Consider the following 71,334-nt stretch of genomic DNA (forward strand, 5'->3'; position numbering starts at 1 on the left):
CCTGGGCCAAGGCTGAGCACAGGGAGCTGTCCCAGGAGTCACCTGGGGTTTTTCTCTGCAGTTGTGATTCAGGGGTGTTGGTTCAGTCCCTGGCTCTGTTACAGACACAGGCATGGCCTTGGCTGAGCTGCTGAACTGCTCCTCCTCTGTAAACGAGGGCTCACAGCCTTTGAACTTCCCTCCCCTACCTGTTGTGGTTGCAGACCCTCAGTGCCCTCAGTGCCCTCAGTGCCCTCAGTGCCCTCATCCCTGCTCTCTTCCTCCCTGGGAGGAAGCAGAGACCGCTCTGAGAACTGGGTTCCTCGTGGCTTTAGCCTGAACTGTAGCTCTATTAATACAAAGATAAACATAATTTAAATTCAATTTGACCTTAAGTGGCAGCTGTGACAAAGCATGGCATGTTTGAAGTCTGGATACAATTATTTGGAATTGCTAAACACTGCACTCCAATCCTGACCTTTCACTGGCACCGGAGCCAGAGGAGGGCCCTGACTTTAACTTCTGAACTGCAAATCACCCCGTTGGAAAGAGCCTTCAGAAGCCATTATAATCACAGGGAATGTTGGAAAGTGTGTAGAAGCTATAAGCAAAATATTTATTTTACACACTCATCTGCATTTAATCCATAAATCTGTCTACTACGAGAGTGTTTTACTGGTGTAGAGGAGACAAGTAAGCTGAGATCATAGCAGACATGTCCTATAAGGCTTTACTGGAAATCATTGCTTTTTAATCCCTTTATCCCTGTTATTTCCTACCACTGTGAAAATCCAGTGGCAGGGGAAGCTGGCACAGTGTAGGACAGATGCATAATGTGTAATGCTAAGCAGGCAAGAATCCTTCTGTTTGTGTAATGCTCCAAACACATTAGAAATGTCAGTGTTAGTGCCGTGTCCTACATAAATAAAAATAAATTATCAATACTCAGCTCCGTGTTCCACACCTTTGGGATGACCTTGTGGCATGTGCTGCCTTGATATCAGTGACTAATCTTCTAAGCAGTATAGTGGAAGATGTCCCTGCTCCTGGCAGGGAGGTTGGGATGAAGTGGTCTTTAAGGTCCTTTCCAACCCCCCCCATTCTCCCTGATAATTGGAGCTAGCCAGGAAAGTTGAGCTGGACTAGTTGATATGAAGAGCAGGTACCACCCAAGTGGGCTGTAAAAACTGAGTTGTGTGCTTCATGGAGTATAACACCCGATCCCACACCTTTAATTTTTAATTTCCTTTGCATTATTTCTTCCCTGCATAAACACTGCAAACACGCTTAGGCAGTGGGATTGAGCTGGAATGTCCAGAGGGCATCTAGAAATATCCAGGTGTGTGATTGCTTCCCTGATCTTCCCATTAAAGCCTCCTCCAGGCTGCAGTACAAATTTAATCAGCTGAGCTGCCTCCTGGAGCCCTGGGATGTGGCTGGTCAGGGCGCAGTTGGAGGTGTCTGTACCAGGGTGACAGTGGCTGCAGTGCTCGAGGAGGGCTCGGGGCAGTGCTGGGGACAGCGGGACACCCTCATGTGCCAGGGGTTTGGGAAGGGGGCGGTTCATGGGAATTTCTTTTCCTTACGTGTGTGTTTTGCAAGGGAATGTTTGAGGATGCACGTGGCTGTGAGGGCAGAGCTGTGTGTGAGGGATTTACGTGAGCAGCAGCAGCAACAGTTCCCTCCCAAAGGGAATCCCAGCGATTCCAGGTCATCCCGCCCCGCTGGTGCCGAGTGAGGACAGAGCCTGTGCCCAACACCAAACTGGTCTTTGCTTCAGGGTGGCATCAGGGGCACCCCCAATCCTTTGGGTTAGAAAGTGTGCAATCAAAAAGATCAAAAATCGTGTTTCTCTCTTGTTGCCCAGAGGAGCTGTGGCTGCCCCATCCCTGCAAGTGTCCAAGGCCAGGTTGGAGCAACCTGGGATAGTGGAAGGTCTCCCTGCCCATGGCAGGGGGTGGCACTGGATGGGCTTTGGGGCCCCTTCAATTGTGGGATTTCATGATTCCATGATTCTCCTGCTCTCCAGGGAGGAGATTGGACTGATGGCTCTTCCGACATGCTGAGTGGAACACAATTCTTGTTGGAATCAGAAGTTTCATTGTCCTGGAAACAGAAGTGCAACGAGGCCTGATCTTTGCTCACCCTGGTGCCTCCTGGCCCAGCAGTGGGACAGCCTGTCCTTGCACACCCCCCCCAGCATTCCCCGTGTCCATCCTGTCCGTGCAGGACCCTGCACGGAGTGACCCCATCCCTGCTGCCCCCACCTCCTCCTGCAGCAGCCAAGGGGTTGGTTGCTGTTTCTGCAGTTCAGGGCTGCAGGTTGGAGCCAATTAATGTGAGCACAGCCTCCTCCCCGAGTCATTAGCCACGAGGACAAAGCCTCAGAGTCCCCTCTTCCTCTCTCACCCTGTTTATGCTCCCTGTGATTTCCTGGCAGCTCTGCCAGAGTTCCCAGGCTGGAGCCCAGCTCTTCCAAAGGGGCAGCTGTGGGGGCACAACCCCACCTGGATAAATTAGAATTTATCTGATCTGTTAATCTGGGGCAAGAGAACACATGGAGTGTCGGGGAAGAGCCAGTTCAGGATTTTGACAACAAAAATATGGGTTCTTTCAGCCAGAATAATTTAAAACAATGGCTCATTTCTGTGCTGTTCCTGACATTCAGGAGAAATTGTGGGAGAGTGACAGGTTCTCAGGCTGTTCTATCTGACTTTAAAACATGGGCCTTAGGAAATGACTTTGTACCTAAACAACGAGCAGTTTTCCAATTATTTTACTAAACAAATACAAGTATTCTGTAGAAACAGCTGCGACTCTCGGAAGGTATTTTTCCATAAGGTAAATTCAATCAAAGGGAATGTGCTGCTTTTAGATAATGTTCCAGGAGTGAATGCAGAGAGCAGAGCTGAGGAGCTGAGATACTGAATCCCTGAGCCCCCACTGCTGCCATGGCCCCGGATCTCCCTCTGCCCCCTGCCAGCCATGACTCCTGGATTTCCTACAGCCCCTCCAGCTCCTGCACTGCTGGGAGTTTGATGCAAAGGGATGCAGACAGTTTGCACTCCATGTTGCATTTCAGCATCCCACTGTGCACATCACTGGCAGAGGTTGGGATATTGGATCACAGGATGGTTTGGGTTGGAAGGGACCTTAAAGCCCATCCAGCCCCACCCCCTGCCATGGGCAGGGACACCTCCCACCAGCCCAGGTTGCTCCAAGCCCTGTCCAACCTGGCCTTGGACACTTCCAGGGATGGGGCAGCCACAGCTTCCCCAGACAACCTCCATGGAGAACAAACCCCTCTGGAGCTGAGCTGTGTTTGTCCACCTTCAGATAAGAACTTTGTGGCAGGGCTGAGAGCTGAACCCAAAGGTTTTGAGTCACCAATCCAGGACTGGTTGATCACCCAGGCCTGTTAATCTTCCCAATACATTTAGAGATTTGTAGGTCCGAGCTGGTTCTGTGGAAACCTGCTGGTGGTGCTCTTGGGGATGGATGAGCAGAGCTGCCTCCTGCTGCACTGGCTTTGCCTTCCTCACAGGAACCTTCCAACCCCAGAGGAGAGGCTGCTGGGCAAGGCCAACTCTGTATTTATGTGCTGTGCTGTGGGGGAATGTCCATCATCCCAGGAGGACCACTGAGTACCAGGTACTTGGGTCAAATTCCAGCTGAGTCCTACACCCAAACTCTTTGATCTGGGAATCCACACGAGGACACCAGTGGCCTCCTGGACACCTGGTTGCCTGTGAGGAATGTCAGAGCACAGGCTGAGGGTAAACCCAGCAGAAGAGGAAAATATCAGTTAAAAATCTGAGCTTCCTGTGCATTTTTAAAGCATTTACTAGAACATAAGAGAGCATTTTCTCCCTTGCTAAGCAGTGATCAGATGCCTGCAAGAGCACCTTCTATAGATCCTGCTCCTATAAAATCTAATTGGTTTCATATCTTTTAAATTCTAAAGGCCTTTCTTTAGAGTTGTGGTTTGTTGGTTTTCTTTTTAAAAATCAAGGAATAGATTTATTCTTGATGTTTTGAGCACATTATTGCAGTAACCTCATCCTTGGACCACAGCTTTGGCAGAACACACACATCCATAATGAGGGACTGCGTGTTCTGGGGAGGTTTTATTACAAAAGAAGTGAACAAGTATATTAGGAAGAAAGGGGGAAAACAGAGAAGACTATTTTTTTGGCCAAGCTTTGTATTACAGATCTCATTTCTCTGGTTGCAGCTGCCTTGAGGCTCCCATTCCAGCAAGCTGCTCTGTTCTGCTGAGCTGGAGATACTTCCCAAATTTGCTCTTTGGTGAAACAGCCACTTGTGCAGGTTCCCCATAAAAATGACTGATTTGGGTTTTACCAAGAGCTCTGGAACTGCTCCAGTACAAGAAAGAATTACATTTATAGAGAGGTTTATCAAGATGGGAATAGTGGCACAAACATTTGAAATGGCCGGTGTAATCCTCTGTCTTCCCCCAAACAAGCCTCCCTGGGCAGGGTTTGCAGCTGTTCTGGAATGAAAGCTTCCTGAAAGGAATCTATTTCCCTGTGGGACTGCCCAGCTTTCAGCCCTGCTTCTGGGGGAAGGTAAGAGAGCTCTGTTTTCATTTACTATTTATGAGATGTGCATTCAGATTGCCTAGTGACCACAGGACTCGGTGCTTTTAAGAATCTGCAAATGAGATGAAGCTCATTATTTTTTAATGTGAAAGGGATTATTGCAATGTGAGTGCAGGGATATGTAACCTCAGAGCTGGGGCTTGCTGGGGGATGGATTTGGAGGCTTTTGCTTTAGGAAGCCAATAAAGAGCACACAGGATTTCCCAGTCATTCTGCTCAGCATCTAAAAGCAGTGTTAATTAGAAATAACACTAAAGGGGATTTTTTGTTTAATTGCAGACCACCACTTGTAGGAAATTGCCCTCCTTGTGTGTGCATTTCACTGTACAGTGTTGAGAGAAATGCAGGAGCACGTTACCAAAATAAATCTTTTTCTTAATAAGCAAAAATTCCTGGTTGTCCCCTCCTGCCCCCACGCACCAGAGCCGGGCTCGGGGTCCCAAGGGAAAGCAAAGGCTGAAAGCACAAATCCAACTTGCTCCCGTGATTTCTGGATACCAGGGAGGCTCTGGTCACACACAAGGTTTGTGCACAACTGGAATATTTTTCAGGCCTGTGTGTCTGAGCCAGAGCTGTCAACAGGTGGCAAAGGCACCTGCAGGAGAAGGCTCTGAGTTATCAACGTGTGTCAGTGACAGTTGGAGCTGTTACAGAAAACAGTGAATTGAGGGGAAGCAGCAGAGCTTTGCTGTGTGGGGGAAGGATGGAGGGGCATCGAGCAATTGAGCAGCTGCCAGGACTTCACAGAGCCCTGGGAATGACATCCCTGCTCCCAGCAGCAGACTGGGATCTGCAGGGAGGAGGCACAGGACACGGAGATGCCCCTGCACACCACGGCTGCCTCCTCTCCAGGGCAGTGAGGCAGCATTTATCCAAATGTCCTCAGGGAACTGGTGACCAGCTGCCAGGGAACAGGCACTTACAGTCCTGAGGTGCTTTTTAAGACCCCAGACTAATTTCCTTGCCTGTGTTCCTGCTCTCCTGAGCTCATGCTCCACAAATGCAGTAATTGCAGGCATTTGTTTCGAGCCGCACGAGCCTGAGCTCCGGAGCAAGTTTTATTTACTGCAATTATATCTGGCAGGTAATTTCTAGTAAAGCCAGGGAAATGATAAACCTCTCACTAAATCCATGAACAGAAAAATAGGGTAAATTGATCAAATAAAAGCTGTTTCCTACCTAATAAAAAAATTATTACGTGCATAACATCCTGGAACAGAAATAGCTCTGATGAAACCATGAAGACAAGCAGGAACCTGCTAGAGGCATCTGTGCAGGGTTTTTAAATTTGGGTCCACTCCTAGCAAAGAGACTTAGAATCTGCTTTTGTCCTAACAATGAATTATTATTAATTTACCCTTTGATGGTGGTGGAGCTGCTCCAGCTCTGCCTTGTGTCACTGATGAGTGATTTAGGTCCCTTAAAGAATCCCTGACAAAGGTATTGGCAAAAGGGGATTTAATTTGAGTTTGTAAAGTGTGATTTAACAAAGTTTGATGGCAAGTTTTAGTCTATCATTTACTGCATGGATGAAACCTGCAAAGGGAAATGGAATTAGAATTGATTTAGAATGATTTACACAGAGACTGAAGAGCCAGAAGGGTCAGGGAAACCCTCCTGTTGAGTCTCAAGGTGCAGGGTAGAATTTCTTTCTCATTTGTGTTTGGATAAGGGGAAAAGACAGCCTGGGACATGAGAGCATCCATTTGGACAGGTTAATGAAAGCTTAAAGCAGAACTGGACCCTTTTGATTTCCACAGCAATATCTCTGCATTCCCCCCTCATGGGGTGTGTTAAAAGCATTCCCAGGGCAGTGGTTGCAGGAGCTGCCCCAGGGTTAGGGAGGCCACAGACAGTAATATACAGCATTCCCATTTTCCAACGTAAAGCATCCTTGTGTGTGACTCCATGTCACTTCATGCCTCATTATCCATCACCCTCTGTGGGCTGAGGGAAGCTCTGTCCAAGCCTGGGTTGGGAAGCAAGGCAGAAATGGGAGATGAGGAAGGGCTGCTTATCACCCATGGAAAGGCTCTTCTCTGGCTCCTCCCTGGTGCTCCCCAGACTCCACACTCTGTGAGCCCAGACAGAGAACAGTGTCACTCAGAGGCCCATATATTCCTTCTCCTTTGCAGTGATGGGAACCTGGAGTGACAGGCTGAGAGCTGGGAATTACCCATCATGTGGCACCTCCATCCTCCTCCCAGTGCCCTGCTGGCCAGTCTGGGCACGATGTGATTCCAGCTGGTCTCTGCTTGCACTGAGATGGGAAACCAGGAGATATGTCACTTTGGGAAGGGCTCTGCCCACTCTCTGGGACTGCTGGGTTTGCCCTGCCCAGCTGGCATCAGCCCTGGTAGGTCCCTGGTGGGAAGGTAGTACTAAGCCTGGCTTTGCCAGGCTGGCCTTGTGCAGGTTTGAGGATTCTTTGTCCTTCTTATCATCTCCTGGGCACGGGGCCCTCCCTGAGCTTGAGTGGTGGTTGATCCCTGTGAGGTTCCCGAACAAAGAGGAGCAGTGAGGTCTGGGATAACACCCTGGGCAGCCCGGCTGTGCACATCAGGATATCCCTCTATCCCAGCTGTGCACATCAGGATAACCCTCTATCCCAGCTGTGCACATCAGGATAACCCTCTATCCCAGCTCATCCCTGCCTGGCTCAGCCTCCTCCGGCTGCACAGGGGCTGCTCCTGCTGGGATGGAGGGGTGGGACAGGGGAGCAGGGAAGGGGTGGCCGATGTGCTGAGGGAGACAAGGGAGCACGGGGAGGGAGGGCTGGTCCCTCCCCTGCACACGATGGGGAGGGAGGGCTGGTCCCTCCCCTGCACACGATGGGGAGGGAGGGCTGGTCCCTCCCCTGCACACGATGTGCTCCTGTGGGGTGAGCAGGGACAGCCCGAGGGAGCTCTGCTCTCTGAGCACTGTCCAGCTTCACACTGAACCAGCCTAATCCAACAACACTTGGGGACGTGGTTTAGTGGGCATGGGGGTACTCAGGTGAAGGTTGGACTTGAGGATCTCAAAGGTCTTTTCCAACCTTGATGATGCTGGGATTCTATGGAATCAGCAGGCATGACTGGCTGGAAGAAAAATATCTGCAGTATCTTGTTAGAAATGCTGCTCTCTGGCCCTGCAGGAAGGTTTGGAAGGCATTGTGTGTTTGTTTAACTCACATATAATACTTCATAGTCCTGACATTCCTTGGGAAGGACATCTTAGGCACCTTACCTATTCCCCTGTTATATTCCTGCTGTTATATGTATCTCTTCCATCTCTTCCAGGCTCCAGCCTTTTGAATGCTTGACCAAATTCATGATGAAATAAATTCTGTGTATATTGCTAAAGTTTATTGTGCTGTGAAACATTGCACAGAAATCCTTTGTCTGTCCCGAAACTTCAAACAAATCTTTGCTCCTTTTAAAATAACCTTTGAAATGTTTTTCATCACAATGAGTGAAACAGCAAGAATAATAGATGTTGTAGGATTTGTAGCCACGATAGTTTCCTGCTTCTCCAAATGCTTTTGGAAATGCTGATTGATTTGTAACAAAGCTTGAAATGTCACCAGGAGGAATGAATGAAAAATGCACTGCTCTAATGTATGTTGAAGTTGAAATTGGCTCAAAGTTTTAACCTTTAGAGTTGCCTTTTTTTTTTCCCTTTTTTTACCTTTTCACAGTAGTCAAATAGTCGGGAAGATAACTGGGAACAAAATGCACATAGAGAAAATGAATAAATTATGCCCTTATTTTTGGCACATTTACAAGAGAGACATTTTAAAACTCCACTTCAATGACAAAAGAAAGGATTGCTCTACTTAGAGTAAAGCCTGTTCACTTTGGAACAGAGGGATGTGTGGTCTGAGGGATCCATGGCCTGGCTGAATTCTGCAGGTGGTTTTCTTGAGAGGTGGAAACCCCCCTGACCGTGCCCACGAGCACCCTCTGAGCCTGTGGAGATGGCTCTGCTGGGACTGGTCCAGGCAGGATGGGCAGGATGGGACCATTTGTGTCCTGGTCAGTGGTGGAAACGTGGCTGGGAGGGTGAGAGCCACGTCCTGGCAGTGTTTCCTCCCCAGCTGGTTCTGTTGGTCCAACTGGCAGCCAGTTGATCAGGAGCTGGGGGGGTGTTTGGGCAGGAATAATAACAAAGCTTTGCCTGCTCTAGAATTTGCAGTAATGGGAACTGTAAACATGGTTTGAAACCCAGCCAGTGTCTGATCCAGCAGGATGACCCTTCAGGGACTCTGAGGCTGCTGCAGGGCCACCAGCTCCTCTGTGCTTTGTCCCTGGGCCCTTTTCTCACTGCTCGTGTTCCAGTTCTCACAGAGCTCAATGCATTGCCCTCCTCAGCTTAGAAATGGCTGGTGCTTTCTAGGACTTGCTGCTTTTTTTTTTCCTGATGAATTTACTCACTGGAGTATAAAACATAATAACAAAAGCCTGGGGACCTGTCTCTGAAATCAGTCTGTGGTTGCTGCTGGTGGGGGAAGATGTGCATCAGCTGGAGCTGCAGTGCTGGAACACGGCACTGCTTGGGCCTCACTCTCTCCTTCTTCTTCCTCAGTAGCTGCTGCTCTTTGGGCAGTTTTAAACCCAAATGGGTGCCAAGCAGTGAGGGGGACCGAGTGCATTTTGTTGTCACTGAGAACCAGCTCTGCTCACCCTCCCAGAGGTGTCTCCTCCTCCCTCCTCAGCAGAGCCCGTGAGGTTCCATCGCTCGGCACGTCCTCGGTGCTGCAGCAGGACTGGGTAAAACTGCTGCCAAACGTGGTGTTACAGCTTTTGCCCAGGATTTGGGGGCTGGAAACCAGGGCCTGTTCCTTCATGCAGCTCCCACTGTCCCAAGAGCTGTTCCCTGTGCCGTGTGATGGCGAGATGAGGTGGGAAGCAAGAGGTGCTGAGCACAACCACGTCCTTATGTGCTCGTGGTGGCTCACAGGGAACACCAGGAAGGAAGAAGGCAGGTTCTCAGGTTCCAGTTTGTGCTGGGGCTGAAACTTGCTGCCCCATCAGAGATGGAGCAACGAAAGCCCATCCCCGGGGTGTCTGTGAACGCTGATGTTGAGGGAAGGTCAGGAGGGAGCTGCATTGCAAATGAATGAAATGAATCCCAGAGCAGTAATTACAGGGCTCTCTCACCTTGTTCCTAGACTTTTTTTTTAGCAGAAAAAGGCTCAAAATGAATCCACCTATCTCATTTCAGCCTCATGATGTGTTTGTTCAACATAAAAAATCGATGTTGAACTAGAATTTTGTGGGGAAGGAGAAGGTCCGTGGGGATTACATTCCTGTTCAGTGCAATTTCATGTTTTAGTGCTGCATAGACTGCCTGGTTAATAAGGTCTCCTTGAACAGGAGCTGTGTATTGCAGTTATTGCTGTGCTGGTGTGTAAAAATCAATCCTTGTAATTTTTATTGGTGGCCACGTGCTGTCTTTGGTGTCATTATAATTGGGGCTGTCGTTGACTGACAGCAGCCAGTAATCAAAAACAGGTTTGTAGTTCTGATCCCATCAAACCCCAAGGACAAGGAGTGTCCTTGTGCTTCACACTCCTCCCTGGCACTTGGGCCATTCCTCAGAATGCCAGTTTGCTGGGAGGAGGAAAGCTGGGACTGGGGGGAAGAGCTGGGATGGCAATGGAAGGGCTGCACCTTTGGCCAAGACACCACCAATGCAACCAAAATTCATCCCTTTGGTTGAATGAATCCTTTCTCCCTGGGTTCCAACATGAGCACATTGAAGCACCTGGCAGTAATTCTCTCCCTGAATTTCTGTTGGGATAATGGGCAATTAATAGTTTGTACTTGTCTGGGGAAGGGTGAGAAGGAGAGGAAAGATTGCATCCTTTGGAAGCAGCACATCCGTTCCCTGGATCGCTGTCTGGGCTGTTTATCTGATCTGGGGAATGAACAGGAGATGAGTGCAGGGAAATCTGAGTGTGATAATCTCCTTGGAAATCACAGTGAGGCAGAAGCAGCCGTCTGGAAGTCTGGAAGGGGATCAGTCCTGGCCTTCCTGGATGTGTTGGCTGAGAGATTTCCAGCTCAGCCAGGGGAACTCCTCCGAGAGGCACCAGCTTGGCTGCAGGTGCTCCATCCTTCATGGTTACACATCCCTCTGAGTCAACTCAGTTATGACACTTGATTACCTATTTAGCTCTCAGCATCTGATTAAAAAGGTTTGGTTACTGAATTTGAACTCAGATTACTTTGGTTAAGGCACCAAATGGCATTTACATGAATTAGCTTTAAATGTCAAAATCTATGCATGACATAGAACCTCCAACATACCTGTAATGGGAAATACCTGCTATAGATCAGACCTGTAGGAACTCAGTTTAGCCTGTGGTGCTCATGAAAAACAAATCTGCCTTTACCTGCACACGTTACATTTCTCTTCCCTTGGCTGACAATCCCCTGTGTGTTGGCATCTGACTGCTCGGAAGATTTTGGAATTAACGTTGAAATTATTCATTTGGGTGGCAGAAGCATCTGTTCCAATGTTACATCCTTGTCTGGTACTCCTTCATTCCACATGGGATGATGCACTAGAAAGGCACTCGAGAGGCAGGTTATAAAAATACCACAAAAGCATTTGTTGAAGAGTCATCTGTGATTCCATGCATTTCATTCTGGAGAGATCCCGTGTGGATGGGTGATGTTCACTGTGCTTCCTTCCAGGGCCACAGGGATTCATTTGGGAGTTTCTGCAAGGGGTGGTTCCCATGTGGGGCACACTTGTTCTGGGGGGTGGCTGTGGGGGATGATGTGCTCAGCACAGCTCCAGGCTCGGGCAGCAGTTCCATGGAACCTTCAGTTAAGATTAAATCTCTTCAAAGACAAAAGGCTTGCACTGAGTGTTATGTGAGCTGTAAATCACCAGGCTCTCCTTGGGGCTGAGGTGAGCTTTTGGGTCAGGGTTCAGACTAACATCCTCAGGAACCCATTTTACTCTTGATCCTCTAAATGCCTGCTGGGATAAAAGGCTTATCATCAGTTATCAAATGATAGCCATGGCTCCCTGGGCTGTTTTTAAGCCCAGGTTTGGTGCAGATATTACATGAATTTTCAGAGGAACAAAGTGCTCAAGAACTTGATTCATGGGTAGAGTTTGGCCCATGTTTTATAGGTCTTCAAGGAACCACCAGAAAACCATTTTTCCCAGCTCTTTGTTTTGAAGTTTAACCCTCTGGTACAAGAACTGTTGGCAGAAACTCAACGCAGAAGAAAATATGAGCCATTTGTCAAGGAAAGGAGCAGCACATATTTTAGCCCTACAGCCCTGCAGGCTTTCAGATATTACCCAATAAAACCCAATAAACCAGCTCGTCCACTCTTTCTTCTTGAAGCCCCAAACCCAATTTTAAGTCTGTTTTCTCCTTAGAGTTCACCCCCTACCTTTTCTGCTTCTGGAGGCTGGGTGGTAACAAAGGCTGGAAGGAATTTCAGGGTGTTCTCATCTTTCCCAACCTCCAGGTCTCCTCAAGGATGCAAAATGCACAGCTGAGAGCCACTGATCTGCACAGCCTGAGGTTTTCTTGGCTTGAAATTCTGATCTGGGCCAAATTCCAAGCATTTACTCATTTAGATGAGTAAATCTAAGAGAAATTAAAGATGAAGATGTATTATCAGAGCCTTAACTTCCATGTAATATTGGTGCATGCCTATGATTTTGTCATTACATCAGTTCTTGAGATGTAGAAATTGCTTTCAGTAATTTAATTCTCACTCTATTTTATTGCATTTTTGTGTTGCTTCCTTGACCCCAGGTCTCTTTGCTGAGTTATAAGTTGTTGTTACAATTTTTCCTTGAATATCTGTGTCTTCAGGAATATCAAATATGGCATATCCATTCCCTTTCACTGGGAACCAACCATGAAAACCCATGACAGGGACAGTGCCTGGGGTGAGGCACAGCCAGGGTGGCTGCTGGGGGTCATGCTTTGAAAGCATCTTTTCAAGTAAATGGGATTTTTTACCCAGCAAGCTCTAAATTCAATTCATATGGTTTATCCCAAGTTTGGTTTGATTCAAAGCAAAATACTCTTGGGGGCTTGGGGGCTTGTTGATTTAATGATCTGGAGAGTTGGTTTGTGTGTCAGGAGGTGGTGGAGTCCCCCTTCCTGGGGGTGCTTAAAGCACATGTGGATGTGGCACTTGGGGACAGGGGTCAGTGCTGGGCTTGGCTGTGCCGGGGGAACACCAGGATTTGATGGAATTGCTCAAGGAATTGCTTCCTACCTCGGTAATTCCATGAGTCTCTCATAAAGGGCCTGGCTCATGTGCTGCCCTAAAACAGCCTCTCCTGTCACCACTGTCAAAGGCAGGACAATGTGCTGGGAGGGCCACTGGAATGATCCAGCAGAACGTTTCTTTTGTCCTTATTTTAGGATGTAAAACTTGTGTTCTCATAAAATTCCAGTGACTCCTCAGGCAGTCCTGTGGCTCCCTCCATGACAGCCTGTCCCAGCTTCCCAAGGACCAGGACATTTGCTCAAGGTTGCTTTGCAGGCTCCTTTCATCAAGCACAACGTGGCACTGGGCTTAATTAAAATATACACTCCACTGGCAGGGCTGGAACAGAGCTGAGTTCATCTCCTGAGTTCTGCTCCAGAGGAAAACATCGTGGGCAATCATGGATTTTATATCACTGTCCTTTATGGGGTGGTTAATAACCGTGATTATTGGAGAGCTGCAAAATATCTCTCATATTCTGTCCTTTAAACAAAAGGCTTGAAAGATTACCAGCCCATTAACCTCCCCCCTCCCTTTTAGGGAATAAATAAAGCCTCACAGCTCTTGCTGTGCAGCTCAGAATGGGCTATTTGATGCTTCAGAGTTTTCCAAGAAATGATTCTGTGATGGGTCATTAAACACTTCCCCATCATGAGCAAGAGCTTCACTGATGTGGATGTTATCCAGGCTCACCTTGCCATCCCCACAGACACACTGCCACACCTGCACACATCCAGTGCCCGTGGTGACGGGGTGGAATGCCAGGGGTGCACGTGCCAGGGTGTCCTTTTAGCATGGAATTAAGTGCCAGCAGTCTGTTGGAAGCCTGGCCCAGCTCGTGCTCTCCAGCCCAGGCAGTGTCCATGTTCCTGAGGAACCAGACCCACCTCCTGCCCCAATGTCCCCTCGGGCTGAGGGGCACTGAGGGTGTCCCTGTGCTGGACAGGTGAGGTGCCCCATGGTCAGTGACACTGCCCATGTCTGTGTTTGTCCCCAGACACCCCCGGGCAATGTCCCAGCTGGCACTGGCACTGCCCCAGTCCGTAGCAAAAGGGATTATGGATTTAGTTCTGAGACATGTCTGAGCCTCTGCGAGGCAGCTCTGCAGGGGGAGTGTCCACCAGCCCAGCCAGGGGCATCCCCTGCTGCCCTGGCACTGCCTCTCCTGGGATGCTCCTGGGAACAGCCCAGGAGCAGCAAGGACGTGGCAGTGCCTGCCTGGGAATGCAGGGCCATCCCTGAGGGAGTCAGACGTGCAGGACTCTCAGGCAGTTTCAGTGGCTGTGTGTCTTGTGAAAATCAACTTATTTCTGACTGTTTCCAAGTGACTTTTAGATTCTAATAAGCCCACATGTGTTTAAATGCAATTTAAACCTGGTCCTGCTGGCACCTGAGGTTCCTCAGGTGCTCCAATTACAGTCCAGGGGCTTTTTTAGCCTGAAACCCCAAAGGATCTGAGGGCTGGGCTGATTCTTTATTTGTCCCACCTGGCTGGCATTAAGCAAACCCCCACTCCCCCACTGCCTGGAAGAGCAGAGCCCAGCTGGGGGACGTTATAACCCCTGAAAGTTCTTCAGCAGCAGCTTCAGCGGGGCCTGGAGGGGCTTGGCTTAAATATCTGCTGAGAGGCACCTCGAGCCCTTTAGTCCTTGCCCTGGTGTGCTCTGTGCTGGACCTTCAGGAGCTGCTGCTGCAGTTCAGGTAAGGCTTGGAGCAGCTGAAGGTCACTGTGATTCTACTGTGTGATCCTGCTGATAATAAGCAAACCGAGTTTGTCTTTTTGCTGGCAGTGAAGGGGATGCCTGGAAAGACATTAAAAATAGCTGCAGGGAATCTGCTGTGCTCCTTGCAGCTTCTCAATTGTTGTGCTATTAATAACGTGCTCCAGACATCCCCAGAGCTCCCACCCCTCCCTCCAGAGGATGTCAAGGAGCCACAGATAGCCCAGTGTTATCAAATTTGTGCTGCCGTGCAGAACCTTGTAGGGCCCTGTGCATTGCTAGGCTGGAAGATAAGTACATTATTACCAAGGGCTTCATGCAAATGAAGGGTTATTCTGCTGTAACATTGTCAGATCATTACAATTTTCTGCTTTAATAACTCCTCAAAGGGGTTTTAAGATCCCAGGTTGAGTTTTAGGGGAAAGCTCTGTGTTGCAGGTGCCTGTCCCTTGGTCTGGGTGTCCCCCCTGGGCAGCACAGTGCCCTGGGGAGCAGTGGGGTCGTGTCCTGCCAGGCTGGGCTCTGCCCACCCATGGGATCTCCCTGTGCAGCACCTTCCATGCTCTGTGTGTACACAATCACTTGGGTTAAGTGGAGAAAGTGATATTCTATTCATTTAAATGTTGTAACATCTGACACAGCTCTGATATTAATGGCCCACTTGGGGCCAATCCTTCTCCTTGAAGGGCTTTTTGGTTATAAATTCATCACACAGGCATCAGGCAAAGAGCTATCACTCACTTTTTTTTTGGGGGGGGGAAGGACAGATATTGATATTCTCCCAAGATGTGAAAATAGATCCCCTTCTCAGCAGTGCTGAGTGTGCAGGAGGAATTCCCTGGGACTGAGAGGCCCCTGTGGCTCAGGGAGCGCTCAGGGAGTGCTCAGGTGTTGCAGCTTCAGCCTAAAAACCTGGGGGTTTTTTTGTTGAGTTTTGTGCTCTTCCTTCCAGTTTGGTTTAGGTAGAGTGAGCTCACTTTGATTGTGATTGGAGACAAGGACAGATAACTTTTATTATTTTGAGTTGCTGAGAGGAAGGAGCAGAAATAAAATGCAACCCCAGCCTGTTCTGTAACCCGGTGGAGGGTTTCTGTGCTCAGACTGGTGGGTTTGGTTACAGTTTTGCAAACCTGCTTGTTGGGGGTGGTTACCTCCAGAAATAGTACAGAAAAGCAGTGTTGCTTTTAAGGAATGGGATTTCCCTGTGGCAGCTGCTCTGGGATTGGTGCCTCAGGCTGAGGGAGCAGGGAGGGGGATGTTCTGTTCTTGCCTTCAGAAGTTGTTGCAATGTGTCAAAAAGTGCTATTTTTCGCCACACAGGGAGCGGTGCTGCCTTTGGAACGTGACCTATATAAAGATATGGTCCAAGTTATTATTGTTACATGCTGGAGGTTTAGTGTTTCTAGGCTTAGTCAGGACAAAAAAATCCCATTTTTTAATAGACAATGAGCCTGGAGTGCAGAATCCAGCCCAGCAGCCTTCCTGCCTCTTTGAGGGTGCAGATCAGCTCCTCTGGGTGATGCCCTGCAAATGCATGTCTGTGCCATGCCAAGTCTAAGAGCTGGGCTGACTTTTCTCACAGCAAAAATAATGATAATTTTCAAAAAGACTGAGAAAAAGAAAAATAGTAGCTGTTAAAATCCTGGCATTGCTGTTTGTTTGTTGCCTCTGAGCTGTCTCCACAACCCATCACTCCTATTTTTCCATCCTGGATAGAGCTGCAGGACCCAATTTATAAACCACAAGTCCATAGTGAGTGTCTTGGGTGATCATGTCATGCCCAGGCAGCTGAAAGCTGCTGATGGTTCAAAACCATCTCCCTGGAGTCCAGATCTGAGGCCTCCAACAGCACAAGGATGTGGAGCTGCTGGAGGAGGCCATGGAGATGCTCCCAGGGCTGGAGCCAGGCTGTGGAGCCAGGCTGGGAGAGCTGGGGGGGTTCACCTGGAGAAGAGAAGGCTCCAGGGAGAGCTGAGAGCCCCTTCCAGGGCCTAAAGGGGCTCCAGGAGAGCTGGAGAGGGACTGGGGATAAGGGATGGAGGGACAGGACACAGGGAATTGCTTCCCACTGCCAGAGGGCAGAGTTAGATGGGATGTTGAGAAGAAATCCTTCCCTGTGAGGGTGGGGAGGCCCTGGCACAGGTTGCCCAGAGAAGCTGTGGCTGCCCCATCCCTGGAAGTGTCCAAGGCTGACTTGGAGCAGCCTGGTGAAGGTGTCCCTGCAGGTTTATCCCAGCATATGGTCATGTGGAAGCAGCTTTGTAACTCTGAGTCTGTCCCACTGCAGGCTCAGGGTGTCCCTTTGGGCATCAGGTACCATTAATTTGCAGTTTGCAGCTTTGAAATGCAATATATTTATTAGCACAGGGCTCTTCTCCTGGCAGTGTAATGGTGCTGATTCAGCTCTTTAGTCTGGAGAAAACTGTCTTCTCTGTCTAGAGCAGCTCTGCTCATCAGGATATGGGGAAGTTGTTGAGGGACAAAGGCTGTTTCTGGTCAGGAATGGATTCCCAGAGAGCTTTGCCAGCCCTGCCAAACCCCTGGGAGCTGCTCTGAAAACATAAAGGGTATTTCCTCACACTCACTTCTGTGTGTTCAAAGGGAGGGGAAATCATTAGAAACCCCAAAGTGAGTATGTTTCCTTGCCACCCATGGAATTACTCATTAATCTTAGTTTATTGTGTAAATTATGAGCATCAGGGGTGACTGAGGAACCTGCAGTGAACCTCCCTCATGGGGCTTTGAGCCGCCCTTAAATCTCTTGAATTGTTCTCTCCAAACTTGTGATGTATTTAGAGCCCCTTGAGCAAATAACAGATTTACATTAATTCACTATAATTTCATTTATAAGCACACAGTTGTTGATTCTGTTTCATTACAAAAACTCGTTTATTAGATATATAATTAAATGGTACTAATGAACCTCCATTCTGCTTGTGTTTCTGGGTGGATCTGATTTCACTTGCACTGAGAAATCCTACCCTTCCTTTCCCACTCCTGATTCTCCTGTGATATTTCCATTTAACAACAGGAATAGAGTTCACACTAAATTTGTTACCATCCGTCTGCCTTAACACCTTCACTCCCATTGTGGTTCCTGTGACAGTTTTGGAAGCACTTTGGAATTTGTCCTGGCACGGCATATTCCTACAGAGCCCTGACATTCTTTCAGCTCTTCTGTTCTCTCTACATAATTAAAGAAGTTGAAATGTGCAGAGATGGACACTGAATCAACCCAGAGAGATAAAGATGTCTACTTGTATTTATTTCTCCTGCGAGATATATTCTTTATAAATCCTTCATGGCACATTAAATATTGACTCTTCCTTTTCTCAGCGAACAAAATAATTGTGCATCACCCAGTTCCTCCTTCGAAAGCACAGGATGGATTGCTGGGGCACTTTACTCAATATTTAATTAAATCCAGTTAAAAAGACCAGAGAAAAACTCCCAGTGATGTATGAGGGACAAGGAACTTCAAAGTGCAGCTGGTTTAGCAGCAGTAGAGCAGTTTGCTCAAGGATGCTCTGTGGATTTGGATAACACAGGCTGGTAGGGAAGGTGGTCAGGGAATACGTCAATATTTGGGAACTGTGACTGAAGGATCTTAATTTTCTTAAAAATATCCTTCCTCTATTCTGTGAAATTGTGTTGTTTAAGTGCCCAAGCCTGGATGTGACCTTGCTCTGGTGGCAAGTGCTCGTTACCCCTGCACAGCCCCAGGTCTGGGGCTGGCATTTGGCACTCGAGGGATGAGTCATTCCTGCCTCTGGGAATTCCCTTGGATGGCTGGGAGGCACCAGCCTCTCTCAGCAGGATATTTGCTGAACACAGAGTCTTTCGGAAGGAAAAGGTGATTTGTCTTGTTTGAAGGGAAATCTGAAAGCATAACTCATGCTGGAGCTGGGAGTCACCTTAAGTTTTCCTTTAGTTTTTTTGGAGAGGAGGTTGAAGAAGGGCTGGTCTGGAGGGAATGCAGAATTCCAATGAACCTTCAGCAAGTGCACTGTATTGAGGGGAAAGTTAAATAATGGGATGTGCACTCCTACCAGGAAGTTTGGCACTTGCTACCCTCTCCTTTGGCCTGTGTGTGGGGTTGTGCCGGGGTCCATGGGGACACTGTTCCCACATGTGCCTTCTTCCCAGGGCCTTCCTTGGAGAGGAGAAGCCAAGAGCCCCATACATGGAGGAGAGAAATGTTCCTGTTTGCAGCAGGATCTGACTCTGGAGATCACTGTCTCCGCCAGAGCTTTGTCCTCAGAAGCAGAGCTTGTATTCCAGAGGGACAGATGGGATGGTCATTTGGTGTCTGCCCATGGCAGGGGGTGGAATGAGATGGTCTTCAAGGTCCCTCCAACCCAAACCACCCCCTGGGTCTGTAAGGGAACACCAACCAAGACAATTCCCACACAGAGCAGAAGGCAGCACCAAGGTGGAACACTCGGTGTCTCCCAATGGATGATCCCACTGACACTCTGGGAATGCTGGGAGGGGCTGTGGAGAGGGAAAGAGCAGCTGTAAAAGGCTTGGAATAAATGCAGGCTGAGCTTCACCTCAAATAAATAAGGTCAGTCTTTTTGTGGTGGAGTGAACACAAGATTGAAAAAGAAGTGAAATGTCAGTTTTATCAGATCACAACATATTTCTGGGAGTGTTTAAACAGTGATATATATAATGAGGTATAATATTGAATGAAAGTGGGTGGTTTCTCTTTCTCATTCTTCTTTTCAAGTGAAAGTAATGAATTAAAATAGAATTAATTAAAAAAGGAAGAAATATTCCCGGTGTTGAGTCCTTTGAAAATCATGTTGGGACTTAACAAAACACTGGATTAACTTAAGTCTCAATATTTTAGAATTTAATTAAATTTTGTTTCAGGAAACGGTGGGAACAGCCTCTGGGGTATTCCCAAGTAGTGCTTTGAAACTTTCTTTCTTCCACTGCAGAAAGCTTTAAATGGTTGTTTTTTATAGAATTCCCAAATGGTTTCCTGGGAGGGACCTCAAAGCCCATCCAGTGCCACCCCCTGCCATGGCAGGGACACCTTCCACTAGCCCAGGTTGCTCCAAGCCCTGTCCAACCTGGCCTTGGACACTCCCAGGGATGCTCAGTTTTAGGACGACTCTGTGCCTGAATAAACCCTGTTCCTGGCCCTGTGGTACCATCATGGTTCCATCTCTGTTTATGGAGAACAGGCAGTGCCATTCTTAATAAATAATCAGCCTTCCCTAATGTGCTAAATCATTAAATGAATTGACCCAACTTTCTGCAGAGAGTGTTTGCAAACACATTCCTGTGATCCTGGCGTGTGCTGGAATCTGTGGGGAGGAGCTCAAGGAAACACTGCCAGCCTGGGATTTATTATTTATGTCAGTTTTTGAAGGTTTTCATCTTCCTGGGGCCCGTAAGCAGATGGGCTTCTAACATTTCATTTCCCTGGGTCCTAATTAAAGCTGGAAACATTGAAGTTATGGAATTAAGTGACCATTACTTAATATTTCTCCTGTTAAGATTTTTTTTTTATGATTTTTTCACTCTCTCCAAGGCTGTGCTGAGTTGTTTAAATTCCCAATGTCTTGATCATGTTTTCTACATCTTTTTCCTGCTTTCTGCTGCTTTGGAACCACTCAAATCCCACCAGCAGCTCCCAGTGCTTCCAGGGCAGGCCTGCTGCCCTTTGATACCAGCTCTCCAAATAAGACCTGATGTCAATACTCATGGAGATCTGCATTTCAGGCACGAGGAATTCAGCTGAAATATTTAGAAGTGAAGAAATTGAAATTAAAAATAAAAAAAACCCACCTCTTCCCTGTGCTTAGCCTGGCTGTTTAGCTTTGGATGCCCAGTACAGCCCTGGGTGTTGTTTTTCAGGTGGAGTATTGGAGGCTGAGGATGAATAGTCAGCAGTTTGTGGATGTGCACACAGTTCTCAGCTGTGGGAATGGGGAGAATGGGAATTCTTTAGTCTGTGCAAGCAGAGGGGCTGGGACCAGTGTGAGCATCCCCTTGAGATGTGGGTGCTGATATTCCCATCCCTTGGCATTTCTAGTTCTGTAAAAGCACAGGCCCTGCAGGGAGAGGGGAAGGGCCTGGAATGGGAACCATTTGATGTGCTAAGAATGAGCCCAGTCTGGTTCCTTTGCAAACAGCCAGAGAAATGAAGAAGCCAGTACCAGTACCCTGGCAGGCCTGGTGCTGCTGGCATGGATTTTTCCCTGGACACCAGATGATTTCCCCAATTAACCCAGGACTGTGGGCCTGTCCTGCCCCATTCCAGGTGCTGGATGGGCTCCCCAGCATTGGCTGCTTCCAAGTGAACTTCCCATCAGGATCCCACCCCATGGAGATGTCACAGTGCTGCAGCTCTGGGGCTGAGACCAGCTCAGTTTAACTTGGTGCCAATAACACCAAGGGCACAGTTCAGCCCCCTGTGTGGGCCATTCACTGAAGGGTTGGACTGATCCTTGTGGGTCCTTCCAGCTCAGGCTATTCCCTGATTGTCCTGCCTGTGCCTGTGGCTCCCGAGCCATCTGCAGCAGATTAACTCCTCTAAATCCCTCCTTCCTGTGATCCCCCAGCAGCACTTCCAACCCCCCAATTTGTGCCCCCCAGGTTGCCCTCTAAGCCTGCCTTACCTTAGCTGACCTGACCCATGCCTCTGGTCCAGGCTTTGCCGGGTTTTACCGGCTGAATTCCCACCATATGGTGCTTCCTCCACAGCCACGTCCTCGAGAAACTGCTTAAAGGTGCAGGGATCTCACTCTGGGGCTTTTGCCAGTGTTGTTTTGACTCCAGGGAATATTTTTATTGACTGTTTCTCTCTTTTCTCTGCTGTTGTGCTGACTTCCACTTTTTTTTTTTCATAGCTGAACACTCAGACTTGCCTTAGTAACACAGAAAATCGAATAATGGCTCAGGTCAGAAATATTCCATTTTATGACCTTTGCAAATCCTCTTTGCTCGTGGGTTTTATGTGATAAGTTAATGCTTCAGTGAGAAATGGTCTCAAAGTAGGCACATTAAATAGCACTTGTTTTTGACCTGTGGCATCGTTAAGTCAAGAGTTTTCCAGATTTTCCTGCACACGTGTCTGGTTGTTCACTGGGGTTGCAGCTGATATGGTTCTATTCCTTTGGCTCTGTCAGGGAAGCAGCTCAAGGACTCTCAAGTGTGAAATTCAGCCTCTGCTTTGTTTTTCCAAGTACAGATGATTTGCAGTGTGGGATCAATGGGAACAGGGGACCAGCAGATTCCATCTGTGGCTGGTGGGTGCAGCAAGTGGAAGCTCCTGCTATCCCTGGGGTTGTGGGGTGGGTTCCCCCCTGTTACTTGGTGTCTGGATGTTTGTGTTCCCTTTCTTCCCCACACATGTGTTTGCACCTGAATTTAAAGCCAAGTGAGACTGTTGTGCAATATTAATGGCTGTCCTGTCTCTATATCATAGAATGATGGAATGCTTTGGGTTGGGAGGGACCTTAAAGATCATTTCATGTCCCGTGGGCAGGGACACCTTCCACTAGCCCAGTGTTCATCCTTGGACACTTCCAGGGATGGGGCAGCCACAGCTTCTCTGGGCAACCTGTGCCAGGGCCTCCCCACCCTCCCAGCCAGGAATTCCTTCCCAATATCCCATCTATCCCTGCCCTCTGGCAGTGGGAAGCCATTCCTTGTGTCCTGTCCCTCCATCCCTTGTCCCCAGTCTCTCTCCAGCTCTCCTGGAGTCCCTTTAGGCCCTGGAAGGGGTTCTCAGGTCTTCCTGAAGCCTCCTCTTGTCCAGGTGAACAATCCCAATCTTTCCTTATCCGTGCTCCTCCATGGGGAGTGAGGACAATGTCTGAGCTCCTTACGGAGGATGAAGCTGTGCATGAGGAGGATGATCAGCTGCTCCATGGAAATGAGCACAGGGCTGTGGGAATTAGGACACCCAAGGCAGGAGAAGGGCCTTGAGTTCTTAATAGGCCACTTTATGTTTGCCCAGACAATTCTGCTGTGGATTATTGAAAGTTGCCCCATGAATTTTTAAGTGCAATTCCAGGGATTGTTAATGAACCCACATCTGTTGGAGGTGCTGCCCTGTAACTGGAGACTGACACAGGGAATACTTCCCTCTTAGAAAGAGGAAAGAGGCAGCTGCAGGTCAGGGCTCTGCCAAGTGTTGGAGAGGAAGGAGAGAGGTCAGAGGCAAATGGACAGTGAAATATGTTATTGCTGCTATTGCACTGCAATTGGAATAATAATCACTCATAATTTGAGGGGGTTTACAATAAAAGCTTTTTTCTTTAAGACTAGGATAACTTGGTTGCTAAGCCATTCAAGGAGGAAAGCAGAGCACACCTCCTGTGCAGTCATGGCATGAGCTCTGTTACCATCTCATCTTTGTGGGATCTGGGTCTGTTCATCTCTCTGCCAGTTCCTCATCACTTTTCATCCTCCATCCCCACTGGATTTATTCTTGCAGCCCTTTCTCTGCCCCTTGCCTTTCTGCAAAGCATAGTAGAAATGTTTTAGTCTCAAGCTGGAGCTTTAGAAACCAAGCATTTGGTAAATGTGCAGTTAAAACAGAATTAATTAATTTTACCATAAATGTTAGATTAAGGTTTCATTTATGTATTATAGCAAATAGACTCAGAGCAGAGATTTATTTTTGTCTTGCAAGACCATTTTGATACAGTTTATTGACATAAACTGGAATCATTAGAGATGCCTCTCTTAACTTGTGGCTTGAAATGCAAATGAAATGATCAGTGCAGTGGCCAATTAAGGGAGGACATTTGCAGTTGAAGTTTGCTGTGTGGCTCCAAGTCACAGGGTAGCAATGATAGTTAAAACAATATTATGAGAAATGGACACTTCCTTTCTGGTGATGAAATTGTGAAATGAATCCACCAATTTGAGGTTTAACAGTGTTGTCAAGGACTGAGTGAGATGGTCTCCCCTGGCCATGGAGTGCTGTCCAAGGGAAGCTGCTTTGACAGGAGCTCATTTGGGCTTTTATTCAGCAATTCAGTTGAAAGGGGCTATTATCTGATATCACTTCAACCTGAAATGAGTGCCAGCTCAACTAGCAGGGAGTGAATTAAATTTGATTGCAATAATGCACATAAAAAGCCCCCGTAAACCTGAAAGTTAAGTGCCCTTTTATTGGGGTGAGGGCTGTTAGTTCTGTGGAGAGAATTGTGACATCCTGCAGGAAAGCAGGTGCAGGTTCCCTCCAGCCAGTCCCTGGGGGTGCCCCAGGGGTGTCCAAGAGTCAAATAACTATAAAGGAAATAATGAAATCACAGTTTGTTTATAAATTGTTTGTAATTAGCTTGTGAGCATAAAAAAGAGGTTCCATTTCTTGACTGAATTATTCACAAAGAGTTATTTACTCAGTCCTAGTTAGGAACAGATTTACAATAACATCTTCTCTTTTTCTGTGTTCCTCTAATCAGCCTGATAGTTGCTTCCTCTGTGGTTATTAAAGTCTGCAAGTACAGTAAACACAATTCCTTATTGCAGACATTTATCTATAAGGCAGAAATAAAAATTTAAAAAAATTAGAGGAAAGAAAAAGGCACTGTGAAGGTTGATTTCTTTTATATTTATAGAGTTAAAACTTGCAGATGTGAACAGAAACAGGGTCTCATTTATCATCACACTTGGTTGCATCTTTAAATAACCCCCTTTTTATCAAAATATGTTCACAACATAATTCATGAAAGCAGCAATTTGGCAGGTTGAACTATATTTTTCTGAATTGAATCTCTGTTCTCTCTGGTTTAATATTTAATAACTAAAGTATATCTGCTCGTGAACTAGATAGAAATGACAACTCTTCCATGTGGGCTGATTAGGGGAAGAAAATCCTGCAGGCAAGTAATAGCTCAGCTTTCAAAGGATGCTCTTAAACTATTCAATTCTTATTCCTCTTTGAAATTTTTATAATAATTTGAACAACTTTGAATTAACAAATGTAAATGAGTGTTTTAAATCACACTTCTTAAATACTTACCTAGATAACTTCAGAGAAGTGAGTTCTGACTTCTTGCAATTAGATATTTCTAGAGAAGATCCACAACTTCAGGATCTTTTTAGCATTGCAGGAAATGCATAAAATCTTTTGTTTGAAATAAAATAGAGTGGTTTGGGTTGGGAGGGACCTCAAAGCCCATCCAGTGCCACCCCCTGCCATGGGCAGGGACACCTTCCACTAGCCCAGGGTGTTCCAAGCCCCATCCAACCTGGCCTTGGACACTTCCAGGGATGGGGCAGCCACAGCTTCTCTGGGCAACCTGTGCCAGGGCCTCCCCACCCTCACTGGGAAGAATTCCTTCCTGGTATCTGAGCTAAAACTCTGCTGGTTTAGTTTAAAATGAAGGGAACAAACCAGAAGAATTTCCCGCCAGCTTGGGCCCAGTTCAAAGTGAGAGATTAAATGTGCTTACTGATGGAATTACACAGCATTTCAAAATACAGCAGCAGCCATAGCAGTGTTAAAGAGCAAAGAGCCCTTTGGCTTTTCCATTAAGCTCCCAAAAAATAACAGATTCCAATTTGCTTAATGCACAGTTCCCCCCTGCCCGGGGCTGGCGCTCCCCGGCCGGGCAGGATCTGGTGACAAACAGCTTCCTCTTCCCTCCTGTTGTTACTCCATTGGCAGCTGCCAGCTTTGGCATGAACACTTGAATGCAATTAGAATAAAGCAATATTAAATTGTTGTAGTGGGAAACCAAAATCCTCCACTTGAGGGGGAGCAGCTCCTCTCACCCTCATGTGCCAGCCTGGACGTGAGGTGTCCCCTGCCAGGGAGCAAGGAACAGCTCAGAAGTCTTGTTGAGGATTCCCCCCCCCCCCTTAATTGTGCTTATTCTGGTCTTCCTTCAGCATGTAATTGATTACTGCACCTTGCAACAACATCTTCCAGGCCTGAAGGGCGCCAGGGTGGTGTCTTGCCCTCTTCCATTGCCTGGTCAAGCCCTGGTAGGGTTTCCACAGTGGCAGAGTTGTGACTTGATAAATGCAAAGAACAATTAACTGGCAGTTTCTAAGATGTTAGTTAAATGTAGGGATCATTTCCCACCAGTGCAATCTGCAGTCATACCTGTGTGCTGTGGTGGGCAGGGATTGGTGGTCCCTGTGGAGGGTCCACAGCCCATTCCTGGGGAATGAGGTCACTGAGATGTCTCATTTTAAAGAGCAATGGTGAGATTGGGGCTGGTGAGACATGGGGGGTCCCCCTGTGCTGGGCACTGGTGGGGCCTCCCCTTCAATCCTGGGGTCAGGGCTGGGCCCCTCATGACAAGAAGGACATGGAGAGGCTGGAGCATGTCCAGGGAAGGGAACGGAGCTGGGAAGGGGCTGAGGGAGCTGGGGGGGCTCAGCCTGGAGAAAAGGGGGCTCAGGGGGGACCTTCTGGCTCTGCAACCCCTGACAGAGGGGGAGCTGGGGGGGGTCGGGACAAGGGACAGGAGGAGAGGGAACGGCCTCCAGCTGTGCCAGGGGAGGGTCAGGTGGGATATTGGGAAAATTCCTTCATGGAAAGGGCTGTCCAGCCCTGGCACAGCTGCCCAGGGCAGGGGTGGAGTCCCCATCCCTGGAGGGGTTTAAGACCCGCGTGGATGTGGCACTTGGGGACACGGGGCAGTGGTGGCCTCGTGGCACAGTTGTGCTTGTGCTGGTCAGTGCTGGGAGTCCTGCAGACAGAAACACAATTCCTGCTGCTGGAATCCTGAAATCCATGTCAATAAAGCAAGGCCATGGAAGGAGCAGACTTATATATGGCATAAACATATATATGGCCACATATATATATCTCAGACCTATATACATGGCATAAACAGGGTGGTCCCCCTGTCTGCAGACTACCAGAGCTGCTCTGGCAGAGCCATCATCCCACAGCCTATTTTTTGCATCCCCAGGCATGTGCTCTCTCTTAAAAAACCCTGAGAAAATAAAAAATAGCTCTTCCCAGTAATCCTGGGACAGGGGAACAATCTAATCCCCAGCCCAAATGTCCAACAGGGATGTCTGGGCAGAGAAAGCTGGAAATAAAGCTGTTGCTGGGGAGAAATGAAAGGTCTGGGTTGGGAAGTGGAACAAGACTTGTAATATGTAATGAAAATCAAATTTAGCAAGGCCAGCACTCATTTCATGGGGTTTGGAGGTTTTTTTTTCCAAACTCCCAGAACCATGAAGTTCTTTGAGAACTTCAGTGATCAATAACCCATTACAACAGTGACACCAGCTTGGAACCTAATTACTAGTGCAGCAGAGCTTCCCTAATGAGTTGCAGGAGTTACTGGAATGGGCAAAAGTGAGCGTGGGGGGATTTAATATACATTTTTTGCTATGTACCTTGATCTCTTGAGCACAACAGAATTCAGGCTAAAAAGGAGGATAATTAGACTTTTATCAAACCTCAGACTGCAAGTGCAGCACCTATTTCTCTCTGCTTGGCTAAAATTCTGATTTTCTGGAATACAAGAACCCCCATGTTTTACTTGCACAGCTCTTAAACCTTCACTGCATTTTCTTCTATGTAAAGCATACAGATGTTGATTTTTATTTTTAATTCTCCTTCCTATATATTATATTGTGTGTCTATACAATATTATGTTGTATACTATATGTGTATAATCACCTATTGTCCAACCTGGCCTTGGGCACTTCCAGGTATCCTTGATACTTAGAGATGCACCCATAAATTATCCAGACACCTCCTACACCTGAGGCCCTGAAGATGAACATGTAACTGCCCAAAAATGCTAAGCCAGGAAAAGTTCTGGAGTTCAGCCCTTTTTTCTCAGGAAGCTGTGAGCTTTGTATTTGTAAAAAGGCAAAAAATTCCCCCTCAATTCCAGCTATCAAAGCTGAATTTGGCTTCTAAGGTTCATTTAATCACTCCAATGGCTTAGTTAGAGAGAACGCTGCAGAGGGGTAATTTATCTTTATTTGTCAGCTCCCCAGGGCTGAGTTCTTTTGAAGGGCAAAAGTGAATAGGAGGTGAGGATAAATTGTAAGCTGTCTAAGTTCTGACCTGTGATTTCTTTCACACATTATGTTCAGGGAGTTTTTGAACAGTGGTGCCAGGAGACCATCAGTGAACTCACAGGGTGTTGCCAGCCTGGGGTTTGGCTGAGCCTGGGAAGCGTTTTACACATTTTAACCCAGGAAAATGGATTTAAAGAGGACAGGAAGGAGTGGAGTTCTCTGCAGATCTTCCCTTGTGGTGTGTTAAGTTAATTTAAGCACTATGAATTGGCTCCATGAAGCTCCCTTTGCCCTGGGTTTTGGTGTGGCAGCAGCACCAACCTCATCCCACGCCCCCCAAAGTCAATGCAAGGGCTCCTATTGATTTCCAGAACGCTGGAATCTTATTTAATGAAAACTTTGCTGAAGACAACTCGCCCATGGCCTGACTGATGCTGTTCTAGGGGAAACTGCTTCCTGCTGTGCATTTAAAAATGGCTCTGCTCTGTGATTAATGCTGATTCCCAGGAAAGCTCTCCTTGCACGAGGTCACCCGTACGTGTGGCAGAGCACCTCAGCTCCAGGGGTGGCCAAACCCTCTGTCCATCTGACACCTGAACCCCCCCTAATCAGTCATGTGGTTGCAAAAACAAAATGAGATTTGGGATTGTAGTGTAAACGTTTCTGGCAGTAACTTTGCTCACTTGTGCTGTGCTCCAGGGTTGGGTGGTGGTTGCTTTGTCCTGCTCTGGTGCCTCTTTGCAGGTTCTGCTCCAAGCACTTCACTCAGAACCTTTTTGCTGTTTGGCTTTTAGATTGAAACTTCTGAATCCCAAGTTTCACAAGTGCCATTTCCAGTCCCATTGCAGGCAAAGCTGAAACCTTAACAGGCTGATGGTGGAGATCTTCCAAGAAGGGTCATTCTCTGTAGGTCTTGTCTGCCAAAAATGAACATTAACACTTGGGCTACAAAGTGGTTTGGTGGAGCTGATAATCAGGCAGGTTTTCCCCTTGTGGCTGATGAAATCCTGCCTGTTCCCAGGATGACACTGCCATGATTCAGCCACCACCAAAGCTGCTGGATGTCATGTCCCAGCCAGATTTGTCCATGAGATGGTTAATGCACTTCATCTGTCTCGCCCTGAAACTTCCTGCCTTTACTCACAGTGAAACCAGACAGCTCTGAATTTCTCACATGAACTCAAATGCCACCTAATTCCTGTCTCCTGCAGGAATTGGAGTCTCCTTAGAGGATTAACTAGACTTGCATATAAAGCCTATAAATTGCTGTCAGAGCTCTGTGTTTTGGGGAGCTCATTTCTGACTCTGTTTCATTATAAAATGAGGCCAACAATAAATATTTCTTTGATTCCCTGTGAAGTGCATCTAGATATGTGTGGGGAAACTTTATCTTAAAATTCACCTTTATTGTGACTTGACAAAATGCAGTGAACTAATACTTACCAGGGACATGATTTTAAGTACAAACTCCTAAATTTAAGCTTATTTTTGGTAAATATTGATCACATCTGGCATTTCTTTGATTGCCCCTCCCGGAAATGGTTAAGAGTGTATAAGCAAAAATTGTTTTTCCAAGACAGCAGGAGGAATTTAGCTGAACTAATAATAGTTTGAATTAGAATATTAGGCTTTGATTAGAGGCAGTACTTTGCAGTAAGGACTCACAGGGTCTGCTCTACCACATCATGGCATTTATTTTACACATTCTCTCCTTGCTCTTTGAGTTTGGTTAATGGGATTTAAGAGGTAAAAGTCATCTTGACTGTTTCCTTGAAGAGGAATATTCAGGAGGTAAATCTGATTTTTTAGGTGTTAAATTGTGGATTCTTTACTCCCTCCTTCACTTTTCTCTCTGTGTTTCATACTCTTGCCCACATTAATTTTTTACCAGGGACATACCAGAACCTGAACAAGTTCACCCCATTATGTGGTGAGGATTCAAGCAGAAAAGGTGAGCAGTGTGTGGCACTGTTTGTTTCTAGCACATAATCAACAACAAATTGCTGGTGGATGCTTGGTTTTACAGTGCCTGTTAAAGCAGTTTTATCCCTGATGCTGAGCAGGCAGCACACCCAAATCTCCAGGTTAAAGAGGTTCATCTTCATTCCCTTTAATGGGAATTCTCAGTTCTTTCTGCTCCATCCCAGAGGTGTCCAGGAGCTCCTGCAGCAGCAGGGAGCTGGGAGGGATGAGATGAGAAAAGCAAGAGGCTGAGAGCCCTTTGGGAAGCTGGGACAGTAATTAAAGGTGGCAGTAATTAGCTGAGGCAAGAGGAGATCCAGTGCCATCAGCAGAGCTCTGGGCTGTCCCCCTGGTGGGTGGGGTGGGACCTGGGGGGAGCTGGTTCCTGCCTTGGTGCAGTCATGGAACTGCCCTTCTGCCTCAGAGCACTCAGCAGTCACACCTCTCAGTTGCTTTTGTCCTGGCTGTGTTTGGTTTTCATCCAGGAGTTGGGATATGAAGCAGGAGGTCCCCCAAAATCCTGCCCCTGGCAGCCTCAGGTGGGGCTGGGGGCTCCTCCACCTCCGGGTGCTCAGCAGGATCTTCTGCTCTGTCCTTGGCACTGCCACCAGAGCAGAGGGCTGGGGAGGCTGCAGGATGTTCTGGGGAGGCAGAGCAGCTGCTGGGACCTGTGTGTCTGTAATGGGGTTGTGTCTGAGGTGAGCTGCTCTCTGAGCAGACTGGTGTGAACTGGCTGAAACAGGCACAACATAATGCCAAGGGTCATCTCTTCATTAAAATTATCTTCTTGTCCTTCCTGCTCGGTGCCATAAAGTTGAGGATGTTCAGGTGAGGGTAAAAAACTGCAGCCAGTGACAGCCCTGGGAGAGGAGCAGCAGCAGGAGGGGCTGTGCCTGTGCCCTCCCAAACACCCAGCCCTGCTCAGCCACCGCTGGTAAATGGCTCCAGAAATAAAGATCTTTGTTCCAAAGCTCCTTCCAGGTTGCTAAGTGACAGCACCGGGCTTGCCTTGTGCATTCCTTACCTCACCCAGCTCCAAGAGCAAGGCAAGGGATTGTTAAAGGCAGGAGAACGTTCAGGGGGGCAGGAATTAAATACATGGTTCTTGTGGGAAATAAATGCACGTTTTGGCTCATCTAAAGAACAGGGAGCACTGAGGGAGGAAGGGGAGGTGGAGCCCTTCAGAGCAATATGTGCTGACAGGCCCTTCCAATGGGGGATGTTCCAGAGAGGAGAGCTGAGACATCCCACTTTTATCACTCTGTGCCCTTCTGTTCCCTCTGGATGTGCAGCTTGTGGTGGAAGTTGCTCCAAGATACTTTTCTGTGTCCTACTGTTGGTTTCTACTTTTGCTTTGCTCCCAGAAATCCCAGGTATCCCTAGAAATGAAGGCATTTTAAAATGCTGCACTTATTCCTCCCTCCAAAGTGTCTCAAACACCACAATTTGGGTAGGTTTCATCTCCTTTCTCTAGTGTGATTTTCCTTAGGGGTAGAAAGATATCAGTGCACATTTAAAGTATATAATAATTAAAAAGAAACTTATCTAAAAGTAGGTTTCCAATTAGACCCTTGTTCAAACCATTTGGCATCATTCCTGTGCTCCTTAGTAAGGAGAGGAGGAATTCAGGGCTGAAAAACCTGAGCTAGTGGAAGGCGACCCTGCCAAAGGATGAGCTTTAAGGTCCCTTCCAACCCAAACTCTTCTGGGATTCTGTGATTTTATTTTGCCTTTCCAACATCCTGGGGGTAAAAAAGGAAATCCAGGGGATGATGCCTCAGCTCCTGCCTTGAATTTGGTTCTGTGATTTAATTATCTTGGTGTATAAAGGAAAATAAAATGTGCCAGATAAACATCTTGGACTCCCCACGGCCTCTCTGGAGGAAGGGACTGGAGTGAGAGGGACTAAAATAGGATTTCTTAATAAAAGCTCATTAACAGAGCCTGTGTGGCTGCCTTAACTATGACAAATATGTATATTTGATGATCACAGGAGAGTGCTCTTCAAATCTAAATAATTCCTGCTGTACAGCTTGCCCAGGAAAAAAATTGTCAGATATTTTCAGTCAACAGCAGTTGGCTTTGCCAGGCTCCTCGTCAGCTGTGATGAGCTATTAGGGGAATGTTTATGGACACAGCAAAAATAAACTCCAAAAAGCATCCATCATCTTTACTGCCCCTTTCCAAAGTGAATGGGCCTATTTTGTCGCTGGAAGAGTTTGCAAAGGTCTGATAGAAGCTGGGAAGATGGAGGTAATTGAGGGGGTTTAGTGCTTTTCCACCCATGGCATCAGGGTTTCAGAGATGGAAGGGGAGATAACTCATCTTCCTGTGGCACTGGCAATGCCCTGCAAAGGCTCCAAAGCACAGAACTGCAGCAATCATCTGGTCCTTTGTTATTTTGGTTCAATATAGATCTTAAAACCTCACTTATCCCCCAAAAAGCTAAATTTTAGCACCCCTCAGGTCACTGTCCCTCAGAACTGTTGGCAAAGGGAAGGGGCTTTGTCATTCCTGTGGTGGTTTGGGGTGTCCTGGGTTGGGTTCCAGAAGTTTCCAGGGCCTGTGTGTTCCTGAGGACAGAGATGCTCTGTGGTGTGGGAGGGCTGTGCCTCTCACCTCACTCTGAGCTGTCGAGGTGTGCCCAGCTTAATTGGATTTTAATTTAACTAATCTCATTTTAATTTAATCTAATTTTATTAGAATAAGTTCTCTTCAAAAGGCTGAAGTTGATAAAAATTACAGTTGGTGTGGAGTGGAGAGAGAGAGAAGGTAACAAAAATCCCACTCTGTCCCACTCAGGGGCTTGGACCACAGTAAAAATGCTTGTTTCCAGGCAGGAGGGAGGTGCTTAAAAGCCACAAAAATTGAAATGAAGCTTTAAAATAATGATTATATTGGAGGCTTGTGCTGCCATCCATTGTGCTTTACCTGATGGGATAATTACCACTGTTACAGAACATTTTAATTACAACACTGAGTCAAACTTGTGCAGCTCCTGAAAGCACCTGACTGCAGAAACTATATTATATATGCAAGATACACTTTTTCTACTCATATTTTCCTTCCTTTATATTTTGCTGTTAACAGAGACCAGTTGCTGCTGTCACATCTCCTGCCTGTTTACAAGTTTCAAGGTTTTTCCAGCGTTGTGTGGGAAAAAGAAATGTTTTCTTTATAGACCTATTAGATTATCAGGGGACTCTGATTTTTATAAACGTGCTTTTTAAATCCATCTGGGCAGAGAAACTCTTTGATAAGGTGACGCTGCAAACTGAGAGTGAGAAAATTGCAGATCGGGGTCATTTAGCAGATTTATGAAGGTTTTCTCAGGGTGAGATTAGAAATGATGCTGGGCTGCAAAGGCAGCTTGGAGAGCAGGACTGGGAGCAGCTTTTCCGAGCTGGAGCAGTGGAGTTTGGAACGAAGTGATACCCCCCTGCTCTGCAGTTGGCTCTGGAAACAACCGTGGAGAGGATAAATCCAAATTCGTTCTGTGTGCCCTGGGCAAGCCCAGCTGGGAAGGTGTGCAAAGCCTGGTGCTCTTTCAGGTTTTCTTTTTGCTGAGAAATGAAGTGGAATTTGCCATTTTTGATAATTGTCCTTTTGGTTTCAGCCTGGGTTACTGATCATTTTTCCTGTGAGTACCTTGCTTTGGCTTCCAGCCTTCCCCTCCCTCTGCCCCACATGCCCAAAGCTGCCTTTGCAAACCCAGCACTGCCTCAAACCACATTTACAGCACAGCCTGGGCACAGAAAGAACCCTGAGGTGGGACAGGAGCTGGATGCTGAACAGCAGGTGAAACCCAAGGTGGGATAGTCCAAACCTCCATGGGGCTGCAGGGGGAGCAGAGCAGGGCTCAGGTGAACTCTCAGTGTACAATATTTATCCTGAATATTTATAAATCGGTATTCATGAGCCCATGCCTGTTCTAGGAGAATATCATATACCCACAGGTACTTCCCTTTGATGTTTCTTTAGTCTTCAAGATCAAAATCAACCTTGTGGCAAAAAAACCCCCCCATTCTTTGCAAAAAGTCCTTGGCCATTTGTGAGGAACAGTTGGGTTTTCTCCCCTGGGTGGTGGGTGCTCAGCACCCCTCCCTGCTCCAAACTGCCCAGCAAGGAGGGGATGGATATACCTGGTTTGCATCCTAAAAAGCTGATTTTTGGCCTGAAAACCAAGGAACTGGTGCTCCATTTGCCTCCTTGGTGTGCAGGTGGTTGGGTGGGTCCATGGTGGAGATGAAGGAGCCCAGACAAGGGTGTGTTGTGTCAGCTGGGGGTGTTTGGGAGCCCTCAGCAGGAACTCCTGAGTGGTGGTGGTGGTGATGATGATGATGATGATGATGATGATGATGAAGAAGCAGCCTGTGGGCCTGGGCAGGGTGTGCTGCAGGGATGGAATGAGGGGACACCATTTTCAGGAAGCAGGAGATGAAAGGAGAGGGAGGTGTTTGCATTTATAGAGCCCTAGAGTAGTTCCTCTTGGGAGGGACCTCAAAGGTCAGCAGGTCTCCCAGGGAACAAGGGACAGGAGGAGAGGGAACGGCCTCCAGCTGTGCCAGGGGAGGGTCAGGTTGGACATCAGGAGGAATTTCTCCCTGGAAAGGGTGGTCAGGCACTGGAAGGGGCTGCCCAGGGAGGTTTGGAGTGCCCAGCCCTGGAGGTGCCCAAGGAAGGCCTGGCTGTGACACTCAGTGCTCTGGGCTGGGGACAAGGTGGAGATGGGGCACAGGGGGTATCCATGGGCTGGGGTTCTATGGACTGGGAGGGCTTTTCCAACCTCAGCGATCCTGGGATTCTTGTTCCAATCCCTTGCCCTGGGCAAGGAAGGAGTAACACACTGACCCTCACACACAGGCAGGACAGTAATTCCAGCAGATTCCCTAAAAGCAGGGACACCTCTGGCCGTTGTGTGTTATTATTTATTTATGACTTGCTGCTTTATTGACACAGAAAACTGTTTTGGAGAGCAGCTGACACAGGTTTTGCAGTTGAATTTTTAGCTGCATGGGGTTGGTGTGTGATGAGAATCTCACCTGATGGGCTGGAAAAGATGCCTCTAATATTCTGTTCTTTGTTACCTCTCTGGAAGGTTCAAATTGTGCTTGGGAAAATGAAGAACAAAAATATGCACAATGACTCCATTAACTCCCTGGCAATTACACTCCAGCTCTTTTCAGGATCACTAAGGAAAATTAGCTCCTTAAAACCTGCCTTAAACCCAGCAAGTTCTTTCCTAAGAAATTAAGGAAGAGGTTGGCAAAAAGGAATTGTTAAATGCATCCTGTTATTAAATCCATCACGCCACCATGAAATAAAGATTTATAGTCGTGCAGTTTGTCATGGGAACGTAATTCTGTGTTTCATGGCTTTACCAGGGAAGGGGTTGTGTTTCAAAATCCAAAATCCATAGATTTTTTTTTTTTTTTTTTTAGGGACATGGATAGTGGATCTGTTTCTGGTGGAAATTAGCTGTTGGTTTGAAAGCTGCCCAATTCCATTAAGTCTCGTGGAAACTTTGATGGCAAAACAGCAAATAATTATTTTGGTTTGGGTTTCACATTTCTTTGTACCAGCACAAAGTAAAGGGTTTGGGGTCTTTGAAGGGGAAACTTTAGTGCAATCTGCTTCTCATTCATTCTCTGGATCCTTTGACTTCTTTTGCCTGGGGTTTTCCAAGCTGTGTAAGGAGTTTGTCCCGTTCCAAGCATCCCCATGGCCTGGGTGCCTGTGGCAATTCCATAGTGAAAAACTAAGGAGGATATTTCTGGGACACGGGAAAAAGGGAGAGTGAATGGCTCTATATTTTAGAGTCTCCATTATTGTAATCTCTTCCCACTGTGAAAATCTCACTTAAAGTTCCATGGGAACATCTTTTCCTTAAACACAAGTTCCTCACTTTAGCTTTTACTGGGGGGTATTAAAATTACGTGCAGGAAAAGATAACACTTTGTGGCTGTGTAGTAGCTGTTAAGCAGAAAAATCTGGATGTGGATGTTGATGGTTTGCAGATACAGAAATTGTACCACCTGCTGCTGGAAAACATGGAGAGTCCATGAATATTATGGGAACTGCTCTGACAGCTGCTGGAAGGGGAGGGCTGGGAGCAGCTGCCAGCCAAGCAGAGCACTGAGAATATCAGGGAGGCATCGAAGCTCTCTAGGAAACAGGAGCTCAGCTTTGCACCTTGATAGAAATATGTCCAAAATCATGCTAAAAAAGGCAGAAAATGAATTTTAACTGCCTGTTTTCTATGCACGGGAGCTTGCTGAGCTCACCTACACACTGCTGCTGCAAGCACTTGGTTTTATCTCACTTTTCTTCAACTAACACCTTTCTCAGAGGTTTCTGCACCTTTGCAGTGTCCACACAGTGTGTGCCTGTTGTGCCAAATAGGAATTCCTAGGATGGTTACCCCTGGGTGCTCCTTTGGCCTCACCCATTGCTCTTTGAGCTGCTGATTGTCTCCTGCTCCAGCCCTGACCTGCAGCACCTCAGGGTGCTCAGGGGTTGTCAGGTGAGCTGGTCCTTAGAGCCCTTTAATGCCTTTCAAATAATCCCCTGCTAATGAACACCTAAACTGCTTCCACTGTTAATAAGATAAATCGGTGTTTTCTTGATTCTTATGCACAGTTTATGGTGATTTTAAGCCCTGCAGAAAGTGGCTCTTTCCACGAACAAATCAGGATAATTAGCCGTAGATAGTTATTATGCAAATTTAGCAATCTGCACCTTTGAATGGGAGTGGAGGAGCAGGTTGAGCATAATGCCCGAATTTGGGATGCAAAGGGAGAAGCCGTTCTGGTGTAACCTGTCCAGGTTGTCCTGGCTCGGGATCAGCTGCAGGAATGAATTTGGGAAATGAGCCCCAGCCGTGAGCTCAACCCGTTCTCCATCCCCAGGTGGGAGCGTGGCTGGGTCGGGTGTCCCTGGATGATTCCAGCCAGCACTTCCCATGGCAGCTGTGAATAGAACAGCCCCAATTCCAGCGGGGAGCGGCTGGGCAGTGTCACAGTGCTGGTAATTAGGGAGAGGAGCTCTAACGAGCTGTGCTGCACAGCTCCGCTCCTGCTTTTCCATTTCCCAGCATGGATGGGGCAATGAAAGGATCGGGGGCTCGTTCTGAGCCTCAGCTAATTAGTGACTGCAGCCGGGGGCTGAGGGATCTGGGGGTTCCCTGCTGGGCTGCCCTGATTTTGGGGCCCCGGCTGGGCTTTGTCAGAGGCTCTTTGTACTTTGAGCAGAGCAGTGGCAGCGCTGGGGGGCTGCAGGAAGAGTTTGGGCTCACACAGAGGCCGTGCCTGAAATAACTGTGTGGTGTTTCAAAGAGTGTCTCCCATCCCTGTCACTCTTCCTGCCCTGGTGGGGCATTTTTTTTTTGACCAAAACCTCATGTCAGTGACATTGCAGAGTTTGGGCAAGTATTGATCTTCCAAGGTTTGTTTAGAAAAATCCTGACTGTGTGGACAATATTCAGTTTTAATGCTTTTACTCCCGTATCTTTTCGTTTAGGTTTCTTTTGAGATGTTTTTTAAAACAGACATAAATACCATCAACGTGGTATTTATGAAACAGAGAGGAATGTTTTGGCTTGCGATACTGCAACATTCAAGCCCCAAATTGATTTACTTTTCCTTGTTTTTTTTGCAGAGTTCATCACAGGACACCTCGTGTATCTGCTCCGGTTTGAAACCAAACAGACTGAGAAATGTTGAGAAACCCAGGTCCCAGCCATCACCCACTGCTGGAGCCTGTGGGGCTGAGCTGGACCCCAGGGAGGAGCACTCTGTGCCAATGCCCTGCCCTGTGAGTATGTTCTTACACTCATTTCTTTGATGTCAGAATTTCATCCATCTGGGCTGTCTCAGTTTTGTTGCTCCGAGTAACCAAGAGCTGACTATTAATTAACACTGAGCACAGTAATTGAGAGCAACCTGCTTGAGATGGTTCCTATGAGGGGCCTCAGCTCTGCTCCTGCTGCCACACAGTTTGTGACTTCCAGAATCCCAGGCTGGTTGGGGTTGGAAGGGATCCTCTGGAGAACACGTGATCCAACGCCCTGCCCGAGCAGGGTCACCCTGAGCAGGGCACAGGGTCACATCAAGTGGCTTTGAATATCTCATGGGAAGGAGACTCCACAACCTCTCTGGGCACCTGTTCAGGGCTCTGTCACCCTCACAGTAAGGAAGTTTTCCCTCATATTCCGATGGAACTTTGGCATTCAGCTGTGCCCTTACCCCTCATCCTGTCCCTGGGCACACAGAGTGTGGCCCCGTCCTCCTGGCACCTGCCCTGAGATCCTTGTGTGTTGGTGGGATCCCCTTGGAGCTGTCTTTTCTCCAGGGGATCATTTGCAGTGGTTTGGGTTTTAATTCCCCCAGCTTGGCTCCTGGCTCCCAAAAGCCCTCTCAGAGTGCACCAGTGGGGGCTGAGCTGCCCTGCCTGGCTCAGCCTCAGCTTCCCCGCAGTGACCTGAGAGCTCAGCTTATCCCAGCCCGGCATCCCCTCAGCCTTCCAGGCAACCCTCAGGAGCAGCTGGGCCTGGGGAGCTCCTGGATCATTCCTACCCCCCCCAGGGATGGGAGCAGCAGCTCCTCCACCCGTTCCCTGTTCCCCCCTGCACATCAGGGGCCACACTAACACCAGCTTCATGAATGCAGAATAAAAATGCCTTATGATGTTTTCCCTCAAAACAGAAGGGAAGTCAGATGGATGTAGGATACAAATGAGGGCAGGACATCACAGGCTCTTGTTTCTCTGAGGAGGACAGAGCAAGTTATATTTACATTATGTGCCACGTGCCCCGACTGTCAATATTTTGAAGCTTCTCCACAGACACGCTGAAATCTCCACCTGAACTTTGTCAAACTGTATTATCAGTCAATCTTTTGATTATCATTTGGGGGGAAAAAACCCTACATTTCCATAACAATGGCACTTAAAGACCGGAGATGGTGAACATTCGAGGTCTAATTTTATCCCTGGAAATAAAGATGCGACTTCTCAGGCGAAATATTCGAAACTTGTTTTAAGCAAAGATGTTGGTGGCGAACAGATGGCCCTGTCCCTCCATCCATATTCATGAGTGCATTGATTTCATTATGTCTTCCCCTAGGAAACTCAGCATTTCAGCTTTTATAAGTCTGCCTGGCCATCAAATTGAGCAGTCAGGAGCCCTCTGTCACAGCTCTGTTGCTGTAGAAATTGGGGAAAGTATGTGAGAGGCTTTAGCACTTTTGTCTTGACTTTTATCACCGAGACACCTGTTGTTTTGGGGTGGAAAGCCGAGATTTTTATCATGTGTAACATATGTTGGCTTTGGGTGGATAAAGTGCCACGTTCATTTTAACTGAATTGCTTTAATTTGGTGACGTCCTCGTGCTCTTTAATAACTTTTAGAGGGTTCAGACCTACGGGCAGGAGCTCCCAGTGCAACCCAGAGCTGCCAAAACCTCTTTGGGGAAATCAGTGGTGGGATTCTCTGCTTGATATATTAATTGCCCAGGATAAATCTTACAAAGCAGCACTCCCTCGGCTCACAAAGGGAAATAAAACATACAGACAGCACTGCAAATCCAATTTGAAGGGTCTTTTCACACAGGGAGACGTGGTGTTAAGCACTAGTGAAAGCCGAAAATGTTTGGAGGATTTTTTTTTTTTAAATCAATTTAGGCTTCTGTGTGGAATTTTTGATTTTTTTTTTCAAGGTTTTGTCCAAAGAGAGAAAAAAAATTTCCCCCCTGTTTTGTCCCTTTCCCAGTACCATCTAATTGCACAGGTGAGGATACCCAGTGCTGGCTCTAAATACTGACCTGTGGCTTTTTTGCTGCGGTATTTGGGCAGCCCTGCCCATGTTTGCTGCAGAGCATCCTCTGGGGGGGCTGAGCCTCCTTCCCCAGGGTGAAGCCCAAGGGGGCTGGGAGGTTCAGAGTGGGAGCCCATCCGTGGTGTCCTGGATGGGTCCGGGGCTGGGGAGAGCCTGGGTGGGAGCAGGAGGAGCCGAGGGGCTGCTGGATGGATGGCAGCACCAGTGTCCCTGCACTCAGCCCTGCATTCAGCACCCACCTCTTTTTTAAGGCAAGTTCAGCAGCTGCTCCTTTGATTTGCAAAATGAGGTTTAGTTCTAAAGAATAGGCCAAGGCTGAGGGGATTCTGTAGGTTTGGGACTTGGGATTGCTTTTATCTTCCTCTTTTTGTCACTTCTCCCCTTTCTTTCGGCCCAGAAGTATTTCTGTGAGCTCTTCAAAAGCCGGGCTGCTGTTGTACCCGGGCTCCAAAGAGCCTTAAAAGTGCCATTTAAATTCAGATCTTTTGCAAGGCTTAAAGGGAGAAAAGTTTTTAAGACGTTTCCTGCTCGGACATAATCGATCAGCAGCAGGGGGGGGGATCCCAGAAATGCTCTTCTGGGGACATTTGGTGAAGCCAAATGAAATTCCAGCAGCCTAAGGTGACAGTTCAAGCTGTCAAGTGAACACAGACAGCATTTGACCATGACAATAGAGCCTCCATTTTGCTATTTTACTGCTTTTCTCAAATTAAAAAGAGGTTTAATATTCTCCTGTTTGGTTTCTGTGATCAAAGGTACAGTTTAATTAATCAAATCAGCACAACTACCGTATTTTTTTTGCATTTTGGAACTGTCAGTTTAGTGTTCAGCTCCCAAAGGGTACTCGAAGGATCATTTAATTTTAAAATGATTGTAGCTTGAAATAACTTAAAAGGCACTAATATATTTAATCAAGGGAGGTAACTGGTAATAGAGAAATAAATCATTCATGCATATAAATAGCAGGGCTCCCACGAGTGTGGGAAGCCAACAGGGAAAATATTTAGGGCTCAGTTGTTTCCTCTGCCCCCTTTGTGCCCGTGTCAGTGGAGCTGAAAGCCCTGGGATGTTTTGTCAAAGGGCAAAATTAGGGTTTTTCTGTACCCAGTGTACCAGGATGTCCTGTCAGGTATCCATGGCCAGCCTGGGCATGTTTTATCCACACTGAGGATCCAGTGTGTTCTGATGTGAGCAGTTCACTGCCTCTCCAAATGTCAGTGTTGCCTGAACAGCCCTAATTTCCCTCTCTCTTCTCCTTCACTGAGTGAGAACAGACAAAAAGAGCCTCCTGTGGCCCTGCAGTTCCAGCACCTTTGCTGAGCCCAAGTGGGAAAAGCTGATTTACATCAGGTACCACTGAATTTACTTGACTTTGCTGCACCAATAAATCTCTCCAGCAGTGCCTTTGCTGGGGTGGTTGGTTAGAAAAGGCTCAGGAAAGCTCAGTTTAGCATGTGGAACAACAGGGGTGGGCTTGGATTGTGCCCTGAGAGAGCTGCCACTGAGCCCTAAGGATGGCATCACCTTTATAATGTCACCTTCCTAATGATGGCACCTCAGTGTTCCCAAAAGCCCCAGGGGAGGCCTTGGCCAGGCCAATCTCCTTGGACCTGATTCCTGGTAGTTTCTGAAATCCACGTTTCTCTTGGTTCTTAGTTGTTGCTTTATTTTGTGCTTGTTTTATTTTTGACAGATTTAATTATTATTTTATATTTGTATATATTACCATATATTATTTAGATGTATTTATATATTATATATATTATATATATCTCATGTATTATTTAGATGTGTTTTGCTATATTGGTTTTTATGTAGAACATTATGCATATGATGATACAATACAAGAGTATTGTACTATCTGCTGCACTCCCACCAGTCTGTCTCAAAAAATTAGGGCTCACTCTCTCCTCCCAACTATTCCAAGACAAGTCAGGTCCCCATCAGGTGGCCCTTATTTTATATTTATCTATACTGTGTTAATTACTTTCTATAATATGATGTTTTACAGCCCAAGAGGGTTTTTCCCAGCAGTTTGCCACAACCAACTGGGGCTCTCTCTCTGCTCCCAGCTATTCCAAGGCAATTCAATTCCCATCAAGAGCACTTCCCCTGCACTTGAACACCTGAGACACTCCAAACCTGTGAATCTTTTGACAAAACACCCACCACAAACTTTCTGTGTGTGTGTGTGCTCTGCAGGAGTGTTTTCATCTGTAATTTGCAAATCTCTTGGGGGGCAGAAGCAGCAGGTCCCAGTTCCTGGGATTGTCCCCTTTTCCTGTCCCACTTTCCCTGTGACCCCATTAATTAACACTCGTGGTTATGAACTATGTGCAGGAATTCACCACAGAAAATGAGGCAGGGGGGTGATGCTGCCTATAAAAGGGACCAGAGACAAGGAAAACTGATTTAACCAGAAGGGATAATCCCACACCTTTTATCCAATATCCAGAGGGTCAACTTGCTGATTAATCAAGCACAAAGAGTTTTCTTAAAAACTGCCTGTTCTAGGTTATCTTTCCCCCTTGAATGAAGTTATTAAGTTAATTCAAAGATTTTTCAAAGTGGTTTGATGAAAAATTAATTTCTAGGAAAAAAAAAAAAGAAAAGAGAGATGGCAGGTCATAAATATAAGAGAGCTCCCATCTGTTCGTGGCCCATGACTCAGGGCTGTGTGCACACACCTGGAGGAAAGATGAATAACCTGAAAATCCTGCCAGAAGAGCTTTTTAGAACGTTGGGATCAGGCAGGAGCCTGATCAAGGTCATTTAGGATTCCCATAAAATACCAGCTTGTTAGGAGTGACATTTTGGTGGTGTCAGTGCCTCCCTGGGAGCATTAAGGGGAAGGAGTGGGACTGCAGTGGCCTGAAACAACCACTTGTGGAAAGCACTGGAAATCAGAGGGGTTTGGGGTTTATTGGGGCTGGAATCTGGATTCAACGTGCTGGAAGTGTCCCATCCCTGGGAGTGTCCAAGGCCAGGCTGGACAGGGCTTGGAGCAACCTGGGCTAGTGGGAGGTGTCCCTGCCCATGGCAGGGGGTGGCACTGGATGGGCTTTAAGGTCCCTTCCACCCCAAACCAGTCTGTGGCTCCATGATAATAATAATAATAAGGGGATTTGTGCATGGAAATGTTGAAGATGTCCAAAACAGGGACAGGCAACACAGGCTGAGGGTTCCAGGGTTTCAGTTCCTCTTCTCTGGTGAAGCTCTGCAATCTCTCTGTGTTTTCTGATTTGTGTTGACCCTCCTTTGGAGGGAAGGTCCAGTTCTCTGCTCCCTTAGTTTTAAATGCACACAAACTGCTTTCATGAGACAGGGATTTCATGGGTAGAACTCAAGTAATTCCATAGAAGAGCTGGAGAAACTCGTTTCCTGGGTATCCCTCACGTTTCTTAAAGTAGCATCCCCAAATCTGGGCGTGTTCCATCGAATCCCAAGGCTGTGGCTGCCATTCCACCCAGGCTGGGGGATCAGCCCCTTTTCTGGGCTCTCCAGCCCACAAAGCATTTTTACCTGCAGCAAACAAGGCCAAGGCAAAGCTGTCTGACAAACCCTTTGCTAGACTTTATCCCTGTGTGTGGAGGGGAGTGTGGCAGGTCCTGTGCTGTGTCCCTCCAGAGGGTGGGAGGGTGTTATTCTCACTGGCATATTGTGCGTGGGAGAGTGGGGAAAAAAAACCAGCCACCAAACTGAAATGGCATTTCAAGTTAACCAGCCTTTCCAAAGGCATCTCTGATTAAACAGATGTGGGTTAAATAATTTAAATTCTCTGCACCCTTCAGCGTAGAAATGGCAAAAATGTGGAAGTACCTTCAGCTTGCTGAAAGTCTGGAGGAAAGAGGCTCTGAGGTGACTTTGGTTTGGTGTATCCTGGAATAGAATCATGGACTATCCAGGGTTTGAAGGGACTCACCAGGATCATCAAGTCCAATAACAACAGAAGTGGTGCTGGCTGTGCTGTCAGGCCTGCAAAGTAATGATTGATGTGTGAAAAAAAAGTCTGCTGTATAAACTTAAAGGGTTTTTAATTTAGTTTTGTTGGTTTGGCTCTCTCATTCCTCTCTTTGGAGACAAAAAAAGAAAAGCACGTGGAGGGGAGTGACCTTTTCCATGAGGGGGAATTGAATTGGAAGAGGTTTTATCCATCTTTGTTAATTTTTTGGGATGTCAGAGCATTATGTTAATGTTTCTTGCAAGGTAAAAGATGATCAAAATCCTGTTAGCCCTGGAATGCTCCACCCTGGGCAAGTCTTGAGTGATGTCCAGGTCTTTGTGGGTTCAGGAGGAGGTTTGGGAGGTAAAGTTTTCGGTGAGGAAAGCTTTTAAAGAGGCTCTGTGAAGTGTTTCTACGTGGAAATCAAGGAAGGGTGAGTGCATTGCTGGTGGCTTTATTCCTGTTCAGCTCTGTCCCAGCAAAAATAAAAGCAGCTTTTGGTATTGCATCCTCATTTACAGGGCAATAAAATTCCAGGGAAAAGCAGCAATGCTTCATAAAAGTACAAACAAAGCAAATGCCTCTCCTGGGATGTGTCCAGCCAGCAGAGACTGTTTGGAAGGAGAAGTGTTTGGCTCGGGTGGGAAGTGCAGGATGGTGACGTTACAAAAATCAGTGGACATGAAATGAGTTAATAGAGGTGGAAGTTTTCCCCTCTGGGCACTGCCAAAGGGTTTCAGGGGCAGAATTTTCCCAGGAAACTTTTCATCTGATGCTGCTGATGGTTTTTATCTTGATATTAATTGAGATTTTGGTAACATCGAGGTGACATCTCCGATGTACTGTGGCCACACAGGGTCCTGCCTGTCAGGGGGTGGGTGCTGACAGGGGAGTAGGGTTTGGGTGTAGTTTGGCTGTGCCTCCAAGCTCAGGGAGACCATGATCCATGATGATGCCAGGCTGGAGTTGACTCTGGGATTGTGCTCCCTTAGCTGGATAAACCTTGGATCCATCCATGCATCCATCCATCCCCATGATTCATTGTGTGTTCCCAGCACGTGGTGCAGTGTTTTGTGTTGGAGCTGTTCTTCCAGCACACACTGGTGTTCATCTGGGGAGTGTTTGCAAATGATTGAACATTTTAATCTCTTTCCTGCCTTCCCTCTCATGGATTCCAGTGATGTGCATCCAGCAGCAGCCGCAGGGCTCTTACCCCAGAGGGATTTATGGGCTGTGGAATGAGGCATTCCCACTGTAATTTCTTTCTCATCTTTATTTTCTCCCATTGTATCCTCATCTCTGGGCTGCTCTGAGACAGCATTTCCAGCACTTCTGCTCCTGGAGGCTCCTTCTCCAGCCCAGCCCTGGGCTTTGGCAGGAGCTTCCCAAGAGCCAGTGCTGTTAATGCAAAGTGTGAATCCTCCCCTGGGGGTTGTCATCACCTCTGGGTGAGTGTGTGATGCTGTGTGAGTGAGTGCAGAGGGACCAACACAATATTCCCCTCCCAGCCATGCTTTAAACTGTGTTTTCCCACCTGGGCAGCCTCGTGCTCAGCAGTGATGCACTCGTGGTAGAGCTGCTGGGGAGAAATCCCTGCTGGGAATGGGGGAATGGTGGAATGTTTGAATTTAATCTGAGTTAAATTATTAACCTGCCCACGGAATGGTGGCCAAACGGCCACAACCATTGGGATAAAACTTTTGTTCCTCTACCCTGCCCTCTGTGGCCCCAGTGCCAGCAGGGATGTGATTCCAGAGAAGTGCTGCTTTGGGCAAAAGGCTCATTGTCCTGAAGGCTGAGTCTGTGTGTGGTGAAGTGGGATCACTCCTGGACTGTCCCTCACTGCACAGCCCTGGGTGTGGCCGTGCTGACACTGCTCAGCTCCCTTCAGCCCCACAAGGGCTGGGTTTGCTGGGTTGGCCCACTCTGGCCATCACATGTGAGGCAGTCACCTCCCATGTTCTGTGGCTCACTCACTTTCCACTCTAAACCAGTTTTCTCAGCAGTTTTTCTTCCCCAGTGGTGCCAGTTTTAGCTCTGTATCATTTTCTCCTGCAGACACCAGTCCTGAGCCTCCTTTGTGCAGGTGTGCGTGTCTAGAAAATGCATTTAATGCTTCAGAATGTTCCACCTCCCTCCAGCCGGGCTCAGAACCCACCTGATCCCCAGCACTGGGTCTGATATTCTAATTTCTGGTTTCTTGTTCCCCAAAGCCTGCAGTCACAGTGTCTGTTCACAGAGGCTCAGGCTGCTGCCTCTCAGGGGGCTTTGCTTTAGTTTGGGGTTTTTTTGAGGCAGTTGGCAAGAACAGCTGGTTCTAAAAGCTAAACAAATTTCCTTCCTAACCTGTGGCTCTACCACCTTCCCCCCAGTGTGTGTCTGAGCCAGGAATGCTGCTCATCTGCAGGGCCTTTCCTTGGAGACCTGGCTGATGCCCCTCCAGCTCCTGCTGTGGGAATGAGGTTGGGTTTGTGCTCGGTTTTACCTTTGTTTGCAGGGCTGGGAACAATGACCTGTGGCTCCCTTCCCAAAGAATGACACGTTGCCAAAAGGAGAGGCAGGACTTGCTTCAAAATGCAAACCAGCAAACTCCCTCCAGCCCACCAACACGATTCCCTGTCCTGCCTGCATGGAATAATTGCAGCCTTTCCTCCACTCTCCCATCTTGGTATTGTTCTCCTGAATATCACCTGGGACGTCTTTACTGTCATGATACTTTTTCTTAGTGCACAATTAGAATTATAACACCTTTTGCATTATCCTCTGAAAAGCATTTGATATAATTAAAGGGCCGGACTTGCTCTGAAATAACAAAATTTTGCCAAGGAACAGTGTTCCAGATGAATTGTTTTTAAGGCAGATTATGCTGGCAGGTGGGGTTGTATCTCAGGCTGGAGAAGTAGGACACATTCCTTATTTGCTGTCAGTTTTCCTTTTGTGCCTCATGCAGATTTGTCTGATTCCAGCACTGGAGAGGGAAGCCTTGATTTAGGAATCTGTGTCTCAGTAAAATGACAAATGTTGGTGGGAGGCTCTCACCTTTCTCCCCCAGTGACTCTGCTGCCTTTGCTGTGATTTGAGGCAGAGAAATGGATTAATTATTGGGAAGGGTGACAAATGCACCCTGTGCAATCCCACCCTATCCCATGGAGCCAGCTGGTTCCTGCTGGGATGCTGGGCTGGAATAAAGGAAACCAGCCAGCTCCCAAAGCCCAGCATTATCACTGACCTGCCAGAGTTGAAAGGTGTTGTCATAGCCCTGTAAAATGTGATGTCATACAGGTGTTCCAGCTTCCACTTAGAGAGAAAATCAAGCTCCTGTTGAGGGGGGAATAAAAGGTGCCTCAGAATCCCAATAGTAAAGACAATATAACTAATTAAAAAAGAATAAAAACATCCTGTGGTGATTAAGGCAATCTTAAAATTTGCAAGGGCTGGGAGGAGAGCAGCCTTGGGCCTGGTTTTTGGCTGCCTGGGGCTGGCAGCTGGTTTTGGGAATGCCTTGGGTACTGTTTTTCACCTTCTGTTTGTATGTCCAAGTCTTAATGAAATGAGTTTTAGGTCCAATTTGAAGTCTTGAAAATCTTTGTCACGAATAAGGCAGCGTTTATTAGGTGGTTCCACACTAATTGGGATTTTTCTGTTTCTACCCTACTTTTACAGCCCTTAAAAATCTTTCCCTTTTCTTCAAACTGCACCGAGTTATCTCCATACTGTAAAACACCAGGGGGAAATTGTGCTGTGCTTCTCCTGGTGACCTGGATAACACCTCTTACGAGGTGCAGGCTCAGAAAACATGAAAAGGAGTTCAAGGGAACCCGGGAAACTTCCCTCAAGGTTGTGGTGAAGAACAGCTGCTTTGGCAGAGCTGCTGGATCCTGGGGTGCAACCAGAGCAGCACGTGGGGCTGAGCTGCTCCTGTGCAGCCTCAGTGCAGACAATGAACTGGGGACCTTCAGGGAGTGCTGGAAGGCTGGGACAGGCATTCCCTGTTGTGTGGAGCATGGGAAGTGTTGGATGGATGTTCACATTCCTTGTTCCTCCCTGGAGTGCTGCAGTTTGGCTTTCCAGGGGTTGGAGGTGGGAATGGCTGTATTGAGTGTCCCTGGAATCCATTCAGGGTGATCAGGTTGTATCAGATTATATCCCTCTGATCTGGGGATCAAAACAAAGAAAAAGAGAATTGAGGCACTGTCCAGCTGCTGGATTTTCTTAATTTTTTCTTTCATAGAAGGAATCAAATCCCATCTCACCATCCTGGCAGAATGGATTAAAATGAACCACAGTGTGTTTGTGCTCAGAAACCTGCCCTGGTGTCCTTTGGCTGCTGGAGGTACTTCCATTTTCTCTGAGGGTGGAGCTGATGAGGTGTATTTTGCTGCAGTATCAGCTGCCTGATAATTTAACTTCCCTTATCCCATTATGGTGCTAAGCAACATTTGAAGGGATCATGAGTTTCCTTTTTGCTATGGGTGCCTGGAGAGCATGTACAGTCTTTATAATAAGCTTTAAATCTAAATAAAAAGTTAAGTATATAGCACTCTAAGTCTTCCCAGCACTTTAATAGATTTATTTAATCATCCTTTATGAGCCAGGCCAGCAGTTACAACCTCCCTGGTCCGGAGGGGTGATGATGGATCAGCAGAGGGAGGGATTGCTTTGCTCAGGAGAAATGGCACTGGAGCAGGAGGGCAGTGGGAGAATCTCCCACTTAATGACCCTGGTTTGATATCAGTCCCCAGCCCTGGTTTGGGGCAGGTGTTGCCCCTCCTGGGGGTCAGGCAGAGAGGGAATGTAGCATCACACCGGGGCCACAGGGAAAAGCAGCCTCACAGGACCCTGCTGGTTTTCCTCAGAGCCAGGATCTGGCTCATGGTTTGCAAGCTCTGCCAGGCTAAATTAGCTGCTGATTTGTCATCTAGGCAGGAGAGCCCCAAAAAGGTTTGGAAATGCAGTTCCCACCCTGCATATTTCCCATCTGATTCCCACAAAATCCACAGCACACCAACCATGGTGAGTACCTGGACAGGGTTATTTAATCACCTCATAAAAAAATGGAAACAGATACTTAATGAATCAAAGTACACTCAGATTAAATGATCAGAAATTCCTAGTTAATCACCAGAAAGGAAACTAATTAAATTACCATTCAGCTTTTATGGGGGCCTTGGGATGGTGAGCTGAAATAAGTCCCTTCAATCACTTTTTTCATTAGATGGGACAGGCATATTCAAGGTTAGTGAAGATAAATGGGATGTTCTTTGCTTGCTCTTGAAATTATAGTATTTAAATAGCATTTTATGCTTCACCACTTAATGCTAAACCTGAGGTAGCTGCAAGGAGAAGCTGTGGCAGAGGAGGCTTAGCAGGGAGACACGGGAGGAAGGTGAGAATTGTGGGATACGTGAATCGAGATTTACGAGGCTTTCATTTAATTATTATTTAAATTTCTAATTGGATTTTGCCTTCAGGAACGAGGTAGATCAGTGATACTGGAAGGGGATGAGGCAACTCCTGTGTTGACTCAGGCCCTTGGGAAGCAGGGAGGGGTTAAAGGTGGTGTGTGGTGTCCCGCTGACTCCGATGGCATCCAACCCTTCCCACGCCAAAGAGGGAAAGACTGTGATGGTGTATTTTGTTCAAAGTGTGGGATTTTAGTAGCAAGAGAGCAAATTCCTATTTTTTGGGGCAGCTCTGTGTCCTTAGGAGCCACCAGTGTGGCTTTGTGGTGATGGAACCTCAGCGGGTGGGTCAGGTTCTCCTCCAGCAGGTCCTGCCTGCCTTTGGGTTTGTCCTTGGCTTTTTATCCCTGTCATTTGTTCTGATGTTGAAGGGAATGTTCTGTCAGGGTTCTAAATGGAATATCTGTGGTGTCAGTGGCAGCAGCTCCTGCTGAGCCCTGGGAAGGCAGAGGGGATGCTCCATCCTTCCTCCCTGCCCGTGTCCCCTCCTGTCCCCTGCCCTGCTGGGTCCCTGCTGGGATGGTGCTGTTGTGCTGTTCCAGCACACAGGAATTTTCCTGTCCCTGGACTTCATCCCTGTGAGATTTCTGAGAGGCAGAACTGCTGTTTCAGGGCTGGGGAACAAAGCTGCTGCAGCCCCAGGAGGTGCTCCCTGAGTGGAAGGGAAATCTCCCAGTGCTTCAAAGCTGGAGGTAAAACACTCCTGGAACACGTAAGGGCTCCTACAGAGAGCAAAGAGGAGGAAATCTTACTTTAAACATGAGTCTGCATATTTTGGTGTTCTTTTGGTTGGGTTTTTTTAAAAGGCAAACCTTTACAGGCTCACAAAAGTAACAAAAGATCCAGTGATATCCCTTCAGCTCCCTGAAAAGGAGGATTTTCAGCAGAAAATGAAATCAGTGAAATCCTTTCACTTTCTTTCTTAGGTTTTTAACAACCATACCCGAGGTTTCTGACACCCAGAAAAGTTAAGAAAAGAAAACTCAGCTGCAGGGTTTCATGGGTTTCAAAGCAGGGCACAATCAAGTAAAATAATCTAACTTTAAAATCTGGGGGCTTTTCATTCACACTGAGCTTTTCTCGCTGAGGGAGATGCTGGAGAGACACCAGGTCACTGAGATTCCTTGTTAAATGGGTGCAGTTTTACTTACAAGAACAATAAATAGCCTTTTGTGGGGAATGATCGACTGTGACAATATTTGCTATCTGAAGCCCACAGAGCCTTGGAGTGCTGCTGATTTTGTTTTCTATTAATATGGGTAATTATGTTTACTCTGCCACTTGGGATCGTATCATCATGGAAATAATTAGTACATTTCCAGATACTTTGATAGATCTCAAAATTTCCTCTAAAAGCCTCAGAATACAAACACTGAAGACAAGAAAGGCGCTTAATAATATTATTGTTCAATTTAAATATATTTAGATCAGTATCAGCGTTGGGAGGGAGGTGGCTCATGGCTTTGAAGCAGAGCTGAATATTCCTTCCTGAGTTAGAGAAAAACACTGTCTCATGTTCTTCTAGCAGGGATAAAAGACCTGGAGGGAAACTCTGGAGCAGGACTGTCAGCTGGAGCCTTCCTCACCTCCAACACCTCCTTCCCAGCCCTTCCTGTAGGTTTAGGTGCAGGGAATGGTTCCAGATGTTCATCCAGGTGCTGGCTCTGCCCTTTCACACCCTATTCCTTGGGAGGTGTCTTTTGGGTGGGGAGGATCCAGGAGTTGCATCCTGGCTCACTGTTTCCTTGGGAGAGAATTTCTCTTTTTGTCTGCCTAGGAGGGATTTGGGAGTTTTTTTTCCCCATCTGTTCTTTTGCTTTGTAACCAGAGCAAAGAAATTCCCGAAGAGTTTGGGTGAACCCATCGTGTTGGTGACCGAGAACTGAAGATATTTTGGGGGGATGAGGGATTAGCCATGATAATCCATTAGGCAAACTTCCCACATGCTTCTTGCAGTGAGGAAAAACTCTTTTTGGATGTCTTTTCAAACAGCTGGTTATAAAACAGGATTTGTGTAGCCTGGTTTCCACAACCTCTTGCTTTAATGATGTGGTTTATGTCTCCATAGCTTTCATCCATCTTCAGTGGTAATGAGCAGGGAGCAATTAGCAATTAGTTAGCTCAGCAGTTTCTGGGAGAAGGGCCTCCTGCCCCCCCACCCCGGGGGGATGTTGTGGCCTTTCTTCAGCAGATTGTGCTTTGAAGCTCCCAAGGACACTGTGGCTTTTGGGATCTGGAGAGAGGACACTGTCCTGGGAGCTGCAGAGCATCTGCTGCCCCAGCTGCTCCAGCTGCTCACCCCCATCCCTCCAGGGATTTGGGTCCCACAAGTGTCCCCTGTGCCTGGCTGGAGCTGCAGGGGGGTGGCTGGACCCTCACTGGGGTAGGAGACGGGGTGGGGAGCTCTGGGAACCCCTCCTGGGCAGCCTGGGGTGAAGGGTCCTGGTGGCTCCACTGATCCCCCTCCTGAGCTGGCTTCCATAGCCACAGGGTCTCTGAGGCTGGAAAAGACCTCCAGGAACACTGAGCCCAACCTTTGGCTGATCCCCACCTGCAGCTTTCGTGTTCCAAGGCACCAACACAGGCTTTAGGAAAAAATAACCCTGCAAAAATGAGGCGTTAGAAGATGGTCTGTGGGTGCATTTTGTCTGTAGGTGCCACATTCTGTTAATCACTGTTAATGATACAGATGTAGGTGAGAACATTTGCTCATTTTACACAGATATATTGTGCTGTTGCTCTGTCCTCCTGCTCTGCAAGTAAAGTTTTAGTGAGGGCAAAAAGCAAAGAAGAGACTGGAAGAAAGAATTAAAAAAAATAAATTCAAACATCCACTAAATAAATTTCAATAGCAAGGCATTTTGAAGAAATAAAAATGTTGCTCTTTAAAACCTGGAGACTGGAAGTAACCCAGAAACACACATTTTGAGCAGAAATGCCTTGGGTTTTTCCCAAGCATGGGGATGCTCCAAGCAGTTAAGGGTTGCAGGATGCTCTTTGGAAAGGCAGGTTTTTCCCTTGGGTTGCAGCTTCCAACCAGGAATAAGAAAAAGAGGTGATTTTAAACAGTTATGTGCTAGAAGTGCCTCATTTTATTTTATCTGCCATTCAGAAAAAAAGACTTGCAGGGGAGTAAAACTGTTTAGAGTGCAATTCTCCTGGACAGAAGCAGCTGGAATCTTTGTGTTAACTCTGAGGAATGGAAGCCCCAAGGCACACAGTTCTTGCTTTATTAACTGGGGACGTAGTTTAAAGCAAAATTTCACCTTTCCCATCATTAAGGTAAGCTGGAAAAAGCCTTTCCTTTGCACATACAATGTTAAATTGTCCACAGGCCTGGTGCCACGGGGCTGGTTTGTGTTTAGGTTGTTTCTAAAGCCAGACTTTTTATGCAGGTTTAGGTGCTCACTGATGTCACCCAGCAGCAGATATATATATTTTTTTTTTGTTCCACTGAAAATTTTCCTGAAACACAGAACACTTTCTGATATAAGGAAAGTTTTGAAGATGCCATCTGTGTGTAAAATGCACTTAAAATACAACAGTCTCATCTGGCTCCTGGTACTGCACAAATGTCCCCTCCCTGGTGGTGACACCACTGCATGGTGTGTCTGCACAGCTTTCCTGGTTCCATCTCTGCTCGTTTTCTGGGATCTCAGTGGACTCTCCAGGCTGTCCCTGTGCCATGGGAGCAGCAGGAGGCTTTAGGGAAAAAGGGGGACCGTCCCTGCCGTGATGGAGGCTGAGGCAGCTTCCCCAGGGCGGGGAAAAGAGCTCATTCCTTGTGGTTTAGTGATATTTAAATAACTCTGACAGCTTTGGTGAGGGAATGCATTGCAGAGCCAATGTCTGAGGGGTTGCAGTAAAGCATAATGGAGTTATTAAGTTAATAGTTTCATAAATGTCACCTTGTTGTGAGCAGCACAGGTAGGGGTGGTTTCACAGGGGGCCACATTAGCTGGGCTGTGCTGAGCTCTGTGTTTGGGAGCACTGAGTTTAACCCAAAGTGCTGCACATCCAACAGCTGCCCAGCATTCCCTTCCCTCTGCTGCATCCCACAGGTGTCCAAGGGCCACAAAACCCTGGCCTGGCTTCCCCCTGGCCCTCTGAAGAGGCTGGAGGTGCTGCAGAGAGCCCAGGCTTGTGCAAATCCCAGCTCTTCTCCTAGCCCTCCCTCCAGCTCTGCCCAGGAGAGGAGCACTTGAAACATCACAAGTCATTACATTAATTAGCTAATGCCTAAAAAGTGCTTTGAAGAGGAAAAGCATTAAATAAATAGGCAGTAGTGATAATATTATTTTTAATAAATAGGAGAGCACATTCCATAAGGGAGGCTCGTGTGGTGAGTGCCTTTCACTGTGTAATATTAGCAACTGAAGAATTAAGAATCTTTTCTCATGATAAAAGTCTTTCTCATGATTTCAAGATTAGTCTTTAGGCACTGTAGAGAGGTCAGGCTTTTATTTTACTCAAAAATAGGTTAAAAATTGAAGCATTTTTCTATTTTATGCTTCAGGAAGATGAAGGAGGGCAGCATGACAATGGTCTGCACCAGATGCCCCCTGCTCAGACACATAATGGAGCTGGGGAGGCTTTTCTGTGGAAACACTCTGGTCCTGGATTGAAATCCTGCCCAACTCCCTTGGAATGAGATACAAAGGTGGATAAAGAAATCTGGATCACAGTGATAAGCTCCTGAAGGGAGGACCAGGCCCAGCAGCGTGAAAAGCAGTGGTGTTATGTAAGTACATTATTTTAATTGAAAAGCAAAACGTCCTCACATTTTTTGGGAACTGTCGTGGGTTGTAAGGGGATACAAAAATGGAGGGCTTGCCATCCTCTCCCTGTGGAGACTGGATTGTCTCACTGGAGCCAACAGGACTTAAATTAGACTTTGGATTTCATGCCTTTGCTCCGAGCCTGGGGATCTGAGCAGGGGCTGCTCTTCCTTCCTTGGCCCTCTCTGGCTCAGTGCCCTCCTTAACTCCTGCTCAGCACATTTTTGGAAGGGGAATTGCAGACAGGAGGTAGCTCAGTCTTTGGAGAGAACCACTTGAGTGGAAGACCTTCCAAAAAGCTGCTTTGCTGGTGCTAAGAGGCTTCTGAAGGGCCACTGAGCCTTCCTGGGAGCGCTCGTGTCCCCTGTGGACGTGGCTGGAAGGAGGAGCTGCTCTTCTTCCAAAGCACAGAAGGAGCCACAGCCTGGTCTGACTCCTAAAAATGTCCCTTATGGGTTTAGCATTTTCCTGGCAGCAAAACATGGAGCCCTTTCTGTAGCATGTGCCTGGAATTGTTTTGTTCAGGGAAATGTGTTGGGAGAAGATCCACTGTGTGTGTGTGTGTGTGTAAATAAGGCAACAAGAGAGAAGAGGGTTTGTGTTTGATTTTAGTCACTGGAATGATTTTTCCAAGGCAGCTATCAAGAAAACCTCAGGGGGAGGTCACCCTTCCCAAAGCAGGCTCCTCAGGTATCTCCCTGTCCATCCCTACGTGTGTCCTGAAGGATCCAGTCCCTGGCTTAGACTGTCCCAGGCAGCCCCAAAGACTGCAGTTGTTTCAAGTAATGCTAATTGTGCCCCATAAATCCAGTAAGGTGACCCAGGAGTGTTCATTAGGATTTATTTGAGCCGCACTTATTGTCACTTAACAGCCTAAACAAGAGGTGCTGGTTCCTGGAGCAGTAACAGTAAATTAGAGTTATGGAGAACACAAATGCCTCATTACATCCAGTCAGGCTCTATTTCCCCTTTACAGCCACAACTGCAGGAAACATTGATTTTAATTTATGGATAAGGGTGCCCAGGAATCTTCACTTCCCTATTTACATAAACACCATAGACAATTAATCTTCTGCAAAGTAACCAGAGTGGTGATTGAAGTGTAGAGGCTCCTTCCAGAGCTCATTCCAGAATGCCCATGGGCACATGCCTATGGGATATCCCCGTTTTAATGATCATCTGTACATAGATAAGTACAAACAGCAGGAAAATAGCCAATTTATTTCCTTTTTCAAGTGCAATTTTATGCTGTGTGAGCCATTCAGTCAAAACTGATGTGAGGATTTTTATTTGCTGAAAGATTGGGGTGAAAGTTCTGGCAGAGCAACAGGAACAGCCAAGGTAGGAAAATATGATGAATTTTTATTGCAGTGTTATTTGTCTCATCTTCCCCCTGGGAAATGTTGTGTGATTTCCAAAAAAACCCCTTAGACTAATGTTGCAGCATCAATAAAACTCAGCTTGAGTGTGGGATTAATCCTGCTTGATAAGCATCTTTGGGGTTTAATAGTTTACTGTGCTCTTGATGTATTACCCACCTATATTCTGCTTTAACAGCCTTCTGACCTACACGGGGTTTTTGTGCATTGTAGGAAAAGGGGAGGGAGGTGCAGCCTGGATGGGGAGAGGAAAAATGCAGAGAACTCAACAAAACCCCTTTTTATGTTTTATTCTTCTCAAAAAGGCTGATTGGGCTCTTCAGATACTTAATTAATTTTCACAAATGAGCAAAAACGCAGGTCAGCACAGAAAAGGAGCAAATTAAAGAGTATTTAGAGCCTGGAAATATTCACAGATCAGGAGCTGTTTTATAAATTTTTGCAGAAATGGGCGACTTTGGCCAAAAATTTTCTTTCTCAAGCTGTTGCACAAGCAGAAAGGAAATGAAGGTGGTTTTCAGAACTCATAGCAAGGCTTTTGTGTTCCTGAGCAGGCAGGGAGAGGATATTTACCTGTACACTGAATAAACTTCACCTCAATATCCTCGAGTAATAACAGAAACAACTCCAAGATGCTCAACCAGAACCTCATATTTGCACACCCCGACTGTGTTTCAAGAAGAAACCAAGTTTGGCAATAATTCCCTTTTTTTTCTGCTCTCCCCAAAAGGTTTGTATTTCTCAGCTCAGACCTTTCTCTCAATCCCATCCACATTCCAGGCTCTTTTATTGTTGCTGCAAGAGATAAATTTTGGATATTGCTCACATGAAAGTGCTGCTGCTATTTTTTGATCCCTTGGATGTGGCCCAGTTGTTCTTTGCCCTCTCCAGGACTTTCAAGCTCAGGAATTCAATGTATCTTTGAGGGCACAGCTCATTTTTTAAGATGAATTTTCCCATAAAATGTTTTGGCACTAAAAAAGTTCGGAGTTCTTGCCACCCCTTTGGAGAATCAGAGAGAAAAAATGACTTTGGGAGTTTTGTGGTTCCAGTTTTAATGTGGGGTTTTACCAATTTGATTCTGTGTTTGCCTGGAGCAATGGAATCAGTGGAGAGGAGCCTGTGGATTCCATTTGGAAACCAAATTCGTATTTTTTTATCTCAGGAGTTCTCCAAATTGTTGTTATTTTAGAACTTTTTTTGAGAATTTTACAGGTTTGCTGATTTTCTTCCAGACAATCATTTACATTGGTGCCACAAAAATATCTTGTTAATTCTTTTTGGCAACTGAAAAGTTTAAAAAAGGTCCTTTTCCCAGAGCAATAGTGTTGTAAAAAGGCATTTCCTACTTGTCCAACCCCTTTCTGGTGGCATTCCCAAAAATCTTCATTCCTGTCCTGTTCCAGCTCAGTCAGTGGCAGCTCCTCTGTGCACATATGGATGAATTTATTAAAGCTTTCACATGATTTACCAAATAAACACGTTGAAACTGAGCTAAGAAAATGTTAAATTTCTTTAACTGTTATCAATTAAAGACAAAAATCAATAGCAGGGAAAAAAAGTGAGAAAATCCATGGAAATGCTTTAATTTCCTTGTTCTTGCTGGTTCCAGGAGTGTCATGTGCAGTCGTGCAAGGTACAAAATTAAGCTGCAAATGTCATTTTGTCCTGACAACGGTGCCTGGAAATGAGATGTTCCCTGATGAGAAAACATTCAGTGCCTGAGCACTGAAGTTCTTGAGGGAAGACTCACAAAATACTCTTTAAATACCAAAAGACCCCAACTTTTGGTCCTTTTTTTTTTGAGTTGCTGTGTTTGCATCCTGGCTGGAGCGAATCCAAATGATTCTTTTGCTTTTGTTAATTGCTGCAAATAATTCCAATTCCTTCAGGTGATCATAAATCCCCTGCTCCCAGCAGAGCCTTGGACGTGGCAGGATGGATTACAGGCAGAGCTTTCCCCCTCCTATTGATTGATTCTTTGCAGTGGACCTTAAAAATCCATTAAGGAAGGAGTTAGATGATGGGCATTAATTCCAAATCCTTTGTTGGTATGTGCAGCTGAAAAAAAGCCTTTTCAAAACCATTAATCATAACTCAAACCAGACTCACTTTAAAATAAACTTTACAGTAAATTGGAGGACAAAGCCAAGGAAGGTGTTTAAATTCCCTGTCCCAACGTGCACTGAGGATTTTTCTCAAGTGTTTCACTGGATTTATTTTCAATATTTTTCAGTTTACCTTGTTCTGATAAGAAGATGTTGATGTGCAGCCACCTGTGCCAATAATGAAGAAGATGTTTGCTGTTTAACAGATAAGAGATGTCACCACTTTGGAGGCATCTGAGGAATAAAATAAATAAAACTTGCCATCTCCTCCCAGGGAACATCGTTAATCAGGCAAAACTTTGTGTAGAATAAAAAAAAACAACCTTCCTTCTGAAATCTGCAACCATTATTAATTGTTAACTTTAATTTATACTGAATGGTTTGTGCATCCCTTGCTCCCACCATCTCAAATCTTAGCAAGTTTGGTTGGACTTGATGATCTTCCAAGGCTTTTTCCAAGGCCTTTTCCAACCTAAACATTTCTATGATTCACAAAGCTGTGGATCCCCATGGTATATTTCTCCTAAAATTCTAAATTCTATCCAAGTGAGGAGAATCAGGAACTGCAGTTTCCAAAGCTTGAAGGTGAATTTGAAAAAAAAAACAAACCAAAAAACCCACCCTTGTTTCCCAAAGGTCCCATATCCAGCAGTAAATCACCAGTGGAATTGGAGCTGGTGAGTTGTGTAATAAAGATTAATCCTCCCCCACTCCAAGAACACTCCTGGGAGAACCTGAGACAGCCCCTTCATTGCCAGGTGGTTACTAAAATTCATGAGTGCTTTGTGGCAGCTGGAGAATGAATTTCCACGTTGTTGGATGTATTGTAAGATATGAAGAGCTGTGGAGCAGTGGCACAGCAAAAATAAGTATTCCTGGCAGGGTGGGACAGCTCAGGAGCTTCTGCCCCTGCAGAAGTTTTATATAATCTGATAGGAGTCCACGGTTTTATTCCCCTAATGGTGTTCCACACTGATCATTAATTAGAATTATTTTTATATATATGTATATTTTTTTTAAATTTCATTCTGTGAATTGCCTCAAAATCTGAATTTTCTATTAGTGATTTTTTTTTCCAAATCCTTGCTTTGGAAAACATGCAACAATCTTTGAAGGACACCATCCAGCACCAATTATAAAGGAGCATCCACAGCAGCTACACAGGGAAAGGGATAGGACTGTTAAGCCAGTTTATTATTTCTGCAGAGATTTGCTGTCCTTAATTTGCATAGAACTGCCTTTGATTAAAAATTGCCTGTCACAGAAGCACCTCGGTGATTTTTTTTTTTGGAGCAGTCATCTCTTCTCCTAATGAGGATATATTTTATGCAAGGGTATGTTTTTATTTCTTCTAAATGTTCTCTTTATTTTATTGATTGCTTGCATCTCGGAGTCTTCAATTAGAAAACTGTACATCCTGCTGTGCTGTAACTGTTGGTAATTGAGCTGCTCTGCTGCATTTCTGTAGTGCAGGGCTGGGTAGGGAAGGCAAATGTGGATTCTTTTATCTGCAGTGATTTGGTGCAGCTGGAATAAGTTTTGCTCCAGAGAAGCTGAAGTTTCAAGTCTTGGAGGTGTTGCAATGAAAGGACAGCTTTGCTATCAGTGGGCAGAGCTGGGAAGAGACATTTCTGCAGTGGTTGGGTGAGTTCTGAATTTCCATATTTCCTCCTATCAACTGCTGTCCAGAGCATTCATTGCTAACAACAATTAAATGGGTGAATTAAAGGGAGGCTCTGGGAGGAGTCAACCAGAACACCGGGAAATTCAGGAGCCTGACCCTGCTCCTTCACACACCCTGTTCTTCTCTAGGTTTTCTAATTCTCTTAGTAAATAAACGAGAAGTTATATAGTTATAGCAAAGGTCACCTTCTATTCACAGGTGTTTTTTGGCCTCCTGACCTGCCTGGAGTCCCTGAGCACCTCAGACAGTGGGAAACCCCACGGGCTGGTTTGAGCCACATCACAAGGAACCGTCGGCACCTTCCCCGTGACTGAGGTTGCATTGCCACTGCTCTGGGCCAGGGTAAGGTACAAATGTATTCCTGAGGGGCAGGAACAGCCCCCCAGACCTCTCCATCTGTCCATCCTGTGGGGTGTAGTGGAGCTTCCAGCCCCTCCTGGCCAGGGCTGTGGGTTGGGGGCTGTGGCCACACCACCACTGACCTTCCTGAGGACAGAGAGTGAGGAGGTGATTTGTGGAACGTAATGAATTTGACAAATGCCACCTTTCTGTCTTTGACATTTGAAGCTTCTACTTCCCAGAGGGTTCTCTAGGAGTGGGAGCTGTTGATCAGGGAATCCCAGAATGGTTTGGGTTGGAAAGGACCTTACAGCCCATCCAGTGCCACCCCTGCCATGGGCAGGGACACCTTCCACTAGCCCAGGTTGCTCCAAACCCCATCCAGCTTGTCCTTGGACACTTCCAGAGATGGGCAGCCACAACTTCTCTGGGCAACCTGTGCCAGGGCCTCCCCACCCTCATTCTGAAAATGTCCCACACAGCACCAGCCCCCTGACCAGACCTGAGCCTCAGAGCATTCATTTTACTGGTGCTTTTTGGGGGTTTTATTTAGTGTTTGACCAGCCAAAGGCCAAAAGGCAGTGACTGCTCCCCTTGGGTCGGATCACTGAGCCTTCCTGCAGGCTGGCAATCCTGCAGGAGTGGTGGGGACACCTCCCTGGCTATGGGCACTGCCTTCCTCCCACAGCTCTGCCTCCCTGAGCAGTGTGAGGAGCTGGTGCCCAGCTCCAGGGGGAGGTGGTTACACAAGAGCTGCATTGCAGTGCTGCACCAGCCCAGCCCTGCCAACAGCCCCTGGGGCTCAGCACCTCCTCCATCACCCGCAGAAGGTGCTCCCTGTGGTGCCCATTGCAACAGGTCCTGAACACCAGCGGGGGTTTGTGGTGCTTTATTTTAACTTGGCTATAAATACTCTGATGAATTTTTAATGCAAATGCAGAATTTAAAGCAGCAGCCAGTGGATTTGCTCTCCAAGTTCTGTGAGTTCTCTGATGGGTTTCTCAGCACACCCACCACTAATGATTCCTTCAACTCCTTTTGCAGCACACAGGGCCTGGTTTTGTGGCTGGTGATGGGTATTGACCACTTCCCTCACTTCTGTGTTTATTGGCTTCCACTCCTAAAATCTGTCCAGACAGTTGCTCACAACTTGACCTTTCCAAGCTCATCCCAGTGCTCTGCCCAGTGTCCTAGAAAACTGTCCCCACTGAAGCTCTGGAGTTGTTATTTAAACTGAGCTGTTTATAGACTTGCAATGTAATCTGCATTTCCCAGTGCTGAATGCATTTCAGACATGTTCTGTGCTGAGCAAATTGCCTTTGTCTGGGAGCTCAGGGAGCTGCTTCCTCAAGCCTCACAAAGCCCAGCAAGGTGCTCTGTCTGTATTCCCAGCAGAGCTCAGTGGATCAGGCTCTTCCCTGGATTCCTGCAGGACACAGCTGGGCCACTCACAGCTGGCCAGATGTTCCCAGAGGAGAGGTGCCACCAGCTGGTGCTGGGAACACTCCCAGGGTGAGCTTTACCCACCAGCTCAGTGCCAGCAACAACCTCCACAGCAAACACCTCATGAACTCCTCCCCTGAGCCCTAAACCCAGTCAGCACCTTGCTCAGGGAACTCAGAACTCTGGCATTTCCTAGTTTTTCCTTAAAATGTGCTTTTTGAAGGCTAAAATGAAAGTTTATAGAGTTATAATTGCTTCATGGCTAAAAAAAATACATTTTAGTGCAATTTTCCCCACTAAAATCTAAAATTTCTTATAAAAGAGAAAAAGGCAGTGGAATGGAGCAAAGCAGCTTGATTATTGGTATTCTGAGACATGTCAGTTTGAAGCCTTTTCAAACAGATTTTTTTGGTAGTTCTCCAAGTGCAGTCACACCAGTGTTTCTTAAATGTCCACAAATACAAAACAGGAGCCCAAAGAGCAAAATAAACCCATTGCAGGGTTTAACCTCTCAGTCTCACCTTTCTTCTGAGAAACATGGGAAGTGCAGAGGAAAATGTTTTGAGTGGTATTGGCAAAATATAAATAATCCCAAGACACAGAGAGATCTGAAAGAAGTCATTTGCATGATTTTCTGTCAAGTTTTGAAGGTTATTGTGACAAATTGGGAGTGTTCTTTGGACACTTGCATCGATCAGGAGGAGATTTTGGAATGCAGATGGCAACGTGAATATGGGATGTATTTTAATCTCACTGTTCTGACAGCTGAAGTAACATGTGGAAGTCAGAAAAAAACCCAGGATGAATATTTGCAAGGCCAAATTTCCACTTAGTTTGGAGTTTGGATTGTTGCTTCCATGGTTTCGTTACCCCGTGTGCTGGGAGAGAAGTTCATCATTTCTTCTCAGTTCTCCTGTTTTCCACCAATCATTAATCAGTCAAGAGGGGAAATCAGCAGTGAGAAATGATGGGAAACATGATAGGGGACACCAGCCAGGAAAATCACTGGGTTTCAGGCATAGCAGGGATTGTTGGTGCCACGTGGTGGGCTGCATTTTTCTCCCTTGGATCTCTCTCTCCAAGTTGTCACAGAATCATTGAATCCTGAAGGTTGGAAAAGTGCTCCAAAATCACCAACCACGTCAACTAACCCGTGTCACCAAGTGCCACCTCTGCTTGTTTGCTGAACACCTCCGGGGATGGGGACCCCAGCACCTCCCTGGCAGCCTGTGCCAATGCTGCACCACTCCTGCAGGGAAGAAATTTTTCCTGATATCCAGCCTGGCCCTCCCCTGGCACAACTTGAGGCCGTTTCCCCTTGTCAGGTGTTGGATGAACCAGAAGACCCTGTATTTCTGCACAAGGTCAGCAGCAAATGTGCCTCCTGCCCACCCACCCCCTGTTCTTAGAGCAAGAGACTTCCACGGGTCGATCTGTAAGTGTTTCTGAACCTAAATTATGGTTTTGTTCCCCTGGGCCCCCCATGGCCCCCCAGCCTTTGGTTATTCCAGTTTGTGCCTTACATAAAAGAGCAGCCAAGTGGTTCCCCTGCCCACGTCCTGCTGGAGGCACATCCTGAGCGGGGCTTTCTTCTCCGTGCTGCTTCCCGGGATACAAAGCTTTGCTGGGAATTAGTTAAACCTCTGACTCAGAGCAGTAATGAGTGGTTCTCAGCAGCATTAAAAGGCAGAGAGGGCCCAGGGTTACTCTGAAGTGGATTTGCCTTTCTCCAGGCTGGTCTGTCACTCAGACACGGCGTCTTCCAAATGGAAGGGATTTCACTCAGAAGTGCTTGTACTTCCCAGGTCTGTAATTGCTCCTGCATTAAAGCAGTGCTCCAGCAGCCAGCTGGTTTAACCAACCCCTTCTACTCATGGGTATCTTCAAAACTCAGCCTTTGACTCCATCCCACTTGCAATCCTCCTCTTATCATCCGAGGGGACCCCGGCTGGGATTATGGTGTTCCCTCCTCTGCCTGACACTGGACTCGCCTCCAAATCCCTCTGTGATACTTCAGAGCTCCCAGGCAGAGCTGGCTGGAAGGGTGACAGCCCTTCATCTGCTCTTAGAAGGAGGTCAGTTGAGTAATTTGCACAAAATCCCCCAAACGACGGCGTGGGTGTTTCTGCCTCCCTTTGTCAACTGGAAACTAAGGACTAAGGCTTAACTTTTATGTTTAATCCATAATGAGGTATTGATCTCGTGCCAGGAGTCGCTCCCTGGGTGTTGCCCCTGAAGTTTTTATATCTTTATAGGCGACAATCGGATACAAAATAATTCACATCTGCTAAAAAAGCAGAATTGTCTCCAGGAAGGTAACAGGCCTCTCTCTTCCTTGAGATTAAGGACATGGAGATTTAACTGCAGTAAAATTGACTTGGATTTTTTTTCTTTTTTTTTTCTTTTTTTTTTGGTGGCTTCTGGAGAACTAAGCACAGATGATATTTAAATGATCTTAAAAATAGGATTATTTCTATAAAAAAAATTCAAAAGCAGAACAAAATGAGCTGCCTTCCCTCTGAAGGCTCTGTCAGCAAAGGTCCCCAAAGCTGTGCCAGCCCACGTTGCTGAAGGCTCACGGTGAACTTCAGCTATTTATAGCTGAGAAATTGTAACTGGACTTTTGCTGGATGAACCCCTTTAGGACTGGGATATTTTATGGCTTTTCTTTGGGCTGTGCAAAGCCTTGGGGCAGGATGAGGTGGAGGTGGTTTGGAGGGGCTCAGACCACATCCCTCTGCTCTCCTGCTCCTGCCAGGGGGGTCTGATGTGACCTTGGAGTTGTCTGTGTACCACCAAAAGAGCCCAGTGACTCCAGGAGCCATTCCTGCTTCCCTGTGTCTTTCTGCATCGTCCAATGCCATGAGCTATGTTTAATAACCCAGAAAAAAATTAGAAATATCTGAGTGGTTCTTTATTTTTCTCCTTCCAACAAAAAGTCTGTGGCAGTGCTTGGGAAGGTCAGGGCTGTTTGACACTGCCAGGATCCTGATATTCTTGGAACAACCATCTGTTCAGAGCACAGTGAAAAATTGGTTTGTGACTGCCCAAAGTCACTTCAACTCATGAATAAAATTAAAAAGAAGAGAAAGCCCAGCAGAGTTGTACCAGTAACAACAGAGAAATGACCATTTGGAGAAATCAGTGTTTGTGTCCATGGCTCCAGGAGGGACAGTCTGTTCCTGAGCGGGGTCAGGGATTCTTGGCCAAAGGGAGGATGTGGAAAATGTCCCCTGTGTGACCAGGAGGATCTTGAGGAACAGCTCAGCTGTAATGAATGTCCCAGGAGCGCTGGGGAGGGAGGGCAGGATGTGCCATGGTGGGCACATCAACCACCAGGGCTTGAAATCAGAAATAAAATCAGAAATAAATAACCTGTGTGTTCCTCTCCCAGCCCGGGCAGGGACTGCCTGGGAGGTTATTCTCCCTTCCTCTCTGCTACACTTGTACATCTTTATGAAATTGTGAAAACTTTGCTTTACTGAGAGTCTTTTTTCCATGTCTTTGTTCCTTTCTTTTTTTCTGCTGGCAACTTCAGTGTTTCCTCATCTCTGTCTTATTCCTTTTTATGATTTTTACCAGCTGCCGCATTCTCAGCTCTTGTTCTGCTCTTCTTCCCTCAGGGCATGAGCCAAAAATACGATCCAGTGACTTCTGCAGGTTTTGTACTTTGCTGATTGGCCCCAGAATGTGCCATGTTTGCATCATTATGTTTTACAAAGCAAATTGGAGGGGGCAGTCAGGTGGAGGTCGGTCTCTTCTCCCAGGTAACAAGTGAAAATGGGCTCAGGTTATACCAGGGGAGGTTTTGATGGGATATTAGGGAAAATTCCTTCACTGAAAGAGTGCCCAGGCTTTGGAACAGGCTGCCCAGGGCAGTGGTGGAGTCACCATCCCTGGAAGTGTTCAAAACACATGTAGATGTGGTTCTTAGGGCCATTATTAGTAGTGACCTTGGCAGTGTTGGATTAATGGTCTTAGAGGGCTTTTCCAACCTAAATAATTCCATGATTCTATCACAGAGCAGCCATTCTCTGTTTCTTCTTTGCTGATTTGAGATTTTATTGCTGCCTAATTAGTGGAAATACTTTTCCCTTGATTATTGTGTTAATGAATGTCTGTGTGTTCCAGGGATGCTGTGACTTCCCTGGCCCTGCCCTGCTCGTCACTGGGATACTCATCACTGCTCTTGGGGATGGAAATGGTGATACAGTGAGTAGAAAATCCCAGGTAAAATACTGGAGCCTTTGTATAGTGATAGAAGTGCTTGGAATGTCCAAGGCCAGGTTGGACAGGGCTTGGAGCAACCTGGGATAGTGGAAGGTGTCCCTGCCCAAGGTGAGAAATTGGACATGGCAGGAGGCTGGAAATTATTAACATCACAGAAAAGCTTCCTGGTGTGGAAAGTTTCATTAAAAGTTACAGCTCTGGGTTCAGTCCCAGTTTAATAAGAGATAACGTCTCCAGCTTCTTAAAATTTAATTTGATAGTTTATGAAGGAAATAATTAAAGCATATTGTGGCATCAGTCACTTTTTATTTCGTAGAAAGCCTGTATATAAAAGTCCCATTCATAGAGCAGCCAGAGTTTATATTGGCCTGCAGTTTCATTTGTCCTTATTGACAGAACATCCACTAATCCTAAATAAATGGAAAGGAAATGATGGAAAAAATGATAAAGGGTAATCTTGACCTTGAGGCTCTGGAAAGTGAAAGTTGGTGGAAAGTTTGGAAAAGTTGCAGCTCTGTGGGGAAGGAGGATGTTTCTGGTACCCAATAGCAAACTGGTTCTGCTTGTCACTGGCAGATAAAGAGATCAACCAAGAGTTGCTTGGCACACTCCTGTTGCCTTTGTGCACTGACTTTCCCAGCACGGTTTTGCTTTGGGAATCCAAAACTAAAACACCTTTTATTTGACATAAAACTCATTTTCCCAGGTCTCTGCCTCCTGCTCTGACCATAAAAAGTTCAAGTGTCTCTCCTGCAGGCCATAGCAATATGTTTCAGAGAGTCTCCCGAAGGTTGGATTTGCCTCTGGAATAGTTTTAATCAAAGTCTTTTTTTCTGTCACTTTTTGGACACTTTACAGTTTTCGGTGAGTGCCTTGAATCAGGGCCATAAGTACGGCTGACAAGCCAAAAATAGATTAATCTCCAGCCTCTGTTACAATTACCACTCTGGATTTCTGTATCACTCACTACTTAAGTGGTTTACAAGCAATTACAGCCTAAGCCTTCCAGAGCCTCTTGGAAGGAGCGTTTCCCATTGTGCTTTGGAGAGGGAGAGACGAGCGTTGGAGATGATCAATCCCGGTTGGAAACGTGCTGAGTCAGCACCCACCCCCCTGAAGGGCAGAGGGGAGGTTGCTCTGCTGGTAATCCAGCTTTAGGAGACTTGCCCAAGGTAATGTGGGAAGACAAGGAGAGTCCAGGCTCCTGGAGTGGCTCAGATTTAGCCAGGCTGACACCCCGCTGCTGCCAGGCCTGTTTGTGTTCTGGCTGCTGCTGGAAGGGGGAGAAGCCTTTAAACCAGGTGGATGGAAGGACAAAGAGGTGTTCAATTCACTGCTCAGGCAAAGGCAGCATCTGATGAGAAAGATTTAGAGTGTGTTGGGCTAAGTCCCAGTTAATCCCTCCTGGTGGCTCCGTTGTACTGAGAGGACTCCTTGGGAGTCACAGAACCTGGTGCTGTTACATCCATGGCCTTTCCTATGGTATTACCTGGAGGAGCTGATAATGTGAACATGAAATTTAGAATTACCTGAGGATTGTGTTTAATAAAGCAGCTGGGAGTGTGCCAGCAGTCAGGAAGAGAGATCGAGGTCTTTGCATCCATGTTTTCATAACCTTTTTTTTTAAATTTAAATAGATATTTGGGTTAGATCCATGGAAATTAATTCAGTGGCTAATCTCCCGTTATGTCAGGATTCCTTTAGAACTGGAGGATGGATGGGGGTGTCAGGTCTGCTCTGGTTATTTTGGCTGGATGCAGGAAGGGCAGTGGTGTGGCCATGCCTCGGTTCCATGGCACTGGGAGAAGAGCAGGACAACTGGAATGTTGTGTTCCCTGAGCCCTGTCACCACATGGGAGCTGGCAGCAGGGGGGAAGAAGGGCTGAACAACTTCCCACCAGGGCTCTGCCTCTGGCTTAATTCCCTGTGCCACTTCCACTGGTGTTCCTGGTTTGATTAAATAAGACCTGGGGACACGGGGAGCCCTGGCCTTGTATCCATATGAGTGGGGTTGGAATGGTGGAGAAGCAGGACCAGGCAGAGGAGCCTGTGGAAGTACACAGAGTGGGAATGGGAGTGTGTGCCAGAGTGTCCAGCCTGTGGATAACCCTTGTTAGGGGTGGAGAGCTGGAAACCAGCCCTGCAGTGCTGCCTGTGGCTGTTGGGTGAAAATTGGACAGCATTCCTTTAAACCCTCTTAACATTAGTGATTTTTAAAATGCAGGATTTGGTTCACTCGCTAAGATTAAATTGAAACATGGCACGAACATCTCTGCTCCCAACCCTCAGTGCCAAAAGGAGTGTCAGGAGGACCTGAAAACCTTGGTTCCTCCTGGAGCAGGAACTCCAGGGGGTGTTTGCTGAGCTGTGATGCCACGTGGGGCAAGGACTGAGGGCAGGAGGGATGGCAGCAAGGATGTTCTGAGCATACATATGTATATATTACCTGATATTCAGAGCAAATCTTCAATAGCAAAGTCTCAGTTCTTCTGTTTCAGGACTCCCTTTCCCACCAGTGATGCTCCAAACGTGCCATTTCATAACTGAGCAGGGTTACACCATTATTCTGCCTTTTCTTCCCACAAAATTACAACATGCAGCACTAGAAACCTGAATAATCCAAGTACTGTTGGAAAGACATCTTATTTTTCCTCTTAGGTTGCTTAATTAATTTCTTTTGACTTTTTTTGTACTGTTTGATGAATGTTATTTCAAACTACTGTCAAAGGGAATGTGAGGAGGGAAAAATGAGCCACCTACACACGGCTTCTGATACAACTGTATCACTCTTGGAAAACAGGGAATTCATAAAATAGGTGTTAGCCCATGTGCTTGACAGAGAACATTTAGAATTGGCAGGCTTGTTTCTGGTCTAATTATCCTTGTTGGGCCGTTTTGTAAACTGAAAAATTCTGTAAGTTAAATAAAATTCAGAGCCAGGCCGAGATATTTAAAGCTCCCCTTTCAAACCAGCAAACCAGAAATTGTTCTTGTTTGGGTTGTTGCCTCCCACCCAAAGACCTTTCGTGGCTTTTCATGTTCCCATGTGGGATAACTTGGAGAGGTTTTCATGCTCTTTTATTGTGATGATTAAACTGAAGGGGCAGTTATGGGATATTGCTGATGCTTCAGGTTCTGTTGGTGTTTGGAAGTGTCTTCTTAGAGGCACTGACAGAACAACATCCTCTGCAGTGGTCACAGTGTGGTTATGGAAGGAAAAGGGGTGATTCTGTCTGGTTTTAGGGTGAAGAATGTGGCTCCCTCAGTCAGAGGCAGGACTGGGGGTGGTTGGATCGTGGTGACACCACCATGGCAGGGGGGGTCTCTGTGCACACCCCAACAGCAGCTCAGGCTGTGCACAGATAAAAAATCAGGTTATTAGAAATTAATTAGGAAGATTCTTGGGCTTTAGAGCTTTCAGGCATGTTCAGCTGCTGGTTGCAGGCAGTGAACACAGTGTGGCTGCTGCTCCCAGCTTGGCTCCAGGTGCCATTTCCCCCCCTCACAATTCTAAGGGAATAATTCATGGGCGAAGCTTGTCTTTTTCTCACGTTTATTCAGAAATCTGTGCTGAAAAATTTATCCCAATAAGACTGTTTCTTTAGTTCTTTTCTAAGGAGACCATAGGAAAAGCTTCTGCTGCCTAATTGGAGGTTCCCAGAATCATCTTTCTCCTGTGAATACACAAAATATTCATGTTGTGAATATTTGCTGTAGCTTGAGTGGGTTCCTTCTTCAAAACTTGCTGTGCTGATGAACGTTTCTCCCAGGAGAGTTCCCCTTTCAATATTTGTGGAAAAAGCACAAAGGACAAGGACACAGTTGAAGTCTCTTAATTTGCAAATGTATCTGAATATTCATGATGCCTATTTTAATATTCACCCATTTTTCTCCTCTCGTTAATGCAGTGTATCTGTTTTAAGGTAGAATGCATCTGTGGCACCTTGTTTTTTGATCAGAAACATTAATATTGGGAAAAACTAGCACAAGTTTTATCATAGAATGACAGGCCGGGTTGGGCTGGAAGGGACCTTAAAGACCATCTTGTTCCAGCCTCAATTTGCCAGCAGAAGTCCTGCTGTCTGCCTTAAATAAGCTCCTAATTGGTGGAGGTTTATTCCCTCTCCACGTGAAGGGCACAAATGATGAGTGTTGTGGCCAAGCACATGGGGTGTGAGTGTTGGGAGGGTCGCAGTGACCCCAACACTGCTCAGGAGCTGGGGCTGCCAGGGCTCTGTTGGGAAAGGTCCCTCCTTTCTTTCCTCAGTCACTTCTCATCCCACACTGCACTCAGCAGAATTAAATCACGACATGTTTCCAGGAAGGACAGGATGAAAAGCACTTTGGATCCCATCAGAAAAAAAAATTAATTTTCCACTTGAAACCATTCCCTGCACAGTGTCCAGTGTCCTCTCCATCCATCCGCTGCCTGTCGACAGCTCCTCAGCTTGGCTGATGGGGAAATTTCCTCCTACATGTTATTGGAACAGATTTTTTTCCTCTACCCTGAGGAATGTTGTTGCCAGCAAAGATTATTTCTCTTCAGTGCTGGCAAACACTGTTTCTTACCTGGTGGCTGATTGGGAATACGAGAGGAGAAAGCATGATAACACTTTACAAACAGCAGGATGGAATAAAGGGAGGAGGGAGATGTTTTATCTCTGCCCCAGTAGCTGCAGAGAGAGCTCCCACTCTGGTTATCTGCAGTGTGCAGTTTTCAGTGGACCTGCTGGTTGGGTGTTGAGCTGACAAGCCCAGAGTGTCACCGGCCATTGGCTTCCCAAGGTCGTGGTGGTGGCACAGGGAGGTCCTCACTGTCCCCTCGTGCCTGGCACGGGCTGTCCCCTCTGCTGTGGTGTGGTGGGGAGCCCAGCACCTCAGATTTTGTTATTTCCACGTGCCACATACTTGGTTCCTGTATTTTCACCTTGAAGGCACAGGTGTTCTTCCCCCTGAGGTGTCCCCATGGCTCCTCTGTGCGCTTTGGGGTTGGGTGCCCCCGAGGATGGTTTGGTGCAGCAGCTGGAAGAGCTGCTGTGGTAGGTACAGGAGGGCATTTTGCCCACCTGGGAGCCTTGTGGGTCCTCTCTAGAGCTGAGCTTATTTGGCATTGAGTTTGTTTGAGAATAACGAGAATAATCTCTGTTAAATCACTGCTGCCTTGTAGGTGCTCTTGGTCTCCAAGATGTTGAGCACAGGGGGGAACACCCACAGCAAAAGGGGGTTGCTCAAACCAATAGAAATTTTTCAATTTATAGAATCATGGAATGGTTTGGGTTGGAGGGATCTTAAAGCCCATCCAGTCCCACCCCCTACCATGGGCAGGGACACCTTCCCCTATTCCAGGTTGCTCCAAACCCCGTCCAACCTGACCTTGGACACTTCCAGGGATGGGGCAGCCACAGCTTCTCTGGGAATTCCAGCCCCTCACCACCCTCACAGGGAAGAATTTCTTCTAATATGTAATTAAACCTGCTCTCTGTCAGTTTGAAGCTGTTCCCCCTTATCCTGTCTCTGCAGTTCCTGTTTATTCCAGTTACTCTGTGTTTGGGGGTGGGGGTGGTGTGGCACTTGTTTTAGATGGTACAAAGTCATCACTACTGGAAGTTAAGCAATTTTTCTACATGCTTTGTCTTCTAATCAGATTTTAAAAATTATTCAAATAGCTCTAATGTCCTGTACATGCAGGAAGTTCTCAGAGATACCTACTCTGATCTTTTTCTGGAGATGTTGTATACACCCTCCAAAAAGAACCTGTTTTCATCTGCAGGTAATTCATCCACTGTTTCAAAATATAATCTCAAAACTTCAATACCTTGTTTTATTTCTTACTCAATTATATCAGTAATCCCTTAATCTACCCCTTACTTGCCTATTCATGTATTCATTAAACTGCACTGGGAAAAATACCTTGTCGAAGAAGTTATTTTATTAGGAAATACCTTTTAGAAGTAGTTATTTTGTTCCTCAGTATAATTACATGATAGCAGATGCATACTGGAGGAGGGAGAAGGAAAAGTTACTTGTGAAGGTTATTTGAAGTCAGCATAAAGCACCCATAAATATTTGATTTCCAGAGCCAAACAAGTGCCTCTCCCCCAGTCTGCCCAGTCGAAGAAGCAGCCGATGACTGGAAATCGTGGCCAGAGGATCACTGAGAGGTGAGGGGATGTTCTGACTGCAAACAAGCACAGGAGGGGAGATGTGCAATATCAACTTGGTCCTGGGTGAGTAAAATGAATATAGAACTGTTTCCTGGTTTCCATGTTGGGTCCTTGGCAGGGGAATGAGGAGGAGGAGGAGAACAGCTGTGCACTGAACTGACTTCTGCCAGCTCAGCACATTTACCTTGGACACCATCCTGACTTTCCAAATGGCAGGGGAGAGCGATCAGTGCTGACAACTTAGACTTTTAGGCTGTGTTTATTCTCCCTCTCTCCTATTTCACTTCCCTAAACGTTTCCATAATTCAGGCATTGATTTCAGCAGCACAGCTACAGACCACACGCCGCATTCCCTTTGCTGCTCAGCTCATCACTAACAAAGCAACCACTTCTTTATTGCAGGATAAAAGCACGTCTCACAGCTCTGCTGTCAGTGGTGGCAGGAGGAATGGGGCACTCTGCACCGTTTCTGGGCATTA

At 46.7% G+C, this 71,334-nt stretch overlaps 1 long non-coding RNA gene across 1 annotated transcript; it reads left to right on the plus strand.

Annotated features, from left to right (window-relative positions):
* The first annotated feature begins 4,490 nt into the window (after nt 1-4,490).
* On the plus strand, nt 4,491-53,351 carry LOC108638942. The gene is made up of 5 exons (XR_001920169.3): nt 4,491-4,568; nt 37,150-37,305; nt 47,500-47,601; nt 51,843-52,012; nt 53,247-53,351. It is a non-coding gene; the product is annotated as an uncharacterized LOC108638942 (long non-coding RNA).
* The last annotated feature ends 17,983 nt before the right edge of the window (nt 53,352-71,334 follow it).

The sequence above is a fragment of the Manacus vitellinus genome, unplaced genomic scaffold, assembly GCF_001715985.3.
Source record: "Manacus vitellinus isolate BGI_N305 unplaced genomic scaffold, ASM171598v3 scaffold_14_pilon, whole genome shotgun sequence".
Lineage (NCBI taxonomy): Eukaryota > Metazoa > Chordata > Aves > Passeriformes > Pipridae > Manacus > Manacus vitellinus.